The following is a 72,089-nucleotide window of genomic DNA, read 5'->3' as shown; positions in this document are numbered from 1 at the left end:
AATGCACACAGATCAAAACATTTCTGTCTTGGCCATCTGATAAAGAGCACCAAAAATTGAGTGGTGCGTGTTGAGTCTGTGGTCTTGATTAATTAAATTCTATAGTGTGTATGAAACACACTATAGAATTTAATTAATGTAAACAAAAAATGACACTTTCTATATGTTTGTGTATCTGCAGAATTTATTACAAGTCTCACCTGACAAGCTTTTGCAATTTTGCAGTGTCATTCTTGACAGAAAAATATACTTGTCACATTCTTTTTATTTCCAGAAAAACATCTTTCAGATGTATGAGAAATTGATTGGAGCCTGTCTGGAAAACGGCAGCCACTGGACCTTGTTTGTAAATTGCACAGATTTTGCACTCTCTCTAGTGCATGATACTTTTCAGTGTCCCTCATTAGGAAGGCTCAAGGCCGAAGCCTACCATATCCATCTTTTTACAAAACAGTTTTGTGACATACCCAAGAGGATCATAGTCTATATGAATTCATTTGGAGAGTCGGAGGTCAGAAAAAGTGCGGTGTTGAAAAACTGGAGGTAATTAATCAACATATTTATTTTAATTGAAATCATTACCGAACGTGGTTATTGATTTCTCTATATGCTTTTTATTTGTAATAACTGCAATCTCTCAGCTCATTTGCTTCAGCAAGAGGCTGCACTGGAGAGTCGACTTTGTCACATGTGAGCCACCCACATCAACAGGATGGGAACTCATGTGGAGTGCATGTCATAATGGTACTGAAAACTATAGCTTTAACCTATCTAAGTAATGTTTACATTTTTGCCTATTCAGTTTTTAAGGCTTTAGAGGCAGGATGGTAAAATCTAATTTTTTTTGTAGATTGAACCATTTCAGCAGCAAGGCTTTGCTTTGGCTGCTCTGTTTTTTTTTCCTCGGGGGGGGGGGGGGGGGTTAATCCCAAAGCTCAGGTCCCAACTTTGCCACTACTTATTTTCCTCAATAGGTAAATATAAAATTAGCTGCCTTCTTTTTCTCTAACATTGGAAAGTGTAACTTGTAATTAAACAAATTATATTTTGCAGATCGAACTAGGAAGTGCAGTCAGTGCTGGTGTGTAATTGCAGCCAAAGACCGGGTACGCTATGACATGCCCTTAGCCATATAGATTGTTTATATAATGGACTTTGTTCATTTGTTTTTTGTTTGTTTCTTTGTTTGTTTCTTTTTTTTTTTTTTAATTCACAAGTGCAGTGCCAGAAATGTGGTGCATACAAGCACATGCGTTGTTCAAAGTCTGTTTGTGGCATCTGTATCTTCTGTGAGAGTAAGTCACAATATAACTAAACAATGTCCAAAAATGTTTAAAGTGAAAGAATTTTCGTAATTTTGCCTTTGCACACCAGGACTGTGTAATTAAAGTGGACCTTTTCAAGATCCAGTTTTTACACAAAACTATTTTAGACATAACTGTGTCGTATAGTGGGGATTTCCCTTCACAATTAAATTGATATAGTGCTGTTTATATCATTCTTCGTTATGTAACAGCACAGTGCAGCACAGCAGAGGGAATGGAGTTGTGCAGCATAGAAGGTGGCTATACATGAGGAGCAATAAAAGTAGCCAGCGAAGAATGTCATCAGGGAAAGCATCAGGCAGCGGATGACAAAGGAAAAAATCCTAAGGGAGAGGACATCTGCAGCAAACCGACAAGTAACAGTGAGATAGGAGGACTGACAGTAAGAGATGAAGGTACACAGACTGAAAGAGATGAAGGTACACAGACTGAAGACAAAGAAAAAGAAACAGAAGTATACGGCACAAGTCTGAGTACGGATAATGCTGCTGCTGATGATGTTGACAGGATCGATGCAGATACAGAATTTCAAACTGATTCAGAAGGAACTAGTACAGTTTACAGAGTGCATGGTCGCTTATCTGTACCAAGCTCAAAAAAGAAAACCTACACAATAACAGAAGACGAGATCAAGCGCAGAATCCAAGCAGAGAACATGTCAGTTCATGTTTTCAGAGGTTTGATTGGGGTAGGTATACATTTCGTGATTTTGATGTCACCTGAAATAAATCCGGGTTACTCGTATCAATGAAGTGACAATGTGGCTGGAAATTGTGCATTTGCTGCAACATAAACACAATTACACCATGTAAACAAAAGCAGTTAACTTTGCGTGTGTGTGTGTGTGTGTGTCTCTCTCTCTCTCTGCTCTTTTGGTGTTTGCACTTTTTCTTTTTTAGGGCCGTAAAGCCAAACTGCCTGCAATGATTCTTGACAGGCCTAAGAAGGCCAAAACTAAAGTAACGGTGTTTGGTGTTCTGAGTGAAGAGGAGGCTGGGGAGCTAGCCCTCGGTTTTGCCGGAAGATTGGCCTGCGATGTCACAAGAGACATGGTCTGTAAAGCGTCGACCATTCAAGTGCTGATATAACAAAGTAAGTTAGTAGAATAATATGAAAGTTGTATCTTTTTTGGTGTTATTTGTCATTTCCCCGTATTTGGGTTATTGGTGTAATATTGTTAATCACTTACTTTCTAATAACAGACAGACTCTTCGCAAAATCCAACACAACCTTAAACAGGAACTGACTGATTCCTCAACCTTCAGTTTGCTGACACACACCTTTGGTCCTGCTGCACTGGATTCTGTCATTTCTTTCCTGTGTGAAAAACTGGATCTTGTCTCTTAAATAATGAAACTTTTTGTGACTTTTGTTTGTTCTGTAAATCAGAATCTTGAAAATTGTTCACTGTTGTTTTAAGTTTGTATTAACTTAACTATTTGGCAAAAATGTTTGGTTCCTAATCCAAACAGCATAATGACTGTTCTAACACAGTCATTATGCTGTTCACATATGTTTCAATATGAATGTATTTGTGTCACACTCGGTGTGTAGTAGATTTCCTGTTTTATTTTGTGAGTTTTGGTATGTTCACACTGTTGTCATTTTTATTTCCCTTGTGTTCGTCTTCCCTTTACTTTATTTAATTAGTCTGATTTAATAACTTATAATTATTTACTTTCCAGTGTGTATATATGCTCCTCGTTTGGATTATTGTTTGTTTGAGTTCTGCCTGTCTTTTCTATTAAAGATTTGGACTTTTGGACTATTAGTGGACCTCGTAGGTTTTTGATCTGTGCACTTGGTAATTGACTGGGTTTAATTTAGTGGCCTGGAAAACAGGCCCCAGGGATCTGGTCATTTTAACCCCCTAAGACCCGAACTCTTCCATGGCATGCATTTTTAATTTCTCTTTGATATTTGGGCCGATTGGGACCCGATGAATGTAAAAATAAAGAATTACCAGATTTTTTTTTTTTTTTAACCTAAGTTTTGTTTCTGAGAAAAATGAGAGCCACATATGAGGACATTCATTTGAAATTTCGATAGAACAGTTGCAGTATAATGTCCTCGTAACTGTATATCAGGCCCTTGTTGATCAAGATTTAGTATTTTGGTCTAAATAACCCAAAATGTGATGTCCACATATGTGGACGCCAGGTCCTAGGAGGTTAAAGGATGGAGTAAAGTGTAAGAGCTATTTATACCTATGTAAACTTTTATACACTGGTTTTTACCTGTATTGTTTCAGAAAGGTTTAAAAGGGTAATGTCCACAGTTTATAATTTTTGAATTCAACATATTTTATTAAAGTAATTGAGCTTGAACACAGAAAAAACTGAATCAAATAATCATAAAATCAAATCACTTGCACTATACTGAAGTCTAATCTACTCTGAGCTAATGCCGGTTTCCAACACTAATGATCGGGTGAAGGAGAGAGATGAGGGTGTGCACGGCCTGGCCACTGGTGCTCTTATCCCCGTTCTGTGTGATACAATCCAACAGGAAAGCAGTCGAACCCTTAGATATTAGCCAAGTTAACATTCCCAAATACATACAGAGAAACTCTGAGCCCCAATGTCAGCATTAGCACAAACATGCCACTTTATACCGAATCTCAGTCCGAGGTCAGGTATTAGTCTCATTCCATTACTCTGGCTATATTTTCTTACTCATCATTACTATTAAACTTATACTTAGTCATACTCTAAATTACAATTAAGGATGATTAACTATTAACAAAATCACATACCGATAACTCTGTTATTACACTTTGTATTTAATCATAAAAAGGCTGGATGTTGAAACCTTTTACTTCTATTTTGTATGAGCCAGGGCACCTCAACCGCTGATACTCTATGTCCAAAAAGTGACAGGTACCGTTTTATGGAGCAAAAAACCTAAGAGCGTATATTTTATAAATAATACCAACAATTACAAAAGCAAACCTTTAATAGTAATAAGTAATCCTTTATTTATAATACATAGCAATATAAAAATAGTAACATATGAAAATATTACAATGGGCACAGATGAATTTGTATCAAAAACAGCAACCAAGCCAAAGTAATGAATAACACACATAAATAACACCTGCTTGAGAGAGACCAAACAATTTCTTTTCATCTGTTCCTTGGCAGAAAGTTAAGACAGCTATTCAGCTTTAGGTTTCAATAAACAGAGGTAATGGATGCAGTCCCTTTGAAATGTCTACACAAAAGTCTACTGTGCATATACTTAGCTTTAACGCTTCTCTTTTTTGTTTTGTATTCCAAAAGGTTTTCATTTTCTCCAGAGGATGCCTCCCTTTCCTGTGGTTATCGATTGTTCACATTCATTTTCACAGACTGTTGGAATGTCGATGCTGGCCGAACGTTTCCTGCTAGAATGCAATGGCCTAATTTTGTGTGCATTATCTGTCGTCTTTATTCTGTACTGACATATACCTTTGCCTACTTCTTGTTTTGTTTTTAAGACATTTGTATGCAGTTCATCTAGCATTGCAGTAATGCCATCTGGAATGAATGCCCACTGTTTAACTGTGTCTAAAACAGCATTTCGTTTTCCAACCGCATCTTCTGTGCATTTTTTGTCTGTGCTTTCTACTACAGGAGTGTCATTCAAAGTTGATAAAGGACTTTTCAGAGAGTTTTTCATTTGTTTAAAATGGCTACAAGCCACCTTCAGGCAAGCACATGTGTTATAGTGAGAGAACGTACAACAAGTGCACTGAAGTGTTTCAGCCGATGCAAAAAAACACAGATTTCCAAACAAACTTGGCATTTTTATCACTTTCAAGTCCTCACAGTGTACAGAGTAATGCCTTTCTTTCACTGCAATTCTTGCCAAGGTAGAAATGTCGGTTTCCATGTTTGGATAGATGTCATTGTCAACCTCTGCTAATTTTGCAAGTAACATTAGATGCTTGCAAAGAAGTCCTTGTTCCATATGAACAGTTGCAGTAGGACTCAACAGGGCAGACATCATACACTATGTCTTCTCTTGACTTAGATGGGACTTGATATGCATTAACTCCATGGCTGTTCTTGACTGTAATTTTAAGAGCCCAATCACTTTCCATCAGTCTTGAACCAGAGTGTGAAACTTGAGACAAGGTGTCAGCAAACCTGTTTTTCATGCGGCCCACATTTTGCAGGGTTTTTATGACTGAGAAGTAGTCGTCGGCCTTCCCTAGGAGCACTTCAATTAGATCATCCAGACGCCTGTTCTTGTAGCCCAGGGGTAGGCAACCTTTCTGATGGCGAGTGCCATTTAAAATTTCCTCAGAAGTCAGAGTGCCATATGATTGCATTAGCAATAAATTTAATAACGCTCTATATGAACAGTTACACAATATATAGAACCACTTTATAGAATTATATTTGTTTGCAGATGTTGGCAGCTATCAGCGAATAGTTATCAGCTATTTTGAAACAAAAAAAGACACTTTTTATCCATAGCAAGAACTCCATAACAGCAAATGAACAGAAACAGAAAAATACAACAGAAAATACAAATGCTATTCATGGTCTCCTCACAACAATGATAAGAAAAGTAAACTAAGCCAATATGGCATGTCTGTTAATACAGAGACACACATGTTAATGTGATCTCTGGTCTCCCACTCAGAGACACGGGTCTCTGAGTGTCCAGCATTCAGACGGCTACCTGAGGACACTCTTCATGTGAGAGAAAATCTGCTCACACAGATATGTAGATCCAAGTACTGTCAATAAGGCCTCTGCAATGTTCTGAAGACAGTTAAACTTGTCAGGTAGTGATGTCCAGCAGGTGAAAATGCAAGCTCCATGAACACGCACATCTATGGATTCCAGCTGCTTCGATGTTGCATTAACTGGCATTAACTAAGCCAGTTAATGCGAGACAAATCCAGCTGCTCATTAAAGATTTCTGGTTTGATCAGAAAATAAAACATTGGTCCATACACCTGAAAGTCCCAAAAATGCATTCTGTCTCGAGTCTACGGATGTATCCGTGTGTCTGTGAAGGTTCTCAGTCATCCAGGTCATCGTATTCTAAGGAGCTTGGAAAGAAAAGCGTCTGGACTTCTTAAAGTTGCTTGAAGACGTTTCACCTCTCATCCGAGAAGCTTCTTCAGTTCTAAGGTCAAATGGCCGAGAGTCCCAGATTTAAACCCAGTGGGAGTATCCCCCCAAAGAGGGACAAAGGACCCCCTGGTGATCCTCTAATCACATGAGCCAAGGTGTGAAAGCGGGTGTGGGACCTAATCAGCCAGGGTTTCGGGTGAGCTCATTGTTAAACCTGGCCCCACCCTATCATGTGAATTCCTGAGGTCAGATGGCCTCAGGAACATTGGCATCCTCTTTCGAGGATGCCAATGTTCACATTTTGGACAGAGAGGACAGATGGTTTGAAAGAGGAGTGAAAGAGGCCATCTATGTCCACTGTGAGCGACCATCTTTGAACAGAGGCGGTGGTTTACGACACCAATTGTCTGCCATCTATAATCCAGTTTTGAGATCCCTTCCCAGACGCCTTAATGCCCACTCACATTCTGGGCCATCTGACCTCAGGAATTCACATGATAGGGTGGGGCCAGGTTTAACAATGAGCTCACCCGAAACCCTGGCTGATTAGGTCCCACACCCGCTTTCACACCTTGGCTCATGTGATTAGAGGATCACCAGGGGGTCCTTTGTCCCTCTTTGGGGGGATACTCCCACTGGGTTTAAATCTGGGACTCTCGGCCATTTGACCTTAGAACTGAAGAAGCTTCTCGGATGAGAGGTGAAACGTCTTCAAGCAACTTTAAGAATATCCAGACGCTTTTCTTTCCAAGCTCCTTAGAATACGATGACCTGGATGACTGAGAACCTTCACAGACATATTGCCGTACATTTTGGGAGGAACACCCTTCAACTGGTGCGGGAGTATGAAAGGGAATCAAGAAAACTAGCGGATTATAGGAACCATCTCCGTTTCAACCTGAGATGCAGACAAAGCAGAGTTGTTCCTAAGAGCCTGCGCCTTGGATCCACTGTCAGGGGACACAGAGCAGACTTGATTCTACAGAGAGCACAAAATCACCTTCTAAGTGAAAGGATAAGACAGGTCCATTTCACTATAGATGCCCTCCAGATCAAGATCAGCCAGACTCTGCAGGAACTGGAAACCCTTCTACCCTCTCCAATCCTAGAAGAGGTTTACAAGTTTGTGGACAAGGCTCAGCGGGCCCAACACTCTAAAGGAAAAGAAAGACAATGCAGGAAATTCCACACCTTGCTTTCAAAAACACTCACTCCTCAGTCTGAATCTACACAACTCAGAGAAGAACATACACCTGAGGACAGTCAGGAAAAATGGGTGAAGAACTTTTCAGACCGGAAGCTCACTGAACCTGAAAAGAACGTATTAGCCAAAGGACTCAATTTTGCCATTGCTCCGCAACAGTTGCCCATAGTGGACCTCATCACAGCCACAGAAACTGCCATACGGATCAACAAATTATCACAGACAGAAGCAGAGCAAATCAGGATGAAAGTCTCAGCCACCCTCTCCAGTGCCAAAGTCCCTCCGTCTAACCTCACATTACAAGAAAAGAAGGCCGTCGCTTCCCTGAGCAAAGACCACAACATCACTATATTACCAGCGGATAAGGGAAGGTGCACCGTAGTCCTAAACACAACGGATTACCACACAAAGATCACTACTCTCCTCAGTGACAACAATACCTACGAAGCCTTAAAGCGAGACCCCACAAGCAGCTACAAAAAGAAAGTTATAGCTTGCCTTCAAGATCTTGAAAGGGACAAAATCATCGACCGCCTCACATATCACCGCCTTTATCCAGGGGATGCCATACCCTGCATTTATGGACTTCCTAAGATCCACAAGGAAGGTGTCCCTCTCAGACCCATAGTCAGTAACATAAACTCAGCCACTTATAACATTGCAAAACACCTTGCTACCATCCTTGCACCTCTGGTGGGGAACACCCCACACCACATCAAGAACTCCACCGACTTCACCGACAAGGTCGAGAAACTTACCCTTGATCCAGATGAAACCATGGTGTCCTTTGATGTAGTCTCTCTCTTCACTTGCATACCCACCACGGAGGCTGTGGAGACTGTCAGAAAACGATTACAAGAAGACAACTCCTTGGAGGACAGGACCAACTTCACACCCGATCAGATCTGCACACTGTTAGACCTCTGCCTCACCACTACATATTTCAAGTACAACGAGGGTTTCTACAGACAAAAACATGGCTGTGCCATGGGCTCCCCCGTGTCACCTATTGTAGCCAACCTTTACATGGAGGAAGTGGAAAGAAAGGCTCTTGGCTCTTTTAAAGGGAGAGTACCCAGCCACTGGTACAGATATGTAGACGACACCTGGGTCAAAATCAAAACACAAGAAGTGGAATCCTTCACTGCGCACATTAACGCCGTGGATAAAAACATCAAGTTCACCAGGGAAGACACAAAGGACAACTGCTTGCCCTTCCTGGACTGCGCTGTGCACATTGAAGAAAACGGCAACCTCAACATTGAAGTTTACCGGAAGCCCACACACACGGACCAGTACCTCCTCTTTGACTCCCATCACCCTCTGGAACACAAACTTGGAGTAATCAGGACCCTACACCACCGGGCAGAACATGTTCCCTCTAAGCCTGAAGGGAAAAAGAAGGAACACACACATGTAAAGGAAGCATTCAAAACATGCGGTTATCCCAACTGGGCGTTCATGAAGTCAGCAAAGATGCACAGAAAAGAAGATCAGACACCAGCGAGGGAGGATAAGAAAGACAGACGCAACAACGTTGTCATCCCCTATGTAGCCGGTGTATCAGAGAAACTCAGGAGAGTTTTCTCCAAGCACGACATCCCAGTGTACTTCAGACCCAGCAGCACACTCAGACAGAAACTGGTTCACCCGAAAGACAAAACTCCAAAACACAGACTTAACAACGTGGTGTATGCTGTACAGTGCAGCGAGGAATGCCCAGACCTCTACATTGGAGAGACCAAACAGCCACTTCACAAGCGCATGGCACAACATAGAAGAGCCACCTCCACAGGACAAGACTCAGCAGTCCATCTGCATCTTAAGGATAAAGGTCACTCTTTCGAGGATGCCAATGTTCACATTTTGGACAGAGAGGACAGATGGTTTGAAAGAGGAGTGAAAGAGGCCATCTATGTCCACTGTGAGCGACCATCTTTGAACAGAGGCGGTGGTTTACGACACCAATTGTCTGCCATCTATAATCCAGTTTTGAGATCCCTTCCCAGACGCCTTAACGCCCACTCACATTCTGGGCCATCTGACCTCAGGAATTCACATGATAGGGTGGGGCCAGGTTTAACAATGAGCTCACCCGAAACCCTGGCTGATTAGGTCCCACACCCGCTTTCACACCTTGGCTCATGTGATTAGAGGATCACCAGGGGGTCCTTTGTCCCTCTTTGGGGGGATACTCCCACTGGGTTTAAATCTGGGACTCTCGGCCATTTGACCTTAGAACTGAAGAAGCTTCTCGGATGAGAGGTGAAACGTCTTCAAGCAACTTTAAGAAGTCCAGACGCTTTTCTTTCCAAGCTCCTTAGAAGATGTATCCGTGTATTTCCGTGGTGCTGATGCTGCGCTGAGCGGAAAGCTCCTGAAGTGTCGGAATGTGGAAAGCTAACAACGTCCCTCTCATCAGTAGGCTAAGTTATTTTTAGCCAATTACAAGTTGAATCTGGTAGTTGGGGTTGTTAGCTAAGATACCGTCATTAAGAAGAGGTACAACTAATGTGGCTATGCAAGCTGATTTGCAATGTGCACCGCTGGCGCGCCATTTATTTTTTGATGCACCTTCTCAGATTAATTCATTGTGTGTCGTGCCCAGGGCTGGACTGGGACAAAAAAACAGCCCGGGCATTTTGACTAAAGACCAGCCCACCAGGTATTAAAGCCATAAAGCCTTTGAATGAAAACAAACGCTGTTGTGACAGTGATGTACACTGTCTTGTTGGTATATGTATGATTTCTATACATTTTACATCAGATAAAAACTTTGGTTGTAAGATTAAGATAATTATTTAATAACAGCGAGACATTTTAAATGAAAATAAAATATTTCTTTGTGCCCCCCTTTCCCTGTTAATGCCATACATGGCCTCCCTGGCAAAACTTTGCTAGATCCCCCCCCTGCACAGTTACCAGCTGTCAGCTACATAGAAAAGGATCCTGGTGTTATTTGTCTCTCAGAAACAGTTCATAACTTCACTTCAACTCATTCATGTCACCTAAAAGGTAAACCTGTTTCTCCATCACCTGTTCAGCTCTGATGATTCAGTAAGAACATCTCCTGGTTTCATCTTCATGTTTCCCTCTCTCCAGATATCCAAACCGATATCATGACCAGCAGCTTTACAGCTGTGGCTCCAGCAAACATCAGATGATACTAGAAATTAATATTAAATAAATTCTAACAACAGCTGATCAAGCTTAAACTTGCTGCTGTTGTTTAGCGCGACATCCGGCGGTTTCCTCTTTCTGGCACAAAGTGGGCGATAAATAAACAAGAGAGAAAAGCCGATCAGCTGATCATTGATCAGTTTCATAATTAAAGTAGCAACAGGAGAGGGAGGGGAGAGAATGAGAGAAGAAGAGGCAGCTGTGCAGCGTAACGACAGAATAACTCCACCTTTGTGTCTTTTTTCATTCTAGCTGAAGTCTGGGACAAACTGGCCAACTTTTACATGCTGGCCCAGGGACAACATTTACATGATGTCCCAGAGACAACTTTTACACAATGGCCCAGGAACAACTTTAACACGATGGCCCAGGGACAACTTTAACATGATGGCCCAGGACAAATTTGTAAATTTCTGGATTACTGTTAATCTCCATAGAATCAAGAACTCATGTCCAGTTTCACAGCTATGGACCAGTTAATTATGTAATATTTTAATTCATAGATTCAGCACACAACCATTAGTCTAGGCTATCTAGATCAATTTCTCTTCACTTATTTTTGTAAAATGATCAGGGAAGCTACTGCAATTTTGCCTGACAACATTTTTATGACAGCTATATTCACCTGTACATTTTTTATATATCAGAATACATTGACACGCAATTCTCTGTCTGGAGAACACTGGTTCGCAAGTAGCCTATCACTAGCAAACAAACAGCTATCCATTTCAGCCATTTCAAGGAAAATATATGTATAATGCTTACCGTTTATTAAAGAAAAGTATCTTGAGAGGAATTCAAATTGCTGAATCGGCGGATCGGCGGACAGAAGGCGGTTTCTCGAAGAACATTTGTTTTTTAAGGCGGGTATTTTTCGAAGTCGCAAAAGTATGACGTCACAAGAAGGTGATTGGTCACTTGTAATGTGGACCCTGGAAAAACATTAATTATGATGATGTGGGGACAACGCCAACACGAGGATATCAGATCGTCCAGCTGGCGACAATGGGAGCAGGAAACCATCCATAGGTAATACATTTAGGTCAGCATTCTGAAGGAGGAAGTACTGCATTAATTGACAGCAGACACCTTAACCCTTCAAGTTTATGAGACTCTTCTTCAATCTTCTACCTTAGTCTATTCAAAATCATGAATGTTCTTAAAAAGTCTGCAAAATATGTCAGTAGATTTTAAGAAATTATTTTGAGCCTACATGTCTCACTTATAAGTGTAAAAGGACGTATTACAGTGTAATTCCACAGGTTTTTATCAGATCTTGTTTTACTTCTCACTACTTAAAATGTTTTATTATTGCTGCAACAAAATCAAGCTTAAAAAAAAACCAAGAGATTAATTCTGATTAATAGAAATCAAGCAAGTGTTTCACAGTACTGTAGGTTATTTCATTTGAGATTCCAAAGAGTAATAGTACAGAAAATATCAGGCATGGTTAAATTTTGTCAAAGCAGGAATGCATGATCGACTTTTTTAAAATCAGAACTATGCAAGATATTGAATTTGATTATAAATACATTTCCATATTTTGTAACACTTACATAAGTATCTAAACCACCTCACCCACAACTGTCCATGGTCTTACCTGTGTGAAATCCTCACTGTTGACATAATTCAGGGTTATCACGACTGTGTCATCACCATCTGCTCTGACGAGGTCCTCTTCAGGATTCCATATAACTGTATCCGCCTCGTCTATGTCTGGAAGACGAACTTCTAAATCTTCTGGAAGTTTGTGCTGGGATTCTAGTTGGGAGGATTCGTTAGGAACTCTACTGGTCAGATCAATAATTTCAGAGCAGTGGTCAGGGAAATCATGATCACTTGAGTCAGTCTGCTGCCGCTGTCCCATGACAGTGTTTTTAATGTCTGTTGGGGTTGAATGCATATGATGTGATTTTCCTGGACTTTGTGTTGTCACTGCCTCACAGAGTGATTTCAGTTTTTTTGGTTTGGGTTCCATCTGGAAATTGTGAATCTTTGAACCACGAAACAAACCCAAGAAACAAACAAAAACAAACATAATTTAATTTGTGTTTTAGCAGCCAATCATTTACCATATGTTAATGAATACAAAGCTGTAAGTCTTTCACAGATATATTAAACATACCTTGCCACACAAGTCAACAACAAATTCCTGGAATAATTTCACCCTACAGAAGTGCAAGTATTGTAGATGTAAATAAAGCACTTGGATAAGACAACTGTTTCTTGCTGTTGCACAGTCATACCTAGTACAATAGCACAATGAAATTAGGAGATGTCCCACTTCGCCACCAAGCACTACTAAACACAACAAAACACAACACAGTAACTTTAAAGTGATCATTATTTGTAATAATATCTTTCTTACTGCCACAAACCTGTTCGCCAGTGTCACTGTCAGATGAATCCTCATGGTCAACTAGACCTGGGACAAAATCATCTGTCTCACTGTCAGATCCAAGTAATGTCACCTGTGAATCTTCTTCAGTTATGCTGACAGAAAAATCCTCTTCAGATGAGGACTGAACTGTTAACGGTGTTTCATCTTTCGTACAAATGTAAAATCTCAGGAGCTTCAATTTGGTTTGTTCATAAAGTTTGCCAACAGTCTCACCTAAAGGAATCGGATTTCTTTTAAAATCACAGGCATCAATGAAAAAGTCTTCAATTCTCCCTTTTGGCGAGTTCCCATGTGGAAAAAACAGGTCCTTTCCTAAGTCTGAGCTACAGTTGTAGTTTTTTCCACTGTTGCATGTCTTGTTCCTCCAGCATTACTGGTTCTAACTTGATGGTATTCATTACTGCTTAAATGAAGCCGTCCTATTTGTATTTTTCTGCAGGTCTTCTCTGTCTTGCCATACCTTCGACTTGCTTGTGGAACACACCTGATGGACCACACAGCGCTCCTTTGGTTTTTGATCTTGCTTTACGTGCTAGAATTTTATCTCTTAGGTCTGCAGAAGAGTCTCTTTATCCGTGCTGTACTTAGTTTGTTGACAGAAGGACTTGAAAGCTACTCTGTCTCCATATGTAGTTATGTATTTTGCCATTTGTCCATCAATCATGACGGACAGCACTGCCCTATCCACTTGCAGACATAAAACATTAGAGAAATGCTATTAATGAAATCGAGTTTCTAGTTTTCAAAAAGTAGTGGGATCTTTTGCGAGATCTCGCAAAAGTTCATCTTATTTTTTTTTCTCCCATGTCCCTTGCGGGGCTCCGTACTACTCTGACACACCTGGAAGATTATTATTTTTATAACTATTTTCTATCAATAGTTATATAAAGCAATGTGTTTGGCAACATTGCAAATATTTAGAATAACTGTTCTGAAAATGCACAGGGGTGCAGTAATCACATCTCTACAGCAAAAAGGTTCCAAACCCCTAATCCTAATTTCATCATGGTGTTTTCTTATTGTTTCTGTTCCATGAGTAGGTTTCCTCCCGGAGCTCCAAAAGCATGCATGGTAAATAAATGGTGATTGTAAATTGACCTTGGAATCTTTCCAAAAATACACTGAGACAGAGTCCAGCCCTGCATAATGCTGAATTCAACACTTGCTGTCATGGCAGGGTATGCTGGTGTGTTTGATTACAGGACCCAGAAGAGGTACTGCAGTTTTCTACAAAAAAACCCAGAGCCTTTATTTGGACTGATGGCAGCAACAAACATGAAGACTATTAAAAAAACTGTGACAACTATAGTGAGCATGACAGATGACCTGACAATGAACAAGGAAGATAGAGGACTTAAATACACACACACACACAGGAGGTGATCAGGGGAAGTGGGAACACATGTGGAAATAGCTGACTGAAATAAACACAATGACGCCACGGGGAAAGTGAGACTCAACACAATGACAAGAACACACCAGACTCTTTCAAAATAAACTGGAAACATGGAGACATAGATGTGACAAAGCAAGCTTGACAGACTAGACAAGAAACAAAACACAGAAACCAATGAAACAGATGAGATATAATGAAAAACCTGAACTCAACTAAACCCTAACACATGAACTTATAACCACAAACCTAACATAAGAGACTCAAAAATACAAAATAAAACTCAAAACGCTGGTACAGAGACCCAGCCTGTGACACTTGGTTAAAAAATGGCTGGATGGACACCCATTAGGTCTTCAAATACAACTCCCTCACTGAGAGCTTAATCTTTAACTTTCGCTGTTTATAACGTATTCTTCTAATAATACGAATGCTAATAAAAAATTAACTTGAGATTAATTTAATAAATTATGCTGTAGTTCAGTGAAATGAGCTGTTAACAATGCAGTATAACATACAAGCTAGAGCTTACTTAGAACGAGCCCCAGCCAGGGTTATTGCTTCCTTGGTCTTACATGTTATATTTGAATTATCAAACTTTTAAATGTATTTCAAGTCTTCTTTTGTACTTTATTTCAATCCAACATGGAAAAGAAAAAATAAAGTGAATAAAACAAAAATAAAAAATCATCTCTGCAAAGCAAATTGTGGGACAGTGATCATATCTTGATATCCAGAATTGCGAATGAAATTATAATATGTTCAACCACACAGTGCCAGTGAAAATGTTTTGTTTTCGCAATATTTAAAATATCTAAATCCAACTAAAATCCTACAAAACAATAAATGCTACCATAAAATCAAGACATTCTCATTTGACAATAAAATATATTTTAAAACATATCATAAAATTATATTACTTAAAATTAATATTTGGTAGTGCAGTAAGAGTGCGTAAGGCACTATCTAAATTGCTTGTGGCTGATGAATTGCACAGGATGTGCAAATAAACTGACTGGTCTACATCCTTAGAGACCATTTTTGCTGACCTGCAGCGTCATGTTTACATGCACAGGTCTGGTGGCATGTTAGGCTGCAAATGTTTCAACTCTCACACATAGTCTGGGCAGTAGGTTTCTTTTTTACTTTTAGAACATATTAAGCTACTTTTACCACCTTCTGCCAAATTCTACCAAACACCTGTATTTTGGTCACAGCTTACTAAATATTTGTATGGGATAAATCATCAACAGCTTAGTGAGAGGAAAATTAAATATCAAATGCAGCTTTAAAGATGTTTCTTCAAAACAAATTTTAAAAAATGTATATTTTTCAAACTGCCTTAAATGTACAAATCTGGCAACATGTTCAGTGAATGCGAAAGTTAAAGAGTTTCGATTTTGTGAGTCATGAGTATAAGCAGTTATATAATACAGTATATTATGGGTTTTTTGTAAGCATTTACACAACTTGCAGTCATTAATAATTTTTTTTTTCTTTTTTGCCTGTCCTGTCCGGTACTGTAGCAATCAGAATTATTTCCTGAAGGCCAAGAAAAATGCCCAGCAGATTTACTTTCCCAAGTGGATCATTACGGCTTTGAGATGGAATCTGAGTTCTCAGTTCCAGAACAGATTAAGTTCAGTCAACTCTGTATGTTTACCTGGAGTTAATCACACACCAGCTTTCGACAGTAACAGGAGAGCCTCAAAATTATAAATTTGTAAATTTGTAAACAGATAAGACACCATTCATGAATATGTGACATTACAATACTTTTGTTGACTTTTGTGAGAAAATGTGTCTTTAGGTTCAAACTTCCATTTGTAGGCAGCTATTGTACATTTATTTTATTTTTTTTAAAAAAAGAAAGGAGTCAGGAAAAACTCAATTTATTAAAACCTTGAGTTTTTCTCATCCTTGGATTAAGTTCAGAATAACAGCTAGACCCGTTTGATGGAAAAGGAGCCTATTTCAGCACCTTTCTGTTAGACTTCTGTTAGCACTAAAATTGCTGGATGATGTACAGATAGATATTTATCCCAGGTTGCATAATAAGGCCAGTACTAAGTTCAGGAGTACCCTCTAACTCAGGCTGGAAGTTGATAATTTGCTTTAACCCTGAATTAGATGATTCAATCACAAGATCACCTATAAAGGCTACTCCATACATTCCATTACATAACAAGATGAGAATAGGACATGAACAAGACAGGGAGATGGGGCTTGCCTGTGTCAAATTATCCATCCCAACAGAGAGTGGAGCACACACACTTCTGACTGAACTTACAAAGCTAAACTATAGTCTTGTGCTGCCATCTACTGACACATGTGTGAGGCAACACACACAATTTCAGGTCTGCCTTGAAATTTGTTGACTACACCATATACTGAAGTTCTGTTACACTAAACATAACCCCCACCTCCCTTACTTTAGTGTTCTGGTCAAAATTGACCAGTCTGTTTCAACAGCTCTTAAATTAGCACAACAAACATTTTCCACCACCAAATTCAGTTCAGTGGGTGGTTCAGTGGTCATTCAATGGGCCATTCAGGGCGTCAGGGGCCAATGGGCGGGGGGGTTCCCAGTCATTTCCTATGGCGGTCACTTTTGACTGGAAAAACCACGAATGTAACAAAGTTGATTAAAACACTCACAATACAATGAAAGAGGTGCTCATCACTTTTATATGTTCAAGTGCATAGTGTGGAGGATGTCATAAGGCCTTGTGGCAATCAGATGTAAAACACGATATTTATGAGTGTTTTAAGTTGTAAATCGGTCAGATTTGACCCGAACACGACAGGAAGGTAATACATAATGACAATGTATTATTGAAATCAATCCCATCAATCAGCAAAAATCTAGGCAGTGTTTTATATTTGAATACTTAAACATGAATGCACAACAGTCTTTTAAAAAGAACATTTTAAGATGAATAAAATGTAATTTAGCTTCCAATACTTGAGAAATATGTGAACATAATATTTTGTGCATGGCTTGTCTCCTGCTTACCCAGCTCTTGTCTTAATTGAACCATAAATATAACTAGATACAGAAACACAGTCACATTATTCCTAAAAAACAAAACAAACTGTTCTTCATGCTATATACTAAAGACTTTCAAGCTATACATTTTAAAAATGTACAATTCTGGAGAGGGCAGAGTGTCAGGAGCAATCCCATTCAGGAACACTGAGAACAACCCAGCTTCATGAAAGAAGGCCGCAGGTTTAAACCACAGGTTTCCAGAGTCAGCTGTGCAAAGTATCCAATCCAATTGAATCCAACTTTATAAAGCACTTTAAAATAGCAAGCACAGGACCAAAGTGCAGTTAATAAGTTAAGAACAAGAGATAAAACGAAGCAGCAAAAAATAAAACACATAATACATGAAAATTAATGCAGAGGCTGCAGGTTCCACAGATTCATCCCACGCCAGCGGGGACAAGGAGAACAGGGTTTTCGGGGTTGGAAGTCCCATCCAGGCTGACAACAGGATCTCCACCCGGGATCTCCAGTAACACCTCTTGAGAGATAAAGGCATAAGCTGCACGTCGAAGAATCCCTGACTCCTGCTCATAAAATTCAGTTTTGCAGGACTGTGTGAAACCTAGAGCTGGAAGGAAGTCAGCCCCAGTTACAAAGACCAACAGATCTTCAATTGTGTGGTCCACCTCTTGCACCTCAAAATGAATATATGCATGAACCAAAGATTTACAATCTGTTACACTAAGTGAATGGCTAGGTAACAGTTGTAGAGTAGATAGGTTGCCTTAATTACCTCATGTTTACTGAGACTCAATTCACTTCTGTTACAAATATAGGGTCAGAAGAATATAACTGATAGCTTTGCTCGTTCACATAAACCCCGCCCCTGTCTCCTCCAAGTGGGTATGTTTTAAGGTATTAGCTATATATTGGAGCAAGAGGGGAAAGTTTTCATTTCATTTTCAGGGATACCATCAGCAGTTGCAGTAAGGATTTCTATCTCCCACCATGACAGACTTCAAAATAACTGCTAATGTCCTAGATGTGTACGCAGATACCCGACCATCAGGAGGCCATGAAGACGCTACAGAGACCTATTTTAATTTTGTGTGTTGTGGTATGTGCAGGTTTGTGTATTCAATTAAATATAGTGATGAAAAGATGAGCTTCCGTGTAGATTCTGGTGAGGGGGAGCTTAATACTGGAAACTGTTTCACAAGGTCACCTACCTGGACCTGGACCAACCAGGGTTCCAGGAGATGCTTTATGTTTCACAATGGGTCAGTCCAACAGGACCTGAACATTATCGTGTAGAAGCTGACCGTTTTAATCGTCCTGGTGATGACTTTATTTTTCTCAGTGTGTGTAAGGCAGGGACAGTGTAATTGGTGACAGGGGCCTTGAAAGCTGGAGGCTAACACTTACCCCCTCACCCTTGAAGAACATTTGTTGTGGTTTAAGGACTTGTTTTTTATTCAGTGGGCAGACTGAAGAGTTTAACTTGTTTAACAAGCTTGTTAAAGCTATCAAGAGAGACAGGGTCAGCTTTTCTTAAGGCAAACCCTGATTGTTCATTCTGACAGTCCTTACCTCCTAGGTGTGTCAGGTTAGTAATCAAGAGGGGGTGGAGTCTCTCCAGGACAAGTTAACAAATATATACAATAAAAACATGCAATAAAATCATAAGAATAAAACACTGTACATTATTAAAAGATTAATAATAATAAAACACAGCAACACATGCAAAATGACAACAAAAATCCCGGGTTAAAACATGCCAGTTCCACCCTGTGACACAGTACTGTAACCGTTCAGGAGGAATATTTTGCAGTGTGTTTAAATTTGCTGCATTTTGTGTCAGCAAGCTTGTTTATAAAAAAGGTGAGCGTATCACCTACTGTCAGGTTGGCACACAGCAAAGCTCTAAAACACCCTAACGCTAGATACCCGATAGTGTGTTTAAAAACTTTCTGAAGGGACACTAATTTCTTTGCAAGACCATGTACAAGTTTGTTGTAGTTGGTTTTGTCAATAATGAGGAAATTACAGGGAGTTATACACCCAATCTGTTCATGCAGACACATCTATCTGCATGTCAAAAGCTACTCTTACCCTGCTACACCGTTCTAGCCACATTTTCAAAGGGGGCAATACGTCAGAGTATTACCAGTTGATACAGACCACAGGGCGCCACCTAAAGGACAGACCACTGGCTATAACACATGAAGATTTTGGTGCTGGTTACACATTGTTCTGCTTTAACCTGGAAGCTTGTGAAGGCCATGCAGGGAATGTGTCTCTAATTAAAAACGGGCAACATAAGGTTAGAAACCCATTTCAGAAATTCTCTGGATCGCACAGTGACACTCATTTGTTATTGTTTTTGTCAGGGACCTGGGTCTGAGGGACCCAGGGTCCTTGAGCAGTGTGGACTATTGTTATTGTTTTTGCTGCACTATGCTGCCATTCTGTGCTCCACATATATAGGCATGTGTGTGTGTGTGTGTGTGTGTGTGCGTGCGTCTATGTGGTATGGATGGACAGTTGACCTGACACTGTACCTGGGCTACAGGGACATTTCGACTTTTTGGTGTGTATTCATGTGTCCCCCTAAAACATGAATTGTAAATGCATTTTTAAGTGTCTAAATAATAATTTTTTCTACTTCTTTTGAGGTCATTATTTATCTTTTGACCTGTATTTGCTTAAACTGTAGTGTAAATTCATTTATTAAACTATAATTAAAAGATTTTCTGATTTTCTTAAAAGTCCACCTATACCACTCACCTGATTTTTGTGTATTCCAGTGTATTGCACAGCGACGTTTCGAGTTAGACTGGATGTGTGTAAGTACTACAATTTAATACACATTTTCAATACACACGGCCGGAAGTCATTGTGATTGGTAGGCTATATATATAGGCGGTACCTACCGGAAATGATTTTGCGCGCGTGCCCTTTAACAAGTACATGTCGACGGCAATACGAAGACTGATTAAAAGCACAAAGGTAAGCCTTTTTTAATGTAAAATGCACCATGACTTTAATACTATATGAAATTATAGGTGCACAGGCTTATATTAAACTGCTTTAATATATGCTTTATGGACTGTTAGCTAGTTTTTGAAGAAGTAAAACTGCCTCAGCGTTTGTCATTGAGTAAATAAAATAGGGCTGATGACTAACCGCGTCAACGCGATAAAGCGGGCTAACCCGTGTTAGGATTTACTCGGTGTTAAAGCATTAATGTGGCTTAAACGTGTTAATGCCGACATCGCGACTAACGTGATTAACAATTAAACCAGCGCAGTCTGAGTCAAAATCCCTGATGTCGCTGTCATCTAATTTCGGGCAGTTTGTCCAATGTCTGTCCATTCTGCTAACAGCCCTAAAATAAAAGCAAGGGGTATAAGTGTATTTAATCGTGTATTTATTTATATGCCTGAAGAAAAAACTTCTTACAGTTTTGATGCCTAAGCTTTCTCAGTACTTGTATCACTCTCTGCAGTCGCCATTGCAGAAATGTCACATGTCGCCATTTTGAGAACTAGGCCTTTAACATTTTAAAAGAAGGCATAAATTAGGACTATGAATAAGTCAGCTGTGTTTATGCTGTAAACTACACTACTGCTAGTTCTACTACTACTGATGATGATGACAATGATGACGATAATCGTAATACTTTATATGCTTTGGTAATACAGGCAATCAAAACGTACAGGAGAACATGCGAAGGAGACGCATTCCTCCACGGGAGGATGCAGTCTGTCATGTTTCTGCTGGAAGGGACAAACTGGGACTTGATATCCACTACATAAATGCCTTCAAAGGTAAGTTGGTCTTTAGTTTGGATTAGATTTGGAGTTTGTCACTTTGTCTTTTGTCACTCACTTGGTATGCCTCTGCAATTCAGGTCGGGGCATTTTCACGACTGTTCCATTCCAAAAAGGAGACTTCCTTTTGGAATACAGAGGTAAACTCATAACAAAAGACGAATGTGAGCGGAGACACAGAGTTTATCATGACAGCCTGAAGGTGTTCATGTTTGAATTCAAGTTTGATGGAAAACTCTGGTGGTGCGTATTATATCAGTGTAGTTTGATTAAGATTAAATTACACTTTGCTTTTGATTTATGAAAAAAAAGCTTCCTAACAAAAACTAGTTAAGCTAATACTTTTTTGCCTAACCCCACAGTGTGGATGCATCTCAAGAAGATGGGTCATTAGGCAGACTTGTCAACGACAACCACATCAGTCCAAGTGCTAAGATGAAAATATTAAATATCAATGGAAAGCCCCATCTATGCTTATTTGCAAGCAGAGACATGAGTCCAGGGGAAGAAATAGACTATAATTATGGTGACTCGGATTGGCCCTGGAGATGCAAGGTATTTCTACAATTGTACTTTTTGGAACTGATAAATTGCATACCGTAAGCCATTTTTACATTTGTACCTACTCAAATTGGCTTAACGTGACTTAGGGCATCTAGTTTTCCATTGAAATTGAGTATCACCTACTGTGCCTGGGGTCACTATAGCAATGCAGCCGAGCATCCAGTGATATAAATGCCACAGCAAGCATGGATTTCAAGGTGACACAATGCCTGCTGCTCAGTCTATACTTTAGTGTTCAATTCAGGGATCATGCTGTTAATTTTGGTAGCCATTTCAAACATTTCAGAGTTTCAAAAATGATGGCTTGGATTTTCATGAAGGAGGCGCACTCATAACTTATCGAGTGACACCATTGACCAGCCACCTGTTGGCATTCAGTCTGTCTATGTCAAATTTTCTGATCACTTTGGATCACTTGGAACCTTGGTGCAGTAGTTACTGAAAAACTACATGGTACTATAACCTACTGGAAAAACCAGGGTAGGTACTAATGGAAAACAGGCAATTGTGATTGCTGCCACATCAGAGCCCTCTAAAAGCACTAAAAAAATATCAGCAGGTATGCAGAAATAAAAAATGGCTTTCGGTTTCTAAATGTTAACAGTGATTGATGTTTAATGTGATTCTAACCTCTTTAGTTAGATTCAGTTTAAATTTTGTCCCTCGGGGATAAATGGGCCCTAGTGATAGTTCGTTGCTGCTACAGGTGATTGTTTTACTCCTTTAGCAATGGCTTAAAAAAGATTAAAGAAATCACACAGACTATTTTTCTCTATATTCTCTATACATGACAGTGAATATTTTAAAGACATTAGCTTGAAACTTATCATTCTCATAGCGTTTCTTTAATGTTTCAAAAACCTCTTCAAAAATGCACTGTATTTTCATTTTCTATCTGTTACACACGAAGACTGAGACCAGCCAGATTCAGAAGACTGTGAGCTGCCTAAAGCCGCAACCAAACTGCATTCCAAACAATGACCTGGACCTGAAACATCCAGAGCCTGAAAGGGTAAATATAATCCAGTGTACCACTTAATGAACTAATAATTTAATCTATCATCATTCTTTATGGATGCTGTGTGTGTGTGTTTGGCAGTCACCTGGGTGTAATGTGATTTACATGGACCGTGGCTTGTAGGTCCTTTTCATTGTTTCAAAGTGCAAGTCTGGATAGCATCTGAGTGTGTGTGTGTGTGTTAACCACCCAAATGTGACTTAGGAGGACCACACTGTTATTGGGGGACTCCGTCAAAGTTTGCTTCATGGTGACATCACTCTGGTTTTAGGAGGAGTCTTCTCTTATTTTTTGACAGTTTCACCTACAGCATGCAGAACTGACTACATGTGCTTTGTTTCTATGTTGAAATGGTTTGAAACTCAGGCTTGAACATTAAGATAGATAGTACTATACAACTTCTTAACTTGTTTTAGGCACTTTTTACTGCTGTAGTGCATGGGTTCTCTCTGGCTGTGTACTCTGGCTTCTTCCCACAGTCCAAAGATGTAGCTTATGGGGTTAGGTTAACTGGTGATTCAAAACTGCCCTTTGGTGTGAATGCAAATGCTTCTCCTTCCATGTTAAATTGGTGATCTGTCCAGGTTGTACTGCCCTATGGTAGCTGGTATAGGCCCCAAACCTGCTACCCCACAATCCTGATAAGGATAAGTGGAAGAGGACGGATGATTGCAAAGGAATCAGTTGTTAATTGGAGTGAGAGGCTGTCGCAGGGTATCACACTGACAGACTCTACCACACTCACACCTATGGGCAATTTAGAATTACCAGTCCAGCTAACCCCACTAACTGCATGTCTTTGGGCGGAATCTGTAGTTCCCAGATACAACTCGGGTGAGAGGCACTGTACACCCATCATATTTGGAATAGGTTCCAGCCGCAAGGATAAGCAAATAAGGAAGGATTGGTTTTTTTTTTATTTTGTTTTTGGTTTTTTGTTTTTTACTCTGACCCACTCCACACAGATAAGAATGCATGTGCCGTTTTTAAGAAGTTGCAGTGTTAACTCAATTAACTATTCTAGATAACAACAAAGTGAAAGAATCAATTCCCCTAATCCCAGTAAAATGGTTCCAGTAGAAAAAAGTGAAGAGGTTGATTGCCTTCAAATTTTATACTGGGATGAAGTGTATTAGTTGATATCTGCAACTGAATTGAAAACACCTCACCTTTCCAACTGTCCAAAACAAATACAGTCAGGTCCATAAATATTGGGACATCGACACAATTCTAACATTTTTGGCTCCATACACCACCACAATGGATTCCAAATGAAACGAACAAGACATGCTTTAACTGCAGAGTGTCAGCTTTTATTTGAGGGTATTTACATCCAAATCAGGTGAACGGTGTAGGAATTACAACAGTTTGCAAATGTGCCTCCCACTTCTTGAGGGACCAAAAGTAATGGGACAGAATAAGAACCATAAATCAAACATTCATTTTTTAATACTTGGTTGCAAATCCTTTACAGTCAATCACAGCCTGAAGTCTGGAACACATAGACATCACCAGACGCCGGGTTTCATCCCTGGTGATGCTCTGCCAGGCCTCTACTGCAACAGTCTTCAGTTCCTGCTTGTTCTTGGGGCATTTTCCCTTCAGTTTTGTCTTCAGCAAGTGAAATACATGCTCAATCGGATTCAGGTCAGGTGATTGACTTGGCCATTGCAAAACAGTCCACTTCTTTCCCTTCAAAAACTCTTTGGTTGCTTTTGCAGTATGCTTTGGGTTGTTGTCCACCTGCACTGTGAAGCGCCGTCCAATGAGTTTTGAAGCATTTGTCTGAATATGAGCAGATAATATTGCCCGAAACACTTCAGAATTCATTGTGCTGCTTTTGTCAGCAGTCACATCATCAATAAATACAAGAGAACCAGTTCCACTGGCAGCCATACATGCCCACGCCATGACACTTCCACCACAATGCTTCACTGATGAGGTGGTATGCTTAGGATCATGAGCAGTTCCTTTCCTTCTCCATACTCTTCTCTTCCCATCACTCTGGTACAAGTTGATGTTGGTCTCATCTGTCCATAGGATGTTGTTCCAGAACTGCGACGGCTTTTTCAGATGTCATTTGGCAAACTCTAATCTGGCCTGCCTGTTTTTGGGGCTCACCAAAGGTTTACATCTTGTGGTGAACCCTCTGTATTCACACTGGTGGAGTCTTCTCTTGATTGTTGACTCTGACGCACATACACCTACCTCCTAGAGAGTGTTCTTGATCTGGCCAACTGTTGTGAAGGGTGTTTTCTTCACCAGGGAAAGGATTCTTTGGTCATCCACCACAGTTGTGTTCCGTGGTCTTCCGGGTCTTTTGGTGTTGCTGAGCTCACCAGTGCGTTCCTTCTTTTTGGGAATGTTCTAAACAGTTGTTTTGGCCACGCCTGATGTTTTTGCAATCTCTCTGATGGGTTTGTTTTGTTTTTTCAGCCTAATGATGGCTTGCTTCACTGGTAGTGACAGCTCTTTGGATCTCATCCTGGCAGTTGACAGCAACAGGTTCAAAAAGCAAACAGCACACTTGAAATGAACTCTGGACCTTTTATTTGTTCATTGTAATTGGGGTAATGAGGGAATAACACACACCTGGCCATGGAACAGCTGAGAAGCCAATTGTCCCATTACTTTTGGTCCCTTAAGAAGTGGGAGGCACATATACAAACTGTCATAATTCCTATACTGTTCACCTGATTTGGATGTAAATACCCTCAAATAAAAGCTGGCAGTCTGCAGTTAAAGCACATCTTGTTCGTTTCATTTGGAATCCATTGTGGTTGTGTATAGAGCCAAAAATGTTAGAATTGTGTCGATGTCCCAATATTTATGGACCTGACTGTAAATGTTGCAATATTTTGCTAACAGTGTCACAGTCATCGTCTGGTGTGCACAACAATATCATCTTTGGACAAGTGCATTCAGTGTGTGGGACCGGTTTCCTCCCTCAAGTGGCTTGGCTATAAGTGCAAAGATGAGACACTTAGTGAATAGGTACAGTATATAGTAAAAAGCATTAATAGAGTTCAACAAGTTAAGACTAGCTGAAATGAACACTGCTCCCTTTTTAATCAGTGGGTGGTCACATCTAATTAAAGAAATGTAGTATTACCTCTTTGGTGCAGGACCTTGTAAAAATGGTATACTTGGGATTGTCCTCAATTCCCCATTCCATAACATAAACTGCTCAAAATAATAAAGGGAACACTTAAACAATGCGATGTAACTCCACAGACCACTTCTCAGCACCTATGCTTTCTGGCTGATGTTATGGTCACTTTTGAATGCTGGTGGTGATTTCATTTTAGTGGTAGCATGAGACAGAGTCTACAACCCACACAAGTGGCTCAGGTAGTGCAGCTCATCTAGTGTAGCACATCAATGTGAGCTGTGGCAAGAAGGTTTGCTGTGTCTGTTAGTGTAGTGTCCAGAGCATGGAGGTGTTACCTGGATGTGGAGTAGGCCATAGGAGGGCAACAACCCAGCAGCAGGACCGCTACCTCCACCTTTGTGCAAGGAGGAACAAGAGGAGCCTTGCAAAATGACCTCAAACAGGCCACAAATGTGCATCTGTCTGCTCAAATGGTCAGATGGCTTGAGGGTCCAGCGTCCACAGGTGGGGATTGAGCTTGCAGCCCAACACCATGCAGGACGTTTGACATTTGCCAGAAAACACAAAGTTTGGCAACTTCGGCACTGGCACCCTATGCTCCTCACAGCTGAAAGGAGGTTCAAACTGAGCACATGTGACAGTCTGGAGATGCCGTGGGGAACGTTCTGCTGTCTGCAACATCCTCCAGCATGATCATATTGGCAGTGGGTCAGTAATGGTGTGGGGTGGCATTTCTGTGCCTGCCAGAGAGCCTGACTGTCATTAGGTAACAAGATGAGATCCTCGGACACTTTGTGAGACCACATGCTAGTGCGTTTGGCCCTGGGGTCCACCTAATGCGAGATGACACTGGACCTCATGTGGCTGGAGTATGTCAGCAGTTCCTCCATGACAAAGGCATTGATGCTATGGACTGGCCCGCCTGTTCCCCAGACCTGAATCCAATTGAGCACATCTGGGACATCGCGTCTCACTCCATCCACCACAAACTGTCCAGGGGTTGGCGGATGCTTTAGTCTGGGTGTTGGAGGAGATCCTTCAGGAGACCGTCCGCCACCTCATCCCGAGCATGCCCAGGCATTGTAGGGAAGTCATACAGGCATGTGGAGGCCACACACATTCAACTACACACTTTCATGCCATTCAACTACCTGAAGAACAAAGTATTTAATAAGAATAATTCATTCATTCACATCTGGGATGTCCTTTTGGGGGGGGAGGGGGTTAGCAGTGTATGTGTAGTCATTAAAATATCCTTAAGTGTGAACAGTTTGTTTTTTGGTTTTTTTTTCAGCATTTGACATTACTGCAATGCTTTGACAAAAAACTACTTCACTTAAATAGAACTGCAAAGCTAAATGAAGTCTATCAAAATGTGTTTCAGTTTGTTTAGGGGTCTGGCACAAATCCTGCCTTGCAAAATTGTCAAATCAGAATTGTCACCAGTCAACACAGGTGTGTATCCCATTCATATTTGGCTTGACTTTTTTTCAGTTTATTTTTTTTACCTGTCTAAAGTATTGATCAATTAAAATAACTTTTATTCTTACATTCCAGAAAGAAGAAATTTCTGAATATTCAGGGGAAGATGGATTGCCACATACAGTTCTGGATCAAATATCAAGCGATGATGATGGCAACCACAGCATATCAGAAGAAGAATATGTGCCAGATTCAGAGTCATATGATGAAGATTCAGATGAAGACATCTCATTATTGCCAAGCACATCAAAAGGTCTGCTATGCCAAGATGACATCTCCAAAGCGCATGAACAATCAGATTCAACGAATTTAATCCACAACTTGACAAAGGACAAGCCAGAAGATAAAAGTGAGCTTTGCGAAACTGAATCAGAAAAAATGACTTTAAGTAAAAGAAATTACTGCTATTTTTGTGGCAAACCACAAGCTAAAATTTCCCGCCACCTGAAAACGCACAAAACAGCTCCTGATGTTGTGCATGCATTTTCCCTGCCTAGAGACTCAAACGAGCGTAAAAGCCTGTTAGAGAAATTGAGAAATAAGGGAAATTTTAAGCATAATGCTGCAGTGTTGCATGGTGGAGTGGGACCACTGAAAGTGAAGAGAAGACCCAAGATTAAAGCAGTAGAGGGAAAGTTTGCTCATTGCTTTTATTGTCAAGGGATGTATGTTCGCAAGGATCTTTGGAGACATGTCCGCAGATGTCCTAACAAACCAAAAGATGACACGGATAAAGAACCTGGAAGAACCAAAGTACTCGGCCTGGCTTTAACTCTGGAGTCTCAGTGTTATCCGCAGGTGTCAAGTGGAGTGTGGAAGGTTCTTGCTGTTATGAAACAAGATGAGATTGCCTCAGCTGTGCGAAATGACTTTACTGTTATTCAGTTTGCCCAGTCCCTCTACAATAAACATGGGCAAGACCCTACTAAGTATGATTATATACGACAGAAGCTTCGTGAAGCGGGACGTTTGTTGTTGTGTCTGCGTACAGAATTCTCAGTGCATAACATCGAAGAAGCTATTAAGCCTGCTAACTTCCAGAGAGTTGTGCAAGCAGTAAAGAAAGTTTCAGGTTTTGATGAAGAGACACTGTCATACAAAACTCCAAGCCTTGCGCTGAAACTGGGACATACACTGCATAAAATGTCTGACATTATCCATTGTCGTGCCCTCATGACAGAGGATGAAGCCCTAATCAAGTCCACTGATGCGTTCAAGAAGTTGTATGTCTCCAAATGGTCCGAGATGGTGTCTCACCGTGCCTTGAACACATTGAGTGAGGCAAAGTTTAACAAGCCATCAACATTGCCCTTTACAGAAGATGTTCGGATTCTCCATCACTACCTTCAAAAATCTGCAGAAAGTGCCTTTTGCAGCTTGGAGAACGAAGCCACAGCTCAGAATTATGCCCAACTTGCACAAGTTACACTCTCACAAATCATTGTGTTCAATCGAAGACGTTCTGGAGAGGTTTCAAAGATGCGCCTCAAAAGTTTTCTTGAAAGAGACAAAACGGCACTCCACACAGATGTTTCCATGGGGCTCTCAGAAATGGAACAGAGACTCTGTAACTATTTCTGTAGAATAGAAATAATGGGAAAAAGGGACAGAAATGTTCCAGTTCTGCTAACACCAAGCATGCTGGATGCTCTGTCACTACTGGTTAGTAGGAGGCCTGACTGTGGTATTTGTGCCACTAATATCTACCTCTTTGCAAGACCCCGATCAATGAGTCATTACAGAGGAATGGACTCCTTGCGTGTTCATGCACACCAGTGTGGAGCAAAGCACCCTGAGTATCTAAGATCGACACAGCTCAGAAAACATGTTGCCACACTCTCACAAGTCCTTAATTTGAAAAACAATGAACTTGATCAGGTTGCAGATTTCCTGGGTCATGATATCCGCGTTCACCGCGAATTCTACAGATTACCAGTTCCCACAACACAGCTGGCCAAGATTTCCAAACTGCTTTTAACACTGGAAAAAGGACATCTTTCCCAGATCCAGGGGAAGTCACTGGATGAGATCGAAATTGAAGGTTTGTATTGAAAGGAGCAAATATTAGGGCAGTAGTTGAATATTATGCTTTATCAACAGAATTAAAACCTAAAAGCACAGACCATTCTGTTAAATGTCCATGATTTAAGGTTCTTGAAGTCTGTTGTTTCATCACTTTGCAACATTTGGCAAACTGCAGAGTGGTGGCCTTAAATAGTAAAACTATGTACTGTGGAAAAAGTATAATTTCCAGTATTTGTTCTGTATTTTGTCATCTCGTTGTTAATGTGAGGTTTTTGGGGGGTTTGTGTTTGTGTTGGGTTTTTTTTTCCCACAATTTCTCAGATGAAATTGCATTAAGTGATGCTGAAACAAAGGACAGTGAGAGTGAATCAGATGATGATGACACAGCACTCACAATGTCGGCGTGTGGCACCAGTGAGCCTGTACATGCAGTAGCTGATTCCACAAACACAGCGCAGCTCCAAGACACTGTAGATTGTGGTAAGTTACCACTAGCTTGGTTTCTGTGGATAAAATGTTTGTTACAAATATTAAAACTTAATCAAATTGTGTAATCAGCAGATGAAGAACCACTCATAATGCCTGCAGCAAGTGAGACTGCTGCTCCCTCTGAAGGTAAGGGGTGCAGTTGGTTCTCTAAGCTTATGGACACGTTCTTTGTAATTGCATTGCAATTCTGTCTCTCTACACCACCACAATGGATTTTAAAATCAAACAATATCCATATGTGTTAAAGTAGACTTCCTGCTTTAATTCTAGGGATTTGACGGAATCATCACATCACAGCCATTATGCATAGTCTATTATTCTCAGAAGCTCAAGGGTAATTGTATAGCTGACAAACAATTTAATGACTGGGTGAGGCCTGTCTACAGACTACTTCATGGGACATACTATGGTGCTTGCATGATGCATTCTCATTATCCAGTTAAGTAAGTAAAAAGGTTGATTCTGTTCATCTGAACGTAGTTTTTTCAGTGGGAGAAATGTTTCGTCACTTAGATGTTTGTGCTTTAAGGTTCTTGAATTGTTCATCATCTATTGTTTCATCACTTTGCAACATATGGCAAACTGCAGAGTGGTGGCAAAAAGTCACTTGGATGAGTGACAAAATGTTTCTCCCACTGAAAACGCTACATCCAGATTAACAGAATCAACGTTTTGGGATTTACTTACCTGGATGATTGAGCATGCATCAAGAGACTTTTATTCAACTTTTTATTCAGTCTTTTATTCACAGTGGAACACTAAATGTTGTCTCATTTTAGAAATTTGATAAATTTTCAAAGAGAATTTTAGCTCGTTTTGATATTGATGGTACCAACACATTTCAGAAGTTAGGACAGGGTAGCATCCATTCTTTTTACAAGCAAATGATTTTTGGGTTTTTTTTTTGTTTGGTTTGTTTGTTTTAACTACTACTACTTTATATATCTTCCAGATAAAAATGCTGCTCAATCCCACAATTCCCGAAGAGCTCCCAAAAACATGTGGTCCAAGGCTGAGGTTGCTGCAGTGATGAGGCATTTTAAAGACCACATAAACGAAGGGAAACTGGCCACCAAAAATGAATGCAGTCATTGCAAATTGGTAGAAGATCCGATGTTGGCAGGAAGAACAGTTCAAAACATAAGAGATTTTGTAAGAAACAGAGGATTAACTGCAAAAAGGCAGAAAAAAATGAACTAAAATAACTGTTTAGCCAGATGTGGTTTTACATCTTGGTCAGATGGCCAAACTGTTGTTAAAACTGAGTTATTGTGCAGCAGGCTGCCTGATGTTCTGTTTAAAAAAAAAAAGTTCTTGTTAATTACAGAAGTAGTTTGTATTTCATAATTTTTTTATTTAATTTATTTAGTTTTTTTGACAGGTTCTTATTTTAATATTTTTTTTTTGACAGGTTATATTTAAAATAAAAAAATATAAATGCATATTTTCTCCCCTTAATATTTACCTTTAAACTTCTATATTTTTATATTTCTGTGGTTAGCGTGGGCATTTTTGTCCATAGGGTTAGGGTTAGGGTTAGATTTCTTTTTTATTTATGGTTAAAATTAATGTTCAGATCCATTAATTTTATGGTTAAAATTAATGTTCAGATCCAAGAACACTAATAAAATGATGTCCCAGTAATCCTGTGTCCTGTCAGATGTGTATTCATGGTAATGATGAGCTATTTAATAATGACATCATTGTCCCTTTAAAGTCCCGATATTGGTTTTTGTGGACCTCATAAAACACATCGTTGTCAAGTGGACAATGTCTCCACAAAACACAATAGAGTCTGGTTGGTGTGTATCAGTGTATCTAGACTTCTATAGGGAGTGTATTAGGTCTGAAGTGACCCAAATTTTTTTCAGATTTTTTCGAACACTTTAACCTCGCTCCCTTGGCTCTAAGTCCTCTGGAAACGGTAGTCCCCGTAAACCACCGCCGGGCGGATTGACGTAGTATAGTCCCACCATACCACATACACCCGTGTGTGTGTGTGTGTGTGTGTGTGTGTCTGCAGGCTGCATGGAGGCCTGGTGGGTGTGGTCCTGCTGGAGGGCTGGCCACATCTGAAGACCATGCCACGCACCTGCTGCTGATGAGGCTCGTCGGGGGAGTTATTTAAGAGTGTGATGGCGTTCCCTTCGACGTGGGATTATTGCGCAAGACTTCACGTCAGTGTCTGAACTTAGTGTATGAAGTCAGTTAGTGCATGCCGGTGAGAGTTTGTGTGTTAGGGCTGCCTCTGGTACTTTTCCCCCAGGAGGCGTGTGGAAACAGGAAGCCAGCGAGCACGGGGAGCGCGAGGACACGGGAGCGGAGAGCACAAAGACACGGACTTTTCGGGGAAGACACGACATGGGAGTAAAGGGAGAGCATGGGGATTTATTGACATTTATTGCACTGTAAATAAACGCACTGTTTGCAGTGAAGAGTCCTGCGTTTTGGGTCCTATTTTCCCCACCCCTCACGTCAGGCCGTGACAGTTTTTGATTCAGTCGTTAAGATATCGAAAATGAGACAAGTACTTCTGGACTACTACTAAAGATTCAAAAAATGAATACTATAGAACTAACCAGCTTTGTTAAAAGAATGGGTAACGGGGTGCATTTTCTGGGCGTCTTAGCATGTTATCATCTGCCAACAAAGACCATCAGCAGATTATCCATGCATGGGCATTGTGAACACAAATCCATCAGGCTTTCCATGGGGAGTACTGGCTGGCGTATATATATCACAAAAGACAAGCAAGGCTACTTTGACAGGTTTGGCAACTCACCTGACAAATTTCCATCCGAGATAAAACATTTTCTATTAAAAAACAGCACTATCATATTCCGGGAGACAGGTTCAGAGTAACTTCTTGGCAACCTGCAGACAACATTGTGTTTTTTCTATATCATATACAAAAAAAAGGGATATCTTATTCAAGAACAATATGTATAATGTTAATCTTATTTGTAATTATGCCATGGTTTGTTATTTTGTTAACAAAATAAACCTGTTTCTGTATGTTTTTGAAAACAAACATGGATACTGATTTTATGTAACAATGATAACAATAAAAGAGAACAGAATTTCATGTCATATTTATTTTCATCTCTTAGTAAAACATGTTAGGATGTGTTAGGAAAGACGGACAGAGGAACTGTTAAAATAAGCTCTGCATTTTTTTCCGGCTCTTTTTAGGCATGTATGTCAAAATCTCCATAAACATGTCCTTTCGACTGTCACCACCACCCATGTCCAACACGGAAACTGCAATCGTGGTGCTTTCGATTGTACTCGGAACTCGGAATTTCTGGTTTCCGAGTAGAATTAGAATAGAATAGAATTCAACTTTATTGTCATTGCACATGTCACAAGTACAAGGCAACCAAACGCAGTTTGCATCCATCCAGAACTGCTTTAGCCATGATATAGATATATTACAAAATATATATTAGCAATAATATAGATATAAAAATATATTACAGAAATGGGTCTGTTAAAGGTATGATATGTGTATAATATGCTATAACTATAAGTATGTACAGGCTGTAGTGGTGTACAAGCTATGTACAGGCTATGAACAGGATATAAATAAAAAAAGCTATACAGAAATATGAACTATGCAAGTTATAAACAGTTGCAGAATTAAAATTATCGTATTGTACAGAATGATTATTTATTCAGAATTATACAGTAGTGCAGTTAAGATAAGTGAAATATGTGGATAATTTCTACAGAGGCTATATAAAGTGATAGTGGCTGTGGTGGTTCAGTCCATGTTATTATTGTGTGTATGAGGGTACAGTTGTCCATTTGTTTGTTTTTGTCCATTGTCTGTGTGTAGGTGGTTGTGGGTGTGTGTATGTTCAGTCCATGAGTTTAACGTGGGTCAGATGTCAGGAGGCAGAGTTCAGGAGTCTGACAGCTATACAGTAGCCTAAGCCTGCTTTAAATTTCTCAATAACTTTATCCCTGACCTGTCTAGTGTGTTCTTTGGACTTCATGGTGTTGTTGCTCCCAATATTCTCTTAGACAACCTCTGAGGCCGTCACAGAGCAGCTGTATTTGTACTGACATTAGATTACACAAAGGTGCACTCTATTTAGTCATTAGCACTCATCAGGCAATGTCTATGGGCAACTGACTGCACTCAGACCTAAGGGGGCTGAATAATTACGCACACCCCACTTTTCCGTTATTTATTTATAAAAAATGTTTAGAATCATGTATGATTTTCGTTCCACTTCTCATGTGTACACCACTTTGTATTGGTCTTTCACGTGGAATTCCAATAAAATTGATTCATGTTTGTGGCTGTAATGTGACAAAATGTGTTCTTTAAAAAAGTAACTGAGTTACAGTATTATAAAAGTAACTAATGGCTAGGAAAAGGAATTATATTTTTAACTGTAACAACCACAAACATGTTTAACAAGTCATTTTCACTACTCGAAATGCAAATATAAGTTGTAAGTTGTAAAAACCTATGCACAAACTTTACAAACAACAAAGCACATATGCCACATATGCAGCCATTTACCTAAAAATGCAGCAAAAGCATTTTTAAAAAAAACATTTCAACGTATTTACAGAACAATCAGGTGTTCTGCATCAAATAAGAAGTCATACAAATAATTTGGGAAAAGAGGGAAGCGCAATCAGCTCAGCGTTGCAGATATACACCTCAAGGTTGGCATAAAAAGGCAAGTGATAAAGAGCAACAACGTCATTGTTTCAGATGTGGCCCTGATAAGCACCTGGCTAATGATAAAAACTGTCCTGCAGCAAAGTGAAATGTGATAAATGCATAACAAGGGCATTTTGCCAGAGTATTTAAATCAGCTGTTGCTGTTTATGATGATCATAAACTGGTGGCTGCAGCCTGTGATAAAATCACCTGCCAAATGGACATTGAAACACCACGGGGAAACGCTCAGGTCCTGGACACTGGGGCTTCAGTATCTATACTTCCAGAAACCATCTACAAAGAACATTTTAGAATAGAATTGAATCCCCTTATTGTCACTATACAGCTGTACAGTGAGACACAGAGCATTTCCAACTCAGTGCAAACATGTGTGTGTGTGGGGGGGGGGGGGGCAGTTCTGCAGCACTATATACATATAAATAGTATTAACAGAAAAAAATATATAAAATGTACAAATATACAATCTGGTGTAAAAAAGTAAATATGTAAATAAATAGTGTTATGTATATACAATTCGGGTTATTGCACATAGAATTTGGTATTGCACAGTGGTGGTTTATAAAGGGAAATGGGAAAATGGGGGGTGGGACTGTGTTATCAGTGCGTGTATGAGTTAAGGGTGGTTATGGCCTTTGGAAAGAAATTGTTTTGCACCCTGTGCTCTGACTGAACCCAAAATTCAACAATTTAGGTATGCATAAGGTGCCCTGCATGTCATTGGCTACCTAATGGCTATAGTGAGAGTTTCAAATGATGACAGAAAAGTGCAAGGCTTATTTTACATATGTAATGGGAAAGGGAGGGTATAAAAGAGGAAGTAGCAGCAGGTGCTCTTCCTCTCTCCTTTGCATTGATGAGTGGATGTTAACAATGGTGATTTGGGAAGGTGAAGAGCCTGGGAAGATTTAGTTGCCAGTTGCACAAACTGTGGTTATGTCCCTACAGCAAAGATTCAAGGTACAGGCTGTTTTTTCTCTTAGTTAGTTTTCCTTAAGTTTGTTGAAATGTCACATCAAATTCACCAGGGAGGATATGAAAAGTGGCAGGTTAGCCTTCTTAGACTGAGATTTCCATCCTGCACCTTCCACGGCTGGTGCTAAAACAGCAACCTCCTGTGACTACAAGTGAGCAACCATAAAAGCCTCTTTGTAAGTTTTTGCTGGCACTACTGTTCACAGTGTTGGCATGTTAACAGTTAACATTAATTTGACACATTTTGTTGAATCTATTTTTAGTTTCTTTTTCTGTATTAGCTTTTGACTCCACATTTTTGCCTCTTCACCCATACTAAACTCTGTTCACCAAGGTGCGTTGGCATGCAGCAAAGGCAGAGGAGGGCCTGGTTGCTTTTAGAGATTTGATTGAGTGTCAGTAGTAAACATGAAGTGCTTGTACGAGAAGTGTCCAGCTGCACAATACTGTTGACAGCATCGAGATACTTACTCAGCAATAGGAAAATAATGAGATGCCAAAGCTCATTTACACATCCTTTTTTACTTGTAATCCCAGTGGTGCATTTATGGTGCAGATGTCCAAATTTGTGTATAACAGATAATTCTACCTAACTCTACAAAATAGGGGTGAGCATAAACAGACTAACATTTTAACATGGCAGCTAATTTTAAATGCATCTTTTTAAACAGCTCACCAAACATAAACTTTTAACAATTAACGTTTTGATAAGTAAATCTAGCTACTGTGGCTCTATTGTGTAGAGGAAAAAAAAATAAGCATGACACTGGCTGTGTCCCAATTCAGGGTATGCACGCTTGAAGTACGCACACTACGCGTACTACGGACGGTGCGTACTATAAGTACGGGAAGTGCGGAAGTGAGAGGCTTGTGAAATGGGACGGTCTAGCCCTTGTCGCGCTGTTCAGGTTGCCTAGCAACCATGATACTATCTGCAAGAAACGTTTCATACAGCTTTGTTTGACAGAAATGAAGGAGAAAAAATTTTCTGTTGGTCCTTCATTTTTGTCATGACATCACTTTGATTAGTTGAGTATCTGAGGCTGAGACCACGGGACTGTAAAACATGATAGTTGGGCTTCATTTCTGTACTGAACAGTCATTTCAATATTAGTTAGTAAATAACAATCAGCTAATGTTGTTCATGAGACTAAAATCATCTCACTGTGGTAATGTAAATATAATATGGCCAATATTATATGTATTGTCAGATTATTATGGTATATATATATATATTACAGGATATATTACAGCAGTGAGCTTGAACTCTGGGTCAAAGATTAAAGTTGTAGTTATATTTCCTATCACCTTAAATCTTCACTCAAAGACAAGTATCTTTGACAGTGTATATATAGATGTATTATACATAAGAGACAAATATTGTTCGTCTAATATGTTGGCATTATTACATTTGGCTCAATGCTTACATACATTTGGCTCAATGCTTACATAAATGTTTAAGAACGTTAAAACAATACTGTTGGCCACATGTCGGGAAAGTTATGTGACATTAGTGATGTTTGTACTTTCAGCGTTAACTTGGTTTTAAAGCAAATGTACGAGCTGTGAAAACTGTTTCTGATACAATAAAGAGTAGACTGATATATTAAATATTCCTTTATTGGGTGAGAAAATCAGACCATGTCATAACTGCTTTAAGTCATACAGAATAGATATCAGAGCATTAAACAGGCTGACTTCTGCTAAATGGGTCAAACTGGGCAGAAAGTATACAAACACATAACATCCTTATAGAATATGATGTAACACTATAGATCAACTTAGCTCAGAATATATAAAGCATATAAACAATTACAGCAATATGATGCAACAAACACAGCAGTGCTACTAATCCAAAAATACTCAAAGCTTCATAGAACTGAAACAAACATTTATTTTTAGGTCCATTCTGCTGCTGATACATACTTTAGGTTTCTGAATATTAAACTTGTTGCTGCCTTTTATAGTGTGTAACTTGAAGGCCCTGAGTACTTTCTCCCACACTGAAAACACTGGGATGATAAAGTTATTTGAACATTACCTAATAAGACTGATTCAGGACAGACAATTAGTTATTTAAAAATTTCCTAGCAGTCCTTCACAAACAGGGAACAGTCTGTCTATTCTCTCCATCTGTCAGCTGCTGCTGGCTCTTCCTCCTCCTCTTCCTCACACACTGCTGAGTTTGTCCTGGTGGATCATCAGGGGTGCAAAGCCTCACAGATGATGTGCAGCAGTGGGTCCCTCAGTCGGTCCTCACTCTGGACACTTGCAGTCGTCACACATGGAAATCAAATGTGTGATAAGCTGCAGGATTCAAACACAAGTGTAACTTATAAATACATGTTCATACTTTTATTCCACAATCAGAGAGAAAGAAACAGAGAGAGAGTGCAGGACAGACAGACAGGTGACAGTCTCGGGTGTATACACTGCTACAAAACAGCACAAAAGAAGGAGGATTTAGTGTTTGTGTTGTTACGAGTGCTAAACAAGAAGAGTTCCCAGATGGTACAGTGGACACATGTGTGACTCCTGTGATTAAAGCATCTTTCTTTCAGCTTAACGAGTGAACCGTCAGCTCGTTCAAACACACGTTAAAGTCTGTTTGGCTCGACACCACCGAACAGAGGCAGCAATATAACATAGCTAACATTAACAGTGCAGTGAATCCTGCTTGTGCCGTGATATTCAGGACTGCAAACCGAGCAGCATCACTGACTTTCAGCTTGTTGTGTTTGTGGATATATGACTGACTTTAATTATCCATAAAATCATCACATTCTCTGTAAGATTAAGGTCAACTATATATATATTTAGAAGTAGAGGCTTTAAAACCAAGTTAACGCTGAAAGTACAAACATCACTAATGTCACATAACTTTCCCGACATGTGGCCAACAGTAATGTTTTAACGTTCTTAAACATTCGTACATAAATAAGTGACATAATATTCAGTACTTACTTTTGCCAGTTCACTCTTCAGCCGCTCCCTTCTGCCGTATTTTGCGGCAAAATTATCCACACCCACCGCTGCGCTATGAATTGTGGGATATATGGGACCACAAAGCGTGCACCGGACCACGCCTGATATTTGGGGAAATCGACGGCGCATTTGGAGTATGCATTTGAAGTACACTTTGAATTGGGACAGCCGTCGTCGCGTGGCGGTGACGTATTCACACTTGAAATGCGTACTTCAAGCGTGCAGACCCTGAATTGGGACACAGCCACTGTGTGCACCGGATGATCTGATATCGTCGTGTTGGTGTTGTTCCCGGATCATCATGAAAATGTTGTTCCAGGTTCAACATTGCAAGTGACCAATCACATTGTTGTCACGCTATTCTTTTGCGTGCCAAGCCATTCGTGCATTTATGAAATTCCAATGTTGCGAGGACAATATCAATTATGCTTACCCTTCATTAAAGGGTTAAGGTTAGGGTTAGGGTCAGGGTCCGTTGATCGGCGGACAGAGGCTGTTTCTCGCAGCTTAAGTACAGTTTTTTATTTTACGGCGGTTTTCCCCGAAGTCGCAAAAGTATGACGTCACAACATTCTGATTGGTCACTTGCAATGTTGATCCTGGAACAACATTTAGTATGATGAAACTCATTCAAGTGACACTGATGCCACCTTCTGGTCAAATCAGTGGGGTGAAAAAATCCTCTTCAGCCACGGATCCAACCACTCTGCTGGAGTAGCTCTCTGTTTCTACCGATGTCCAGGGAAGGTCGTGACTTTTCAGGCTGATAACTCAGGACACTGGCTGGTAGTTGTATTGAATATTGATGGTTCATTTGTGATTCTAGTAAATGTTTATGGATATTCCTCTGTAACTCTAAATAAGCTCATGCTGGAAAAAATAACAGATGTCCTTTCAGAGCCAGTAGCGGTTTTAGATACGGGCGACACGGGTGGTTGCCCAGGGCGGCATCGTGGTGGGGGGCGGCATCACGGGCATCGGCAAAATAAAAAAATTGCTCGTACTCATGCTGCCCCGACATCAGCCAGCGCATACTGGGGATGGCATAGGCACCGATCGGTTTTCTATCGCCCATTTGCTGGGAGTAAGGGCGCCCTCCGTTTGCGAGGTGCGCTTGCTGCTTGCGGCACAGGGAGGAGAGGGCGGGGCGGCGGGGGATTCTCTGGCTGGCTGGAGCAGCATCTAATAACCAACTCGCAAAATAAAACAAAATAAAAACAAACCAACAACACGAAAACTGCAGACATTATGATACAGACTTATAATTTGCACCAATGTTTTTTCGAAATTCTATACGCGAAAAGTGAGCGTGAGAGCCCTCGGTGCGCCTGCTCGCTGCTGAAGTCAAAGTAAACTTTATTGTCATCTCCGCTACATACAGTCCAGTATATAGAGAGACGAGACGACGAGGCTCCAGTTACAGCAGTGCAAGTAAACAAACAACAAATATAAGAAGAGTAAGAACATAAATATACACTTTAGGACTCGGGGTAAAGGGATCAATAACAATTTAAAATGTATATTTTATATTTTGTTGATTTAAAGTCTCACACACAACCCGTTTTGAAAGTTTAAAAAAAAGAGAAAGAAGAGGAGTGTAGCGACTTCCACAGTCGCTAGATGCTGGGGACTGAGCTTGCCTATTTGCCTGACGCGCTGTCAACTGTACGCAATAATGCGAGAGGTGGAATTGCTTGCTTGTTTATTAAAGTGCTTGAAAAGTTTACAGAGCAACGTGATCGGCTCGCGATTCAAACATCACAGTTCGGACCAGTGAAAGACAGACTGACAACGCCCTCTTAATGTCACCGCTAGCACCCACGTGACTTCCATTACACATCACCATAGCAACCAAACAAATGAAAACCCAGTGATCATTAAAATTCAATACATTTAATTATGGCTCCTACAAGGAGAAACGAGCAAAAGATACAGGTAAGCAGATGTGTCATTGGATAATGGCAGGTCATGTATCCTAAAACATTAAGAATCAGAATACTTTCTTAATCCCTAAGGAAATTATGTGGGTTACAGTTCCTCCAAGAAGAAATGGTAAAAATAGTAACAGTAACAGACTAAACTCCAAACAATATATACAATAATATAATATTAATTAGTGAGTGTCAATTGTTGATTTGTCCTGTTCTCACTGTATGACGAATTATGATGGCTGTTTGGTAGCCGTTTGCATACTCTCTCTCTCTCTCTCTTCATATGTGTGTGTGTGCGTGCGTGTGTGTGTGTGTGGGGGCGCCAGAGGGCGTGTTCGCCCGGGGCGCCAAACAGGCTAGGACCGCCACTGTTCAGAGCATAAACTTTTATACCGCACAGACCATATTACTAGGCGGCGACTTTAATCTTGTTCCAAATGAATGGCAGGATAGAAATCCTCCTAGATACAGTGTTAATCAGTGGAATCCAATTCTGACAAAGTTCATTGATTCAAACAATTTAAGTGATATATGGAGAGAGAAAAACCCTGGAGTTACTCAATTCTCTTGGATTAAACCAAATGGAAATAATATGTCCAGATTAGATCTGTGGTTGGGGTCGACTTTACTATATAGATCTTTCACATGTTTCCATCTCAGCAGCCCCGTTGACAGATCACAGTATTATTACTCTTAAACTTAACCCTGGAAATAAAGCAAAATTTAAAAAAGGTTACTGGAAATTCAATGCAGATCTGTTATTTGATAATGGGTATGTGAAGATAGTTCAAGAGCTCCTCCATAAAATTTACAATGATGTAACAATTGGCACTTACATACATAGATGGGAATTTTTTTAATTTACAGTTAGAGAATTTTCAATAACGTTTAGTAAAGTGAAAAGTAGACAACAAAAGGAATTCGAAAGTAAATTACTTTACAATATAAATAACTATTGTAATAGACACACTATGTCAGAGTCTGATAAGAAATCCCTTTTGTCTTTACAGGCTCAGTTAGATGATTTATACAAGAAAAAGGCTCATGGAGCGTACATTAGAGCTCGTTCAAAATGGATAGAAGAAGGTGAAAAAAGTACTTCATATTTCTACAATCTGGAAAAACGGAGGCAAGAGAAGAAATCTATTAATACATTAATTGTAAATGGGGAAGAATGCACAAATCATAAGACTATAGCAGAAGAAATACATAAATTTTATTCAAATTTATATTCATCTAAATATTTAGTTACTGATTCATTAACTTTTTTTGATCAGATTGAACCTTTTATTCCAAAAATTGATTCTGTATTCAGAGAAATTTGTGACTCTGATATATCACTGGATGACTTAGATCAAGCCTTAAACAAACTGAAAATGAACAAAGCTCCTGGTCAGGATGGCTTGACTGCCATCTTTTATAAGTTCTTCTGGAAAGAAATAAAAGAATTTTTCTTCAAAACTATCAGGGAAATCATTTGTAATGAAACATTAGCAACGACAATGAAACAGGGTCTTATCTCCCTTATTCCCAAACCTGGTAAAGATAAAAGATTAATCGATAATCTACGACCAATTACTCTATTGAACACAGATTATAAAATTCTTGCTCATGTTATTGCAAACAGATTAAAGGACGGCTTAGATCAGATTATTAGTGAAACGCAATCCGGGTTCCTTAAGAATCATTCTATCCACAATAATATTAGATTGGTTTTAGATCTACTGGATTATAATCACTTAATTGAAGATGATGGTGTGATTCTTTTTTTAGACTTTTATAAAGCATTTGATACAGTCGAACATCCTTTCATTTTAAAAGCTTTACAGTATTTTGGTTTTGGTAAAAAAATTCATAAATTTAATCTCTTTATTATACTCTGACATCAATAGTTCTATTTCTTTACCTTTTGGTACGTCTAAACGATTTAACGTCAGTCGAGGAATCCGTCAGGGGTGTCCAGCTTCTCCTTTACTTTTCATTATTGTAACAGAACTTTTAGCTATTTTTATGAAACACAATCCAAATATTCAACCACTGAATTTGATGGGAGCCCCGTTGATCATAAGTCAGTTAGCAGATGATACTACACTGTTTTTAAAGAACATGTCACAGGTTCCTCTCGCACTAAATGAAATTTCACTATTTTCAAAGTCCTCTGGTTTGTACCTGAATATTAGGAAATGCGAAATATTAACTATTCATGATTGTAAACCCAGTATCTCTCTTAACATAGCTACTAAAACTGAAATTAAATATTTGGGTATTATAATCTCAAAGAATACAAATAATAGAGAAAATCTAAATTTTGAGCATATTACCCAGAAATCTAAAAAGATTTTAATCAGCTGGTTACAAAGAGACCTCTCCATCTTTGGACGTGTCTTGCTTACTAAAACAGAAGGTATCTCTCGACTGATTTATCCATCACAATGTTTATATGTTTCCAATAGACTAATCAATAATATAAATCAAATTAACTTTAATTACATTTGGAGAAACAAGCAACATTATATTAGGAAGAATGATGTAGTGAAGTCATTTGAAGAAGGAGGTTTGAATGCGATTGATTTTGAAGCAATGGATGGTTCCATCAAACTCAAATGGTTACAGTCTTTCATAAACAATTCAAACAATATTTGGTTTTATTTCCCCAAAGTAATTTTCGAGAAGCTTGGTGGCATTGAATTTCTCTTAAAGTGTGACTTTGAAATTTCCAAATTACCAATTAAATTATCCAATTTTCATAAACAGGTTCTTCAGTACAGGAAAATGATTTACAAGCATAATTTTTCTCCACATACAAATTCGATTTGGAACAACAGATGTATATTGATAAAAAGAAAATCCATCTTTTATAAGGATTGGATGGATCATGGAATTTGGACGGTTTTACACCTTTTAGACAATGACGGCAATGTATTATCATATAATAAATTCATAGAAAATTATGGCTTATCATGTACTCAAAGTAAATTCACTAAAGTTGTGAAAGCCATTCCCCCTGCAATGATTCAGATGGCTAAAGCCAGTTCAACCTATTCTTCCTTTATAATTCGTGAACCGTCCTTAATTATTGATGATCATCAATTTGAAGGAAAGACATGCAATAATAAATTTTTAAGGACAATTCTAACCAAACAACTTTTTCCTTCTCAATTAAAAAGAAAATATTTGTTTAAAGATTATAACTCGAGGTTTTTGACTAAGTATCTTTTTTTTCCAATTCCATCTAAAGCAAAAGAAAATCACTTTAAAATCTTAAATGCCATATATCCGTCCAATGACTATCTTCACAAGAAATTCAATATAGATACGAACGCATGCACTTTTTTGCAATACTGATATTGAGACTACAGAGCGCCTTTTTTATTCAAGTGAAAGTTCCAGATCTTTTTGGAATGATTTTCAGTACTGGTTAACCTCTAAAAATATTGACTGCCCTTCTCTAACCTTTCAAGTAATTAGATTTGGCCTACAAACAGAAAATAAAAAAATAGAATTTGGGATTAACAACTTATTTATAGTTGCAAAATTTTTCATTCACAAATGTCGCTTCTTGAAAATTACTCCGATTTTTGCTGGCTTTAAAAATGAAGTCCTACTATTGAAGCCTACATTAGACAAATGTAACTTAAATAAAGCTCACTCCTTACTTGAATTTCTGATGCAGCTTTTCAACTGATGTAGCTAGACTGTGTGTGCGTACTTTTATTTTTGTTTTGTTTTCTTTGTTTTTTGTTTTGTTTTAACTTTTTTACTTTTATATTGAAGGTCACTTAATGTACTTGTATGTTGCTCTATGTCATCTCTGACCTATACTGTTCTTTGTTCGATGGCTGCTTTGTTCTTATCCACCTATACTTGTACATATCCTTTTGACTTGTAAGATTTGCGCTGTAATTGTTAGTTTGTACAATTAAAAAAAAAAAAAAAAACATTTAGTATGATGATCTGGGAACAACACCAACACGACGATATCAGATCGTGCGTGTGCACCAGGCCCCATCTATACTAGTTTATTTCACTAAACTGGACCAGAGATGTTATAAAGCAAAGACATGGCACTGTTAGATATGACTTTAAAAAGTTGGTAGATCTGTGTAACAGAAAAGATGGTGGAAGGCCAAATAAATCAATCAATAAATAATAAATAATTATAACCATATTAAGTCGCAAAGTCAGTAAAGTTTCTTTTAGTGGTTTTCATTAGATTTGACTGGTGACTCTTCCAGTTTTTAGGACCCAGTGACGGCTTAAATTAAAGCCGAATTAGTTTAAAAAATATATGTGCCTAAAATTATACTGTCATGACAGACCAATAAAAAGAAGCGCTTACTTTTTCACATTGGTGATTTAAGAATTACAAAATAATTTCAAAATTGCATTTTGTATTTAGGCAGGTTGCCTTTTTGCTTTAGAGGTTAGGTTTTCTTTAATACTGTAGTAAAAACAGATGCAGTAAAACATTAAGTGCTAATGCATCACAACAGATTATCTGTTCAACATACACCACAAAGCCTGCTTGAGATGAAATGTATTTGATAATGGTTTGTGTTATGTTATTATTTATTATTAGGCTTCACAATGATTCTTCACTTACTTGCTAACTATTAAATAACTAACTAGTCTACAGTTTATTTACTCATCTGCATGCAGTGAAGCAAATAATAATTTGATCTGATTTGATCAATAAAGGATTGAAGTGGTAGAATGTTTGCATCTAAGATTTAAAGTCTGAAAACAAAAGGCATTTATGTTCCCAACTATTTAGGTGGACTGTCTGTGGTAAAATAGCAAGGTAAGGCATGTCTTTGTCAAATCAGAATTCAAAGTAATAGAAGCTGTGACTCTCTCATCATTCTGGCATCTTTTTTCAGGCTGTAAAATTGCTTTGAATTAAACACCAATTGTATGACTGAAGCTTAACAATCTGTAACTCAATCACATCTATGTGGCCAGCAATCTTCACTCACATCCAAGCAGATAAGAAGCATTATTACTGAATTCTTTTGTTTCATTCTTATAATTACACTATAAGTATAAGAATAATACTTGTTTCATTCTTATACTTAGTCTATTATACGCTAATAGTGTAACAGCTTCTTATTTTACCCCTGCCACTTCTGAAATACTCCATGTTTTTAGTGATTTTAATGAAAGCTTGTTCATATACTGTATCTATTTGTGCTATATCTACAGTCCAGAAGCACGTCTCCACTCTTTTCCTACTTGTACTTATTACTGCTTCACCAAGAACAGTCAAAATGCAGATTCTCCTGGTCTTTTTTGCTTTACTTTGCCTACTTTATTGTATATTTTAAAAAACTGATGGCATTGTGAAGAACAAGAGTGTATATTTAGGGTTTGTGTGATGTAAACACAAATTAAATGTTTAGATTTTGTTTTAGCAGAACAAAGAAAATGGAAGAGATGAGACATGAACTGAGTTGCAATTTTTAATTTTGATCAGTAGATAAAAGATACAATAGCAATTACTTTGTAAGATATATAATGATTTTTAAGAAAATATGAGAAGAAACATTTGTATGTCACATCTGTGAAGAGACAGACTGTTTCATCACAGCAGTGTGAAGCTTCTCTTCCTGCGATCATGATGTTCAGCAGCTCTGGTACAGTCCGTCTTGGTACAACCACACTGCTCCACATACATGTATGTGTAGGGGACCGTGTCTCCATTCAGGCAGACCAGGTCAACAGTGCGATTGCTGAAGTTTATCTCCTTACAGCATGAGCAGGAATGCTCCATCGCTGCTGCTGCTTTAGAGTACCTAAAGAAAGCAGGGGACAGGATTATTAATATACTCAAAGTGTAAAGTAACACTTTTTGTAACTTTCCAGGGAAATATGAGATAATAGTAAAGGTATCCTTACATGGTGTAAGTGTTGCAGGATCCTTCACAATATGGCATCTCTACCTCCTGGGCAGACTGACAACCGTTGACTGTAATATGGGTTTTCATGGACATTAACTTGCATCCCTTCTCCTTCTCCTCACCTTTTACAAAAAAGATGTTGAGTTAGTTTCTTTTATTCCTATTTAATGTAAATCTATCCATCCATTCTGTTCCGCTTATCCAGATGTCATAGGCTGAAAGGCAGGTACATCCTGGACAGGTCAACACTGTCATAGGGCTAACACAGACAGACAACCATTCACACTTCACGCCTATGTGGAATTTAGAATCACCAGTTAACCTAAGAGAGAACCCATGCAGACACAAGGAGTCCACACAGAAAGACCCCGGCTAGATGGGGGATACAAAACAAGTCCCTTCCTGCTGTGAGGCAACAATGTTATCCACCACACCACCGTGCTGCCCCTGATTAAAATGTTAAATATCAAAATGTTATACTCACAAATTTTGCAACAGCCGTTTGCTGAAGTTTGAATTGTGTCCTAACGAGGAAAATATACAACATTAACAAAATTTGTTTCATTTCATTTCAGATAGATACAGTCAATCAATCAAGATACATTTTTAAAAGCATACTTACAGGTTGGCAGTTGCTCTCTTGGAATGGTGGGCAGACAGTCTGTGAATGGCTTGCTGTTAAAGTCTCACCATTCTTGACACAGGTGTAATGTTCACATTTATTCCCCGGTGGTGACCAGGTTTCTCCTTGCTAGAAAGCAGTGAGATAGATGTATACAAAAATCCATACAAACTTAGTAGTATTTATTTAAATACACAAATATGCACTTATTGCTTGTTTGGCTTAGATGAATTAACACATGAAGTTACAAACAGCTTACAGCCAAGAGTTGTTTGGCTCCATTAATATTGACAACACAGTGTGTCTGTACACACTTCCCGCAGCATTCATCAGAATCACTTTCCACATATTCATATCCCTGTGAGACACAGAGAGAGATGGCACATTTAGCTTGTGAAGGCCAATCTAGCAGGTAAAACACTAAAGCCACCAAAGGAAAACAAACTGGGATGTATGGTGTAAGTGAAGATGACGGCTTTGTCTCTTACCACATCACAGCTTTTTTTACATTTTTGATCCACGCAAATTATTTGTAATAGACGAGATTTGGGGTCAATTTCATTGGCACACGTACAATGCTGGCATGGCTTCACAGGAACTGAAGAACCAGGCTGGCAAATAAAGACAAAAAGCCATATTATGTGCATCCTTAAAGGTGAAAAGGCAAGAAAATAAAAAATCATCTGCTTCTTATTTACCTGGTATTCAGTTGCTCTGTGAACACAAACTCTTTTAGGTTCTAGGAAAGAGTTAGACAAAGACAAGGTGAATTGCATGAAAATGTATGTATGTATGTATGTATGTATGTATGTATGTATGTATTTCATTCTTGTGGTTTACTCTTTCAGTTCAATGAAATATATTAAAAAAAAACAAAAAAAAAACACCCATCTCGCCCCTGCGGGCGGTTTATCCTTCAAGCTCGGGTCCTCTACCAGAGGCCTGGGAGCTTGAGGGTCCTGCGCAGTATACACGAATACATCACGAAGATGGCCCCAACTGACAGCGTGCTCAGTGAATACCTCAGGCAGCAGAAACCCAAGAAAGAGGAGGAAGGCGAGGAACCATCATGGAAGGACAGGCCCCTGCACGGTATGTACCACCGGCAGATAGCGGAGGTGGCTGATATCCAGAAATCCTACCAGTGGCTTGACAAAGCTGGACTGAAAGACAGCACGGAGGCACTAATCATGGCAGCACAGGAACAAGCACTGAGCACAAGATCCATAGAGGCTGGGGTCTATCACACCAGGCAAGACCCCAGGTGCAGGCTGTGTAAAGATGCCCCTGAGACAATCCAGCACATAACAGCAGGGTGCAAGATGCTAGCAGGCAAGGCATACATGGAACGCCATAACCAAGTGGCCAGCATAGTGTACAGGAACATCTGTGCTGAGTATAACCTGGAAGTCCCGAGGTCAAAATGGGAGATGCCCCCAAGGGTGATGGAGAATGACCGAGCTAAGATCCTGTGGGACTTCCAGATACAGACGGACAAAATGGTGGTGGCTAACCAACCAGACATAGTGGTGGTAGACAAACAGAAGAAGACGGCTGTAGTGATCGATGTAGCGGTTCCGAATGACAGCAATATCAGGAAGAAGGAACACGAGAAGCTGGAGAAATACCAAGGGCTCAGAGAAGAGCTCGAGAGGATGTGGAGGGTGAAGGTAACGGTGGTCCCCGTGGTAATCGGAGCACTAGGTGCGGTGACTCCCAAGCTAGGCGAGTGGCTCCAGCAGATCCCGGGAACAACATCGGAGATCTCTGTCCAGAAGAGCGCAGTCCTGGGAACAGCTAAGATACTGCGCAGGATATATATATATGGATATATATATATGTATGTATGTATGTATGTATGTATGTGTATATATATATATATATATATATATATATATATATATATATATATATATATACTAGGGGTGCAACGATACTCGTATCGATATTGAACCGTTCGATACAGTGCTTTCGGTTCGGTACGCATGTGTATCGATCAATACAAGATTTTTAATTTATTTTATCAACTTTTCTTCTGACGATGCTGTCTGTGTTGAGAGCTCAGTGGATCTGCGTTCGACTACTCCGCCTAGGCTGCACTGTCGAGCGCAGATCCACTGAGCACAGCGCAAGCTAGCAAGACAGAAGCTTAGCTCGTTGCAACATGGTAAATTGAACCTCCCCCACCCTCATTCAGATCTGGCCTTTGGAACTATTTTGGTCTTCATGTGAAGTATGACCCTGAAGGTAAGCGCATCATGGACAAAAGTAAAACAGTATGTCGGATGTGCCACGCAATGCTCAATTACATGGGTGGGAACTACTGCGTTAGTGCAGTTTGCTCGTTAACGTGTTGACGCTGTCCAGCCCCACTCACGGGGCGATCCGCGGTAGCTCGTTAACGGAGATTTGCCGTGTTGTGGCGTTAACGTCATTTCAGATTAACGCTGACAGCACTAGTGAGAACACAATGAATATGACTGCACATTTACTCCGACATCATCCTAGTGCAAAGACAAGTGGAAGCAGACAAAAACAACAAGCACGCATGCTACAGACTTTACCCGAGTCATTTAGACAGCCGTTAGCACATGATTCTCCTTATGGGGACCTGATATGTTTAATATGCTGCTGAGAGTATACCCCAGAAGAAGCGTATAGTATAGCTTTTATTTTGGAAAGAGCCATTTCTCTGTAATAAACTCTCTTTTCCAAAGATGAGGGATTTCTCCATCAGATATTTATTTTTTTATTACTTTGTCATTTCAGCAACATTAAATTTAAAAACTGTACTTTTGAGTTAAAATATATATTTATAATTTTAATAAATGACAAATTAAAAAGGCATGAACATTTTTTTGTATCGAAAAAATATCGAACCGTGACACCAAAGTATTGAACCGAACCGAACCGTGAATTTTGTGTATCGTTGCACCCCTAATATATACATAGTTTGTGTGTGTGTTCAAACTGTATTCATGAACTTACCACATTTATGTTCTGCACAGCATTTTCCATCAGGAAGCCCAACAACTGTCTTATGTCCAATTTGACAGTTCATATGGGTGACTGGGCAGGTGTCAGGTTGACACTCTGCAGAGATTACATCACAGTGAGGAACTACCACAATCACATAACATTCTGAAAAATGTAATGAGCTTTGATACTACATGTCTTACGGCAAACATAGGTAGAACAGCAGGGGTCGGATGGACTGTTCTGGTTGACAAGGACAAACCCAGGAGCAGAGCAGTTTGTAGTGGCTGATGGTGGGCACACTTTAGGCTTGCAAGTCACAGACTTGGTGGATTCGTCACAGATGCAGTCCTGGCATTTGTACTCAAATCTTTCATTGAACTGAAAGAGTAAACCACAAGAATTAATTATTTTTCTCCTGCAAGTAAATAATAAAAACTAGAATTTCAGGTGAAAAAAAAAAACAGAAGATCACCTCACGAGGAATGCCCTCAGGATCAAGACATCCTGTTCAAAAATTTAAAAGTCAGTAAAACTATATCATATAGTTACGTCAGTAGTAGTAAATTAAAAATATATTTTTAAAGTAATTACCACATTTTTCAACACATATTCCAGACTTCTGGTTGAAGAGTTTCATTCCATCAGGACAAAAGCAGCCCTCAGTAGTGTAGTTTATAGTTGGTCCACTTGGTCCAAGTTACAGTGAAACAGCAGTTAAATTCATTCAGTAAAGTCGATAGACAGTGTCACTTTTACTTATTGCCACTATAAACATTTCTTTATTGCCACATTTTGTTATAATCATATTCCCAGGAAATATTTTTGCATAGTTTTGCAGAAACTTACTCGTCTTCACAGGTTGGCTGTTCTGCAGGACCACAAGGCTTGTAAACCTTCCCTAATGGGCATTCACCAGCTGATGATGAAGAAAAGAACTTCATTGTTTTGTGTTTTGGCTTTAATAAACACGCTGACAAATTGTCACTTGTGATTCCAACCAATCCAAAACCTTTACAAAATGATGAGGGGCTGCTTACCACACACTGTGGTGTGGTTCCTCCAGTGAATGCAAACTCCAGCCTGAGCACAGGCTGCAGCATAAGTCTGTAAACTTGTGCACTTCAGTTTTTCATTTGAAGCATGACAGCTATCAAAAACACAGCCTTTGTAGAAATTTTCTGGAGAGACAAACGGATGGCACTCTGCGAAGAGACTGTTTAAAAAAAAAAAGACAACAATAAATTTATTTTTCTTTTAAATGCAAACTAATGCAAACTACTATAGTACAGGAATAAACTGTTGCAAAAGATCAGATAATGCTTACTTAGTATTAAGCAGATCACACACGGGGTCTGATTTGCATGATTGGGCACTGATTGGTTGTGCACGTGGTGCTGTGCACGTGGTGTTGTCAGAGGTGTTAACAAACCAAGAGTCAGCCATCACTGCACAGCTTTCCACCAGCTTAGCTTCACGCGACATGCAGTCATCAGCCTGGTTATTGTTGCATGTTCCTGAAAACAGTAATAAAACAGTTAATATTACAGTCTAACCTCAAACTAAGGGTTGAAAAATATGGCCACTTTAGGGTACGGTCTTACCACAATGGCCCTGTGTATTATTGCCAAAGTACTTGAATGGAAGGAATACCCTGAAGCCAACTATTCCAAATTCAATAACCACTTTTAGTTTAGGAATCTCTAAAATCAGTTTAAGACCTGAATTCACGATTTCAACATCCTCTTTATAAGGTAGTTTCAAACGTGCTTTATTTTTCAGTGCCTACAAAAGAATAAAAGTTCCATTTGTAAAAACACAACAAAATCTATCTTGGTTATTTTGCAGAAATTGTACAATAAAACGTTGGCATTCATATATGTATAAATTTACCTCCAACTGTACAGCTCCAAGAAGATCATGATTAGTATTAATAAGTGTGATGTTTTGTGATTCATATGATACTGTTAACGATCGTGGACAAGAAACATCTTCAATGGGATCACAAAACTCATTATCAATGTAAATACTTAAGTTATACGTTGAATTCCTTTCTTCCATTAAGACATAAGTACACTCTCCTTGATAACTGTAGTAAAGTCCATCAAATGTGCTGTAATGAGGATCTCCCCACCCTTCACATACACCTGGAAAAGAAAGAAAAAATATTTAAGGGAGGAAAAAAACATGAATGGAACAAATCTTTTGATTCATACTTACAATCACAAGCATAGTATGGACAAAAGCAGATGTCATACTCCAGAACTGGTTCCATTCCATTGGTGCAAGTTATGTTTTTAAGAGGTGGACATTCATATGGAAGAATTTCTACTGTTCTGTTCTCTATGCATCTGGCCAATATGCATTCACACAATTCAAAGATCTCATTTTTCTTGAAGAAAATAGCACAAAGAAAAATAGCAAAGGTATTTTAAGATATTTTTCCAAAAACTATGCAAGAAGTTAGTTACTAAACAAGTCAAAATAGTTATGTCTCATTAAATATAAAGTTATTGAAAACATTTTTATGTGATAAATTAAGGGTCTTACCGAAACACCCCAGTCAGGGCAGTCCACTTTCTTTGTTGTTGCGGTTATAGTTGTATTTGGAGATGTGGAGGAGGTGGTAGTTGGAGTCGTGGTGGTAGTTGTGGTTGGAGTTGTGGTAGTAGTTGTAGTCGTGGTAGTTGTAGATGTGGTGGTAGTTGGAGTCGTGGTGGTAGTTGGAGTCGTGGTGGTAGTCGTAGTTGGAGTTGTGGTAGTTGTAGATGTGGTGGTAGTTGTAGTCGTGGTGGTAGTTGTAGTTGTAGTCGTGGTGGTAGTTGGAGTTGTGGTAGTTGTAGTTGGAGTCGTGGTAGTTGTAGATGTGGTGGTAGTTGTAGTTGTGGTGGTAGTTGTAGTTGTGGTTGTAGTGGTGGTAGTTGGAGTTGTGGTAGTAGTTGGAGTCGTGGTAGTGGTGGTGGTGGTAGTTGGAGTCGTGGTGGTAGTTGTAGTTGTGGTGGTAGTAGGAGATGTAGTTGTGGTTGAACATATCTCACAACATACCCTGATCTCGTAGTCAAAACACTTTCTTGGAGGCTCTTTCTGGTCCTCTCCTCTACATATTAAACCAATGTCCAGTTCACAAGTAACACTTTGTTTAGTTTCATTCACAAAGTCATCAAAGGTTTTGTCCGGGTACAATACTGCTCTACACTCAATATTCTGAATATTTTCACATATTGTTTTATTACTGTATGTGATGTTTTTATATGTTTCCCAGTCACTTTTGTCCATTGGATCATCCACATCATACCACTCTGACCACTCACATTTGGGACTTGGAAGGCAAGTAGTCATGGTTATTGTGTTTGTACTTGTGGTAGTTGTAGGAGTGGGTGTAGTTGTTGTAGTAGGAGGTGTAGTTGTGGTAGTAATTGTAGTTGGAGGTATAATTATAGTTTTGGTAGTGGTAGTGGGAGGTGTCGTTGAAGATGGACATATATCCACACATTTTTTGTTTTTCTCATCAAATATGGGCTTATGTTCTGGGCATACAGGGTAACAGCCTGTAAAAAGGAAATTACATAATAAAACCTTATTCAACATGTTTGAATGGGACATTAATCTGATTTAAGGCCATACAAACTAACACGACTTAACGTCTTACCTTCCAGGTTGAGTATTGGATTTGGACATACACCTTCTGGATTCAAACAGGTTTTGTAGCACGGAGGGTGGCAAGGATGATAGTGCCAAATGCATTCTGTTGGGTCATTGTAGTAGTCACAATAGACAGCTAGGGAAAGAGGATACAAATGATGCTATTTATTTAGACAATTGAAATGTTGATTAAAATATATTATATTTCTAAGTGACTGAAAGAAATACTTAGTTTGAGCTATATTTTGAAATTTCTTTCAGACTTTTCATGATGGAGCACATTAGGTGATAAAATAAAAAGATGAGATTGAGATTAATTATAATTGACCCTGACCATATTATAGATTGAGTTTATATTGAAATGTGTTCCATATGCAAATGTAACACACTGATTAAAATATTGTCTGCAATATATTTGATCTTAGTTTACAGCCACAGTGTCTTTACTTACTACGCATGCAAATATGTGGGATGCATTTTACTTTGACCTCCACTCAATGTTCCACTATGAAAACATGTTTTTATTTATTTATTTATCTGCCACTTGATCATTATTATTATTATTATTATTATTATTATTATTATTATTATTATTATTATTATTATTATTATTAATGTATTTATTTTATTATTATTTTTGAAACTTTTAAGTTATTACAAATGTAACAGACATGACTGTGGAATAGGAAAGGGAAAGATGTAGACAAGAGAAGTTCAAGAAAAGAAGGACGGAAAGAAAAACAGAGGGGAAGAGGGACAGTGAGAGAAGACAGTAAAAATCCACTGGATCACTGCCTGGAAGAAAAAAAAAGAAAACAAGCAAAAAGAGAACAACACAGTAGGAAGACTGCAACAATAACTTAGATAAGTAAGTATAACTAACAGTAAATAATAAATACTCAATATTACTGAGCAGCACGTAAGACTCACAACCCACGGTATGCTTTGAGGCAGCAGCCAAGGAATATAGTGTGTGTCTGTGAACACCCATGTGTTCACCTGTATGCACACCTGTATGCATGAGCGCCAAAGAGCCCAAGGAGGATCACTGGAGGAGCAGCCGCACCACCCTCCTGGAAAGAGCTCCAGAGAGAGCTCCAGAAAGGGGGTCACCCAGCAGCCACAGTGCACAAGCTACAGGGGGCTGTGGTGACATGCCTGCAAGCTCCACCAGCAGCCAGCTGTACCAGAGCGGCCTGGGCCCAGATAGGCCCGAGGGCCCCGCACCCACCGGAAGGGGCCCAACCTTTTATTTTTACATAGAAAAATCGTGTTATCTAAGAATGATCCCTCTATAACTATATATCCTTTTCCATAGAGTCCAACATGATATATTACAGTTTTTTGTATTTTTGGGGTGGCTGTAGCTTTGGTGGTAGAACAGGTCACCTACTAACCAGAAGGTTGGTGGTTTGATCCCAATCTGCTCCAGTCTGCATGCCAAATATCCTTGGGCAAGATACTAACCCCATGTTGCTCTCCAATGCATCCATCAGAGTATGAATGCATGTGAATGTTAGATAGGAAGCACTTAGAAACAGCGTAGGAAAAAAGTGCTTGTGTAAATGGACAAGTTGTGTAAAGCACTTTGGGTGCTCAGAGTAGAAAAGGTCTATATAAGAACCAGTCCATTTACCATTTAAGCTAACAAACCGAGCACCGACTCTGGAACAATCACTTTGCTACATTCATTTTCTTTTGCAATTTAACATGTAATTAGCTTTTATAAAGATACACACAGTTTAATACCAAATTTGGTATTCAGCTGCAATCTGCAAACTCACAGATAGATGTCACTAAATCCTGCACACTGTTTAATTAATAGTCTGAATATGTTTGTAAAATGAAAGAATACAGTTTCAGATGTTTCATAAATTTGCAACAACAGATGTCCAGTTTGGTTCTTATTGTTATTGAGTGTAGCTTGATACAGAAAAGGTTAAGTTTATTAATGAATAACAATATAAAAAGTACAAGAAATGACGTAGTATGTTTCCTGAGCAGACTGATATATAACACAGAGATTTCTGTAGTTGTTAACACTATGCTCACAAGAATTTAAGTCAGGTGTCAGAAAAGGTTGGAAAATCGAATTTTTTTTAAAAAAAAGTTACTTACGACAGATCTCTGGAGTTCTCCAATCAATGCAAACATCATGCTCATTGCAAGCCTGAGCATAAGCTGCAACTGCTGTGCAGAAACATTCACAGTCTCCTCCAGTGTCACAGGCACATGAGTCTTTCATGCAGTTTTCATAAAATGGAAAGGGGCTAACCTATACAGTGGTGCAAATTTGATGATGAGTTTTTTAGAGTTTAGTGTTTTAGATTTGCATGAATGTGTAGAAATTACATATTGTCGTTACCTTTTGGTGGCATTCTTTAAATGTTTCTCCAATTATGATCCTACACATCTTGTTTGCCCAGTGATGTCGACCGGGTGCTACTGCGCAAGGATCAATGTTCTCCTCCACATCTGGACAAGAGCTAGACTCTTTCCAGCTATTTGCAAATTCAAGTAGATTGTTTACCACCAGCTGACCCTGGGTGGTGTAGTCATTCTGTCCATCACCATCAAAATTTCCACACAGGCCACACACCTCTCCCTGTGCAGTCATAAGCAATTAAGCAATGTATGATGTTGATAAATATAAAAAATAGTGCTTTTCATTTACCATACATTTCATTAACATATTAGGCTCCTCTAAGAATTGTTTTTCTTTTTTATAAATGATTCTGTGTATTTCTTCAATACTTGGTATTGAAAACAACTATGTGGTGAGACAAAAAGGATACACTGTATTAAAAATATCAAAAATGTAAGAATTTAGTGTAACAGTTACTGTAACTCACGCTGTGCACTGGTTCCAGCAGGATCACAACAGCTGCTTTGCGATCCCAGATCACTACCACACCGATGTCAGATTCTATAACCACATACAAGCCAAGCTCCCATATTCTACACTCGATCTGAGGTCCATGTCCCAGATAATCCTTTTTAAATCTTCCCTTTGATAATGTAATTTGTGTTCCCTGTAATGAAGGAAAAGAAATTTCTGTTGGTTCAATTGCAATGCTAAAAACATATTTCTTTAGATTTGCTATTGTTGGCGTGAGAAAACTTTGTGTGTTTGTTTGTATCTGATCTTACTCCCAGCTGAATTCTGATTTCTTTAGGGCAGGTGGTGCCCGTAGAGCCACAAGGTGTATTTTCAGTGATAACTCTGAAAAAGTTGTTGTGCACTGTTTTATTGCCACAGTTGTTCTGTAAAAAATAAAGAGAATTATAAAACTCTTTGTTTCTTGTGGTTAAGGTAGAACATAAAAGGAGTAAGATCGTGGACTCAAGCATTATATATTTACCAACCGCCTTTGATCTTTATGTAACGACTTTTGGAGTCACAGTGTAGGTAATTCATTAGTCTTAACTGTGTCTAAAATCTTTACATTTAGAAAAAAGGATTTTCTGATTGCTGATATTATTTAAAATATAGAGCCTTTGCTCCTTGCAATTTTTAAGTAACTGTATTTGATGAACAAAAGATACAGTGTGAATGGCATGTACACTATTTTTTTTACTAAGGAAATTAGAGTTGCATGACAGACTTCACTCCTAACTATTCAGTGTTAATTTTTAACAGAAACATTGGATGAGGGCAAAGGAGACAGCTGTGTTTCAGATTTGGCATGCATTATTTACCTTTACAGCAATATAGCCACACTGTCCTTGAAACGCATATGTTTTCTGATCAAATGTAGTGTAGTGACCACTTCCATAAATAAAGCAAGTTGCTGGACATTTTTTCTTTGTACACACCCAGTTTCCACTTTGGCAGATACTAAATGTATCAAAAAAGGTAAATATATAATCTCAATATTGTGAGAAAAACATGCCATATATGTCAAATACTGTTTATTACTCTACAATATTTAATTAGAGAATAAAATAAGGTCCTACCAGGTGTTGCACAGGTTTGGCATTCGTGTTCCAGAGGCATAGAGATGGCCTTCATATTTGCATGGACAGTCACTTTCTTTCACACAGAAACCTTTACCATCATCAAGGAGGCCACTGGGACACCGACAACCAGATTCACACTCAGTGGCATCCTGGGAAGATACAAAGACCACATTGATAAAAACTAAAAAAAAAAATTTCAGACACTGTCAAAAATTGTCAACTATTGAGTGTATGCGTATAACATGAAATATTTTTTTTTCACAGCATTGAACCAACTCACACAAACATCATTGTCCAGATTTAAACAAGTTCGAGCACACTGCACTCCAACATCTCCTGCGCTTGCAGTGGAGCAGTTGAAGTATTGTTTAGGAGAAGGGCAAGCTGTAGAAACTGTAGGAAAAAAGTACAAATTGCTTTATATATACTGTATATTGTCTTAACAAAATGCTTGCATTGAAGAAGAAAAAAAACTGACTTGACATGTGGGTTCCTTCAGAATGGCAATGAAGAACTCCGTTGGTGCATACGCTAGAAAAAGACACCGAAAATATAAAAATGCAACACAAAAAGCCAAGTTTGTGTAAATCAATCACACTACATGTATTACAGTCCTGCTTAATTCTTAGTTTAGGATGTTTCATTTGAAATCCTGAAGTGACTCACCAGCGCTCGTTGTTGATGCTGATGGACTTGCCTGACCTAATGTAGACATTATTATGGTAACAGGGACACTTTGCCACTGGGACACAGATGCCGTTGTCATCTAGGTAGTGACCCTCAGCGCAGGAACAGCCATCCACAGGCAAGAAATCAGAGGTGCAGCTCTGCTGCTTTAAGCTCAATGATCTGCAAGTCAGTTGGCATCTCTGATGTTTGTAAGAGAAGGTCTGAGATTCTGGGCAGTTCTTGGTGTATTTGTCTGTTTTGCAGAAAATATGACAGTGATTACTTCATAGTTTTGGACTAACTAATAAAAGAGAACATGCTCATCAAACTTCATTACTGAGCTGTTTCAGATACCCTTACCGCACACATTCTCTCTCCAGTCTGTCAAGAACACTCCCTTTGATGCACAAGCTCTGGCATAGGAGGAGAAAACAGCACACAGGCAGTCCTCGCTCTTCTCACAGTTACAGCTAGCATAAGTACATCGCTGCAGGAAACAGTGAACACATTTTTAATGTATTACAGTCCCACCGTATTTAGTTAAAGACACACAGATAGATTTTGTTGTACCTTGTAGTAAATCTCAGGATCCACCACAGAATGGCACTCTGCAAAGGTACTATTTGGCTGTCGTAGCAAGCTGCACCAGTGTTTGGCATACATTTCTAAAAGTAGATAAATAGTAATAATTTTAATTTCTTGTTTGTATTTCTTGCTTGTTTAAATATGTTACATTTAGAGCCTGGAAAATCAGTTTCAAGCAAATGATAGCAATTACAGAAATACAGTTGATGGACAAAAGAAACTTTCCAGTTTACCATTTTCCATACTGAGAGAACAAGGGTCATCAAGTCTGTCTTCTCTGTCTTGGCATATATAGCTAGCCCTCCAGGAGTTACTAAAAGCTGCTGCACTTCCCTCCACAATTCCCTGACGAGTGTTCATGTCATCAGACAGGACCATGTTGTAGTTCCCACATAAACCTAAAAATTACAGATATTTCAGAAAGAAATTATAATAAAATGCAAATAAGGATGCCAAATAAACAAATATCTGAAACCAAGTGATTTTTAATGCCTTGCTTATTGGGTGGTATTCAGAATGGGGCGATCCTGAGATCATCTTAGGTCACATAAAACATAATTTCTAGCTCTAAGAGTGGACGAGACCATTTATTTCAGCCTAGTAGCCAAAACGGGTTTAAGGCACGTCTCTGGTCACCCAGCCTCCACCCGGACCTCAATATGTTGTTACAAACCCAAAATTATGATCAAGTATTTCAAGTGTTTAATTTTTAAAGAAAAACTGAGTGCAGTAAATAGTTATTTAATAAATGCATATTAGTCCTCATGATATAATGCTTTAAGACTAATATAAAACTTACCGCGTGTCTTTTCTCTGTAGCTCTGCTCCAGGCTGACATAAACTTGCATGAGGGGCACATGTTGGATCTGAATTTGCAAACCAAAACTGGTCTGGAGGATGATGTGAAAGGATGAAGCGTGGAATATACTGATATCCACTGTGAATGAAGAGAAACACAAAAATCTGTTTGACTAACTTCTTACGTATCAGCATAAATGAAAGTAACATCTTAAATCTTAAGTTCCTTATTTTCTGACAAACCTGTGTAGTGCGGCAAACTGATAATCTGCATATTCTGCTTTACTGTGCCATCAGCAGTGAATGTTAACACCTGAATAAAAACAGAATTGATCATTAGGGTGTTGCAGCTGTCAGTATCTATTTAAAGCATGAGCCCAGTATTGAACTCACATTGTTTCTGTCATTGTTCAGCAGGATTTTGATGGTCTTCAGACAAGTGTCATACTCTTGGTGTGTACATGGTACCAGTTGGACCAGAATGGTAAACTTAGGGCTTGCATCATCCTGAAATATACATAATGTGAGCTCAAGAAAAAAAAATTAGCCTAATCCATTATTTTTACCTTACATGTGCCTAACACAGTATTGTCTAAAATTCGATAGTACAAAGCTAATGCTCATTTACCTTTCTTTCCACCTTGGCCAGGGTGTAGTAACAGTCTCCGTGGAAGGTGAAGTCTTTCCCATCAAAGGTGGTTAAATGTGAACCTTCTTCAACCGCACACGTAGAAGGTGTTGAAAGACTTTCACAAGCCCATCTACCCTCAAAACACGTGCTGAAAAACAAACAAATTCATTAAGATATCAAAATATATGAACACATTGTAAAAAATTACATTCTGGTAGCATTATGAACATTACCATTCCTCTCGCTCCTGTCTGTAAACTTCACCAGATTCATAGATTTTTCCATGCTTGCACTGGCATTCAGACTGAGCAATACACCCCCTCATGGAAATGTCATCGAACACGGTTCCTGAAATGGAAAGTTGGTGTTTGATGATGGAGTCCCATGAAAAGAGAAGCTTTAACAGGTGTGTAGAAAGAAAGTTATTTGACATGAGCGCTAACCAGGAGGACAGAAGCAGCCGTCCATTTTGTGGTCTTCACAGAATGAGCTTGTGTCTTGATGCGTGCAGGTATCCACACAAGGGGATCCACTCTCTTCATAAACCATGTTGAATGGGCACTGTTTGGCTGTGAAGGAAGTGGGAATTTACGCAAAGTGTTTAAACATCAACTTGTTGAAGTTTTTCACTTGAGTGTAACAACAGCAGATTTTTTCTGTGCACTTATTTTACTTCTGACATTTGCCAAATTTCAACATATAGTTGGCTCAGGTGATTTCAGTGTTTTGGTAGTCTCTCTACACCTTAATATATAAAATACAAAAATAAAAGCCAAACGGAAAGAGAAAACTAAATTTTACCACAGAACTCAGAAGTCCTCCAGTTGGGAGGCTCCCCTCCTGCATGGGAACACTGTCGAGAGAACTCAGAGAGTGTGCTGCAGACACAAAAGTCATCTGAATGGTTGGTACAGCCACACATGTCCTGCACACAGGCCTGAATGTAAGGGTCAGGGTCAATCAGTTTGGTGCAGGAGCTCCAGGTTTCAGCATGCAGCATCTCTTCACAGGTGTTTTGCTAAAAGACAGTAAACACGTGCACAATTATTTAATGCAAATAAAAACCATCAGATCTCTTTTGTTAAACCTGGCTGAAGTAGGTAACAAAACTCACAAACTCTTTGCATGACTCTGGCACATTCATAGCTTCCTGTGACACATCTTCCTCTTCATATGGGTCCTCACAATCATCATTTGGACGATGGACTTTATGTATGTTACCAAACTCAGTGGGGCTGATTTTGCGACCTTTTGCATACAATTACATTAGTAGGGACACACAATAGTCAGCATATTGAAGATTTTAAAAAGTAATAAATGATGAACAGCTTTTACCATCAAGGAGGAACTCATTGTAGACTGGAACACCGTTAAAATCTCCACAAAGTCCACAAGTGCGGTTAGTGTAATCATTATCAATTTCCACCTTAAACGCGGAGTAAAGGTTAGAAAAAGTTTTTGAAGCCAGACATGCCATGTTTTACATATTAAAATATATAAAATGACAAAACAAAATGAAAGATTGCATCAAAGTTGCCACATATAAGGACTTTACATGTATGCAAGGACAATAGTAACCACTGTAACTATTGTTCTCCTTGTAGTAAACCAGGTAGTCGGCAATTCAACTCAAATGCAGTGTATTTATTTAAATGTCACACAGACAAAAATATAAAAATATGGCAAAGTATTTCTGGAGGTTGGGCTGTTAGTCATTAATGAAAGAAATGTGTAAAAAAAAATGTCCTATTGGATCTGTCTGTTTTAGGGATTTACCATGACTGCGTCATCAAGGTTCCACATGACAATGATGCCAACTTTGGACTGGAGCTTGATGTAGACTGCATTTCTTTCCACTTGTACTCCGGCCTGGTAGTGTGGAAGTTTGACACTGAGAAGAAAGATAATATCTTTTTAACAATTATAATTCATTTATTTCTATAATTAACATTATATAAGAAACATCTCTGTACTGAATAAAGTCTTTTGCATTATAAATCACTCTGTGTACTTCAAATGTTCACTCATATTGCCATACTTAAGAATACTGTCTGGAAGCCTGGGTTAATGTATAAAAAACTTTAATTCAGTCATTATCTAAACTTCAGGAAAAAGCAACGGGAATCATTAAATGAAGCCAGATTTAGAGACCACACTAACATTGGAGAAAATGAGCAGAAAGTTAAATTTGAAGACAAACAACAGTTAAAACCTTTTGCATTTCCATTTGTGGAGCAAAATTGCGGAACAGTTTTCCAGTGAACTTACAGCAATGTTCAAGCATTATTCAGTTCAAAGAAATTTTTTGAAACCTGCTTTGGAAGAATGTGAAATTAATGAAATTGATGACTGATAATATATATAAAATGATGTTAATTTAATGTGATTTTTATGAGAGTATACAAGTGCTGAGGGGAAGTGTGGGTAATGATGAACATGGTGAATACATAAAGTGTTAAACATCATGTGGTGATTAAAAAGTATGTACATCCTACTCCATTTCAGACTTGATGATTGATTGATTGATTCATGTCATTAGGAATGTGTGTATATATTGGTTTTATATATCTGAGACTTTTTTTTTGTTGTTGTTTAAACTTACGGCAGGTCGTTCACAGTGACCACATCCTTGCTGAGGTGAAATACAAAATCGCTGATGGTGACCACCACATAACTGACTGTCGGGTTTCCATCGTTTTCCTTCCTCTTCATGTGCACAGAGAACTCTGGGAAGGTGTCATGGCAGTCAGAGACCAGGTTGTATTCACACATGCCAGGAAACTGGTACACATCACCATCGAACGTCTTAAAATGCTCCCTGCCCCATGTGCTACAGATGCTGCTCACATGGTTGCTGACTGGAAAAACATTCACATAAATAAAAGCTGAATATTGGTGGAAGTATTATAAATGGTGTGTTCATATATGCATAAATGAAGAAAATTATTTAAATCATTAAGGTTTAAAAGCAGACCAAAATTATTTGAGCCTTACCCAGTCCAGCTTGGATCTCAGTGACATGGGCTATAGTCAAAGCAAGGAAACACAACCCCACCGAACTCCCCCTCATTGTTGCCACTGTGGACTTGCTGTTCCCAGAGTGGGTAATGTAGAGAGTGGTTCTTGACAGCCTTTTATATTGAGATCTGACCCTTTTTTTTCCTCACACCTCTTTCTGAGTAAGACGTGAAGATTTATTGCCAGTCGTGGCAAACATGTGCTGGATGGCTGTCCAACGCCCTTCACAAGTCCCATATAACTTATTTTTACATCCTTCCTCTTAATTGAACAAGTATGTTTGCACTTGAATTAAATATCTTCATTTCAAGACAACAGAGGCAGCAATAAAACAGTTTTATTGACAGCATGCTCCTCTGTTCTAAATCTATTGTTTCATAAGAATCCAATAATTATAATTTATTAAAAATAGAAATGAAAAGAGGAAAATGAGACACTGGGATGTAAGCTTTCTTACAAATCTGCAAAGAAAGTAAAGATCTCATGAGTGACTATGACCATGCAGGTATCACCTAACATAATCTGAAACCTACGTGAGCTGCTTTAAACAAAGCCTATGCCAACTTGTCTACCATCTGCTTTACATTTGATAAGATAATTGACAAACATCCTGCAATACTCAGGAGCTTATTCATGTCAAGGCATTCATGTTCTACTCAAAAGCCATTAATGTCTTTAACTACCCTATTTTCCACACTATAAGGTGCACTTCTCAATTTTCTCATAAATCGACAGCGCCTTATAATCCGGTGCGCCTTATGTATGAATCCTGGTTGTGCTCACTGACCTTAAACCGATTTTATGTGGTACATGGCGCTCAAAAATCTGTCAAAAAATGTTTTAGTACGACTTTGGTAAGCTATGAAGCCACACCGCTTGATGCATTGTCTGAGCATTACGGCTGCTGTAGTCAGTAGTGGTGTGCGATACTGCATATTTTGGTATCGATCCGATACCAAGTAAATACGGGCCAGTATCGCCGATACCAATACCGATACGATACTTTTCAATAAATAAGGTGGATGCCTCATTGAATTGCTAAATCGCAATTAATTTTCATGACCTTAAGTGTTTTTTGTGATTTTTCCTTTTGTATTATTAATTACTTAAAATCCGGGACATAATTAGGAGAAATAATTAATTTATAATTAAATAAAAAATGCTTTATTATTGTGGCGGGCCGTGGTCTGCGATGCTGCTGCTGCAGGTGAGATGGACTCACCTTCACTGCATCTACAATGATGCCTCACCGGCTTAAAACCTGTGCGCTGCTTGTGCTGTTGTTGTTTTTGGTGTTGATGTGTACAGCTGGCAGCAGGAGGGCTGCAGCCGTTTAATGTAGGCTACTGTTACAGCAACCGTGTGATCACTGTAAGGGTGGACAGCGCGCGGCTCGGGGTGAGCCGAGGCTGGCGCGCCAGCGGGACCTGCCAAGCTGGAGATGGAGGTCGAGTTGCGCGGGGGTCCTGCCTGAGGGCGGCATGCTGTCCGCTTCGGCCGTCTGCCCAGCTGCCTCTGAGCCCCGGCTCACTTCCACTCCTGCTCCGCCGCCTTTGCTTGCCATATGGGTGGCTATCAGGCCAGCTCCCGGGCTTCCACTGGAGGCGCGGGCGACCGCCAGAGTGGACACTTTCCCGTCGCTGGGCCGGGGCATGGGGCGCCGACGGTCCGGGCCGATTCCCTCGCCTGCTCGCGGGGTGGGGTGAAGCGGGCAAGGGGGTATGTGGCAGGGCGTGTTCTGCGATGCCGCTGCAGGTTTGGTGGTGGTGATGTGTACGGCTGCCAGCGGGAGAGCTGAAGCCGTTGAATGTCCTATTACAGCAACCGTGGGATTATTGTAAGAATAAATGATGCGCGAAGCATGAAAATGCCATCGGGCCTGCCGTGGTGGCGATCTTTTTTTTTTTTTTTTTTTTTTTTTTTAATATTAAGTGCACACAAACCAGTAAACAAATTAAAACAAATACTGTTGATAAACTTTAATACAAAAATGACAATTAAAATTCTCAACAACAAAAACAATATATATTATTAATATGTAAACAACTTAACAACCCCCAAAGTGTCTAAGTCACGTGACGTGTCAGCGCAACACCGAAACATAAGAAGGGGGGGGGGTAGCAAAGTGTGCCTGCTCTCCGCTGTCACAGGAGCGGCGAGTCCAGCGACCTGGCTGTTTCGTTTTTGCCGAAAGCACAGCATAGCAAACAAGCAGAACTCAAAGTAAAGAATCGATCTAACCAGGCTAGTATCGATCCGATATCGATCCCGACTTGGGATCGATACTATCGATATTTGGATCGATCCGCCCACCACTAGTAGTCAGGAGCCTTGCAGCATAATCTGGGTCCAAAAGTCAAACGAACACTGCGGCATCACTGAGAGTTAAAACCTGTCTAATTTCTTTCATCTGTCTTTCATCTGCTTTACCAGGTGTAGCAATTAAGTTTAACATCTAGGCATCAATGAAAACAGATTTTATTAAATTTAACGGAGTTACAAGTTAGCAGGAAGTTAGCTCGCTAGTTTCCACTTAAACATGATATAGCATGTTCTGACTGACTGATTTGTGAAAAAAGTAAAATGTACAGCTCTGCTATCACTTCTGACATAAATGAAGACAGAAAACTAAACAGCAGAGGCGTTTGTAGGGTTACTGAAGTTGGACTAGCTGGTATATAATGATGTGCTCCGTGATCGCTAGCAACATAGCTATGTTAGCATAATATAAACACAGTGAAGCTGGAGGATGAACGCTAACTTTTTTCCACTCGATCAAAGTTAAGGAGAGGGTTCCAGATGGTTAGGGACAAATGCAATAGCATGGCAGGATGCTGTAAGCGGACCAAACTTAATATAATCCATCCACAATAAGAGGTTAGTCATTAATATACTGCAACAACATGGGAACAGAGCAGCTGCGAGAGAATTCAGCATTAATGAATCAATGGTATGGAAGTGGAGGAAGCAAGAAGAATGAGTTGAGTAAAGTTTGACTTATCTGACTGTTTTGTTTCGCTTAATGCGCCTTATAATCCGGTGTGCCTTATGTATGAAAACAGACCCATTCAGCGATGGTGCGCCTTGTAATCCGATTCGCCTTATGGTCAGAAAAACACGGTAATTTATACCAGTTTACTCATATATCCCCGTAGGGCTGTTTTCTCAGCCCCTTATGTATGCCCTATTCCCCCATGACTGTACACCAACCCGCCCAACCAATGTCATCGTTGAGTAAACCAATGTCACCACCATCGTTGGGCTCATCTCTGATGAAAATGAGACAACGTACAGGGCAGAGGCAGAGAATCTGTCCCATTGATGCTCAGAAAATAACCTGATACTGAACATTAAAAGACTGCTTCTTCCCCTGGGCCATTTGGACTGTCAACAATGTCCAAATGGCCCAGGGGCCATTTATTTCTCTACAAAGCTACTCTGACACACCTGGAAGATTGTTATTTTTTTGGTCCATTAGTAGTGATATGAAGCAATGTTTTTGGCAGTCTTGCAAATATTTAGAATAACTGCTCTGAAAATGCACATTGTGCAGTGATCACATCTCTTCCATCAAAAAAAGGTTCAAACGTCCTAATCAGCTTTCATTGTGGTGTTCGCATGTTCCCCCGTCCCATGAATAGGATAACATAAGATAAGATAAACTTTTATCAATCAAGTACAACAGCAGTTAAAAACTAAGAGAAAAAGAGAAAAGAATAGAAGAGAGATAATAGATAATGAAGAGAATAGAATAAGATAAACAGAATAACATGCTATACAAAATAGAAAGAATACTGTATACAATAGAATAAGTACTATACAAATAGATTAAAATACTGTTCAAATAGATTAAAATAGAATAAAATACTTTGTTACATAGGGAAAATAGGGAAAGTTGCACTTGATACTATTGCACATTGCACGTCAGGGAGACAAGGTGAAAGTTATTATTGTGTATGTGATGTGTGTTTGTGCCTGTGTCTGCACGTGTTTGCTCCTCTGCAGAGACCATGTTGTAGAGTCTGACAGCAGTAGGGAGGAAAGACCTGGGTGCTGCAGCCTGCCACTGAAGGAGCTGCTCAGTGCTGTCACAGTCTCCTGCATGGGGTGGGAGATGTTGTCCAACAGGGATGACAGCTTAGCCACCATTCTTCTGTCACTCACCACTTCAACTGGGCCCAGAGGGCATCCTAGAACAGAGCTGGCCCTCTTGATCAGCCTGTTCAGTCTCTTTCAGTCCCCGCCAGAGATGCTGCTGCCCCAGCAGACCCCACCGTAAAAGATGGCTGAGGCCACCACAGAGTCATAGAAGGTCTTCAGGACTGGGCCCTTCACTTCAAAAGACCTAGGCCTCCGCAGCATGTATAGCCTGCTCTTCCCTTTCCTGTAGAGGGCATCTGAATTGTGAGTCCAGTTAATTGTTCAGATGAACACCAAGGTACCTGTAGCTATCCACAGCCCCCCAATTCGAACCCCCCAACCTGCCTCCCTCATGGGACGACCATGCTACCTACCTGCCACAGATGTCCTATCATGATTTTCTCTTCTTCACAACATTTCAAGAAATGTAATTTTTTTCCAAACTGCTTTAAATTTACAAATCTGGCTCCATCTTCAGTGAGTGCAAAAGTCAAAGAGTTTCAATTTTGTGCACTCTGCGTCACAAGTAGGGATGGGTATCGTTTAGGTTTTATCCGATACCAGTACCAAACCGGTACTTTTGAAACAGTGCCGGTGCTTAAACGGTGCTCGAACCGGTGCTTAAAGAATGGAGAACACAAAATTGGTCCAAAAACTTCTCATGTTCAGCTGTGTTTTTGTAAAAAGATAACAATGTTAGCCTTTTCTGCAGCTATAGGGGATTTATGGTATCACTCTTGGCTGGAAGCAGTGCTTAAACAATGGAAAAAACACAAAATTTGTCCAAAAACCTCTCATGTTTAGCTGTTTTCACTTTTTCTTTGGTCATTTTAGCCTTTTTGGCCAGGGTGAAGGGGGTATCTGCCATCAAACAAGAAGACAGCCGCATGTAACTACGACGGTGTTTGCTAGTTCACCTTGCATTAATTTAATAACATGGTTAGCCTACTCAACGTAAATTACACACGAACAACATTAAGCTACTCACGCAGAGAAGAACGGCTGCTGCTGCCATCATCATCCTCATCATTTCTGCTACACTGGCAGGGCTAGGGGCTAGGACTCTACTCTTCGGGTTTTTGGGGGATGTTGCTAACCCCGCGTCCGATAACAGGCACCACACCCGCAGTAGATGTGCACGGTGTGAGGTCTCGCAGCAAGAAATCAAATACGGCGTATTTCTCGGCTTTTAACAAAATGCTATACGTCGCCAGGTGTTTCATCAGATTCGAGGAGTTACATCCTTTGCACAGTATCACCTTAAAGCACTTGTTGCAGGCTGCTGAGTTTGCATCTTTTGCTGTGAAGTACAGCCAGACTTTTGACCGCTTTGCCTTGGGCATTTTTAATCTGTAGCTCTGCTCTAAAAGAACGTACGTACCTGGGCCCACTTAATATACTTGCAAAGGTAAAATGGTGGGCTAGAATCCAAAGTGTATGACATCTCAGGAAAATAAAGCACCGAAATAAAGCACCGAAATGTGCACTGCTTTTCGGTCTGGTTACTACCGTTTATGTCAGAACCGGTGCCATAATGGCACCGGATACCGGTACCCATACCTAGTCACAAGTACAAGTATAAGCAGTTGTATAATACAGTATATTATGGGGTTTTTTTAATCAGTTACACAACTTCCAGTTATCAATTACTGAAGCTGGTGCAGTCATTCCTCTGGTGAACAGGGATGTAACCAGGCTATCTGTGATTAGATGTATCTACAGATAAATAGATAATATTATTTTGCACGCAAAGCTCTTCTTAGTGCAAACAGGGCTTTGAACCACTTCCCAGTGAGGACAGCTGCATGATGAGAAGTCTTTTGTTATTCTTGTCTAAGACTATACATTGTGTTGATTCAGGGAGGACAGTACACTTATCAAATTATTCCAGGACAGTTTTGATTAGAGGTGGGTCCCTGTTGACATAATACTATTTAACATTAGATACTTGTTTCAACATTGCTTAAACCAATAAAATAAAGTACTTAAGCAACTTAAGCACGCTCTTAAGATACGAGTTCAAATTTCGTAATATATTTGAGATTATAAAGATAAATTTATAGATTAAAACATTTTATGTGTATAAATTATACATTTGTATTGCTTATATAGTTTGGTGTACTATGAAATAAAAAAAATACTATTAAAAACTTTTTAAAAGTTTCCCACATTTAGGTAACACTAGGTTTAGATCCTTGGCGGAACGCAGTGTGGAACAGTGTAAAGACGTTCCAAACCTATTATTAGATTGTGATTTATTTCTATTTTACTTTGGACAACTTTTCTCATATTTACTGTAGGATTATTTGAATCTTTGCAGCCTTTTTTATCATAGTCAGTTTAAATTATTTTCTTATGAATGCAAACTTTATTTGACTTTAAACAAGAAAGGAACAATTCAATATTAGAGTAAACACCGAGTCATTGTGAAAAATGATAATAAACACTGTTGAATAGTACTTAATTTATTTTACATTCAGTTGTTGACTACAGACAGGCACTGATACAGCTGTTAGGCTACTTCGAAATATATTACATTGAATCGTAATGCCTGTGGAGCATCATGATATTCTGAACCTTTCTTTAAGGAAACTTTCTCTGACTGGACTTAAATTTTAATTGAATTTCCCTGGTTTAGGTATTCTAATATTATTTGGAGATTTTACATCAAATCAGCATTAAATTAATAAGCAGTCTTTGTGAATACAACAGAAACTTACTTTTTGTCTATGAAATTTGTTATGTATTTTATTGAATCTAATAGTCCCAGTGATGTTGATCTCTTTGATCTGAAGCCGTACTGACTCTTAGTGAGTACTTTATGTTTATCTATAGTTTTCCAGTCAGTTGTTAAACAGTCTTTCAAGAATTTTTGAGCATTGAGGTAGTAAAGAAACAGGCCGGTATTTTGTGAAATGGCATTTCTTGCCAGATTTGCATAGAGGTATTTAGCTATTTTCATTCGGTCTGGAAATAGACCAGTTTGAAATGATTAATTACAGATGTATAAAATTTCCTCAATGACTTTTTTTAACCACTATTATATCAATAACATTACAATCCAAGGATTTCTGATTTTTACACTTTCTGACAAGTTCAAAAACTTTATTTTCATCAGCGGCTGTGAGAAACATTGAATAAGGATTTCTGTCTATCAAGGTATCCAGTTTTTCCTCTGCTATGATCAGTGATTGTTCTTGCTAGATTTGGTCCAGCAGTTACAAAAAATGTATTAATGCTGTTTGCCACAGCATCCATATTATATTCTTCATGGTCATTATCAATGAAACACTTGGGATAGTTGTTTAGTCTAGCCCCACGTTTTATAACACTGTTCAGTATTTCCCATATTCTTTTAATATTATTTCTATTATCATCTAATTGCTTCTTATAGTATTCCTTTTTACAGTATCTTAGTATATTTATTAACTTATTTTTCTATCTTTTACATCCAATTTCAGCATCTTCAGTTGTCTTTCTTAAGAAATCTCTGTATAGTTCATTTTTCTTTTCACATGCATTTTGCAGACCTTTTGTTTTTCATGGACAGTCCATATATTTATGTTTTCTACTATATTGCTTTATTGGACAGTTTCTATTATAGAATAATGTAAATATTCTAAGGAATTCATCATACGCACCATTAACATCTTGTTTCTCATATATTTCACTCCAGTTCTGTTTCATTAAATCTTTTTTAAATGCATTTTTTATTTCCTCTGTTCTTACTTGTCTGTGCTCTTTTTTTTCTGTCCACTTCAGTAATCTTGTAATTCCTATCGTAGACTGTGAAAATTGGAAGATAGTCACTGACGTCATTAATCAGAAGTCCACTTACTGTCTTATTCTTAATGTCATTTGTAAAAATGTTGTCTATGAGAGTTGCACAATGTGAGGTGATCCTGGTAGGTCTAGTAATTTTGCAAATAGGATCATACAGTACATTGTGTTAATAAATTCATCAGTGATTTTCTGTTTATTTGAGTTTAGCATATCAATATTGAGATCTCCACAAATGAAAAGTTTTTTGTAAGCTATTCTGTAAATGTTTCCTCTATCCAGGCTTTAAAGGTCTCAGTACTGCGACATGGAGCTCTGTATATAGATCTAATGATTACATTTTTCCTTTTTTTTTTTCTTTAAAAATGTCAACTATTATACATTCCAATACATTGTCAATTACTGTCGTCATCTTATCCACCACATTAAATTTCAAGGATTTGTCCACATACAAGGCCACTCCTCCTCCACCTCTGTTTCACCGAGGTACAAATGTGAATTCATAACCCTAAACTCAAAGTTTTAATCTTGTTCCTTTTTCTATATTAATCCAATCTAAGTTTCCAATAAGAAAATGACACTGAATGGAGGTGAAAACTGGTTAAGATATTTTTTGATATGATTAAAATTAGCATATACACTTCCACAGTTTAAGTGGGTTATTGCTAATTTATTCTCAGTTTTAATCCTC

At 39.1% G+C, this 72,089-nt stretch overlaps 2 protein-coding genes across 4 annotated transcripts; one reads left to right on the top strand and one right to left on the bottom strand.

The window, feature by feature from the left end:
* Window positions 1-20,524: 20,524 nt before the first annotated feature.
* On the top strand, window positions 20,525-31,376 carry LOC134631314 (histone-lysine N-methyltransferase set-1-like). 3 transcript variants are annotated; one of them, XM_063479522.1, is made up of 10 exons: window positions 20,525-20,576; window positions 21,272-21,397; window positions 21,481-21,643; window positions 21,763-21,955; window positions 22,875-22,976; window positions 27,479-27,549; window positions 27,652-29,617; window positions 29,923-30,081; window positions 30,160-30,216; window positions 31,043-31,376. In XM_063479522.1, exons 7-10 carry the CDS (start codon window positions 27,955-27,957, stop codon window positions 31,288-31,290), a joined length of 2,127 nt encoding a protein of 708 aa, XP_063335592.1. In that variant the 5' UTR covers window positions 20,525-20,576; window positions 21,272-21,397; window positions 21,481-21,643; window positions 21,763-21,955; window positions 22,875-22,976; window positions 27,479-27,549; window positions 27,652-27,954; the 3' UTR covers window positions 31,291-31,376. The 3 variants fall into 3 exon arrangements, with proteins under 3 accessions (XP_063335592.1, XP_063335593.1, XP_063335594.1); XM_063479523.1 differs by lacking the exon at window positions 20,525-20,576 and having other exon boundaries at window positions 21,081-21,397; window positions 30,163-30,216; XM_063479524.1 differs by lacking the exons at window positions 20,525-20,576; window positions 29,923-30,081; window positions 30,160-30,216; window positions 31,043-31,376 and having other exon boundaries at window positions 21,081-21,397; window positions 27,652-28,338.
* Window positions 31,377-46,261: 14,885 nt separating this feature from the next.
* On the bottom strand, window positions 46,262-63,530 carry LOC134631811 (mucin-2-like). Its single transcript, XM_063480366.1, has 43 exons — window positions 63,455-63,530; window positions 63,063-63,318; window positions 62,237-62,351; window positions 61,796-61,886; window positions 61,575-61,708; window positions 61,262-61,478; window positions 60,904-61,029; window positions 60,694-60,808; window positions 60,458-60,608; window positions 60,223-60,336; window positions 60,073-60,142; window positions 59,831-59,968; window positions 59,265-59,429; window positions 59,017-59,111; window positions 58,807-58,933; window positions 58,444-58,699; window positions 58,256-58,308; window positions 58,058-58,161; window positions 57,775-57,926; window positions 57,517-57,655; window positions 56,968-57,081; window positions 56,670-56,849; window positions 56,183-56,422; window positions 55,936-56,092; window positions 53,825-53,953; window positions 52,726-53,723; window positions 52,396-52,567; window positions 52,069-52,322; window positions 51,780-51,960; window positions 51,503-51,692; window positions 51,216-51,391; window positions 51,025-51,094; window positions 50,770-50,864; window positions 50,651-50,682; window positions 50,379-50,556; window positions 50,188-50,292; window positions 47,898-47,938; window positions 47,688-47,810; window positions 47,459-47,557; window positions 47,200-47,328; window positions 47,062-47,101; window positions 46,576-46,699; window positions 46,262-46,472 (listed from the first exon to the last, which is right to left on the bottom strand). The coding sequence occupies exons 1-43, from the start codon at window positions 63,528-63,530 to the stop codon at window positions 46,262-46,264; spliced, it is 6,732 nt and encodes a 2,243-aa protein (XP_063336436.1).
* Between the last annotated feature and the right edge of the window lie 8,559 nt (window positions 63,531-72,089).

Source organism: Pelmatolapia mariae, linkage group LG7, assembly GCF_036321145.2.
Source record: "Pelmatolapia mariae isolate MD_Pm_ZW linkage group LG7, Pm_UMD_F_2, whole genome shotgun sequence".
Classification (NCBI taxonomy): domain Eukaryota; kingdom Metazoa; phylum Chordata; class Actinopteri; order Cichliformes; family Cichlidae; genus Pelmatolapia; species Pelmatolapia mariae.
This window is presented reverse-complemented; position numbering and strand designations above follow the sequence as displayed.

Excerpts from the sequence above, each read along its gene's own strand:
- LOC134631811 (XM_063480366.1), bottom strand. The coding sequence starts at position 63,530 with ATGAGGGGGAGTTCGGTGGGGTTGTGTTTCCTTGCTTTGACTATAGCC. Across the intron at positions 52,568-52,725 it reads GCCCTGACTGGGGTGTTTCG|AAAAATGAGATCTTTGAATT; the intron begins GTAAGACCCTTA and ends ATTTTCTTCAAG. Across the intron at positions 46,473-46,575 it reads TCCTGCAACACTTACACCAT|GTACTCTAAAGCAGCAGCAG; the intron begins GTAAGGATACCT and ends TGCTTTCTTTAG.
- LOC134631314 (XM_063479522.1), top strand. The coding sequence starts at position 27,955 with ATGACTTTAAGTAAAAGAAATTACTGCTATTTTTGTGGCAAACCACAA. Across the intron at positions 30,082-30,159 it reads CCAAGACACTGTAGATTGTG|CAGATGAAGAACCACTCATA; the intron begins GTAAGTTACCAC and ends TTGTGTAATCAG. Across the intron at positions 30,217-31,042 it reads GACTGCTGCTCCCTCTGAAG|ATAAAAATGCTGCTCAATCC; the intron begins GTAAGGGGTGCA and ends TATATCTTCCAG.